General features: G+C 41.6%; 1 protein-coding gene across 1 annotated transcript; it reads left to right on the top strand.

The window, feature by feature from the left end:
* The first annotated feature begins 41,748 nt into the window (after window positions 1-41,748).
* LOC120064992 (charged multivesicular body protein 4b) lies at window positions 41,749-68,007 on the top strand. The gene is made up of 5 exons (XM_039015615.1): window positions 41,749-42,074; window positions 58,812-58,989; window positions 64,650-64,764; window positions 65,045-65,174; window positions 65,480-68,007. The coding sequence occupies exons 1-5, from the start codon at window positions 41,891-41,893 to the stop codon at window positions 65,542-65,544; spliced, it is 672 nt and encodes a 223-aa protein (XP_038871543.1). The 5' UTR covers window positions 41,749-41,890; the 3' UTR covers window positions 65,545-68,007.
* Window positions 68,008-72,089: the final 4,082 nt, after the last annotated feature.

Genomic DNA, 72,089 nt, shown 5'->3' with positions numbered 1-72,089 from the left:
TCATTACGCAGACATAAGCACAGTTGACACCATCGAGTTGCGGATGTTTACTTTCTACACAAGTAGTTTTTTTCCAGTTTCGTCCGATGAACAGATTATAGTAGTAAAATAAAAAGGGATACATTTTTGTGCCATTTAGGCGAAAAGGAATTCTAAGCATCAGTCCAGTCAAAACAGGCTCTGCGAACGTTTGATTCCATTCTTTTTCTATGGGCTCGCGCTAGTGTTCCAGTTTAGCCAACGTTCTTTGGCCGTTTTTCAGTCTTTGGTGAATTTTTACTCGTTCTATACAAGCCAACAGGCTAACATCAGGCTGTCATCAAGACAACAGGCTAACGCACTCTTTCTGTCTGTCACGCCCTTAGTTATCTTTGTTTTCTTTATTATTTTGGTTAGGTCAGGGTGTGACATGGGGGATGTATGTGTTTTGTCTTGTCTAGGGGTTTTGTATGTTTATGGGGTGTTACTTGTCTAGGTGTTTGTATGTCTATGGTTGCCTAGATTGGTTCTCAATTAGAGGCAGCTGTTTATCATTGTCTCTGATTGGGAACCATATTTAGCCAGCCATATTCTGTTGGGTATTTCGTGGGTTATTGTCTATGTGTAAGTTGCCTGTGTCTGCACTTATTGATTATATAGCGTTACGTTCGTTTGTTATTTTGATAGTGTGTTTAGTGTTCTTCGTTTCGGTAAATAAATAAGAAGAATGTATTTATATCACGCTGCGCCTTGGTCCTCCTCTCTTCCACATTACGACGAACGTGACACTGTCTCAACCGCTATACTGAGAGACAGCGTTACCACTGTTGTGAGTTGCCAGTTAATAGTTAGTGGTCCCGTTTTAATTGAAGAGGATTATTTTGTTTTTGTGTTTTCACAAAATGAACTGTGTCGATCCATTCCAGGGTGTTTTATTGGGACAGACACAGGTCCAATGACTATTTGTTTCCATTCATGCGCTGCACCTCAGTCACGCGTCAATAAAGCTTGGAATGGATTATTGGAAACAGGACGGTGAGTTTATTTGGTACTGAGCATTTTTCTTCTTTCTTTTATTGTGAGGAGGGGAGGATCCCCATTTTAACGTATCTATGAGCACTGGGGCCGGATTCACAAAACCTTCTGGGTTAAGAAGACATTTATCCTAAACTGACATTTTTTCCTCAACTTAACTATAGACTTATGAAGAAAGTTAAGCAAAGTTGCTATTCCTCGATATAGTTATTGGATATGTTCTTAATTTTTTCCTATGTTTTTTCCTAATAAAAAAGTTAAGAAGAAATATAGCTCCTCCCTCTCCTGAGAAAATACCCACCACCACTTTCCCTCCTATGTCAGCTCCCCGTAATGATGTAACAGACAAAGTACAGGCCTTCATGATGAGAGAAGGGATCTCAGAGAGCGAGCTGAAGAACCTTGTTACACTCCAAGCCATAGCTTCAAGGCATCCTTGAAGCCAGTGGGAAGGTTCTGAAGGAAGCTATGACGCCTCACTATGAGACCAGTCCGTTCAGAAGACTGCAGACTTTCAGTGGGATGGTTCCAATGCCCCTTGGGGAAGAGGACTTTGACTCCTGGATGGAACAAGTAAACCAATATGTTGCCAGGGTAGCACTGCTCCGATCAGTAGAAGAGAAAGGGACTCATCGAGAGTTTGAAGGCCCCTGCCCTCAGTGTGGCTACAGCGCTAAGAGCTAACCACAAAGATTCATTGGTAGTAGACTACTTGATCATACTGAGCACACATATGGCACAGCAGACTCAGGAGAGGACCTCTACTACAATTTCAAGGGCCTGCGACAGAAACCAGGAGAGAAGATCTCTGATTCCCTCCTTCGACTAGAGAAGTCTTTACAGAAGGTCAAAGTGAAGAGAGGCATGAATGAGTCCAGGGTCGACATTGCACGAGTTGTACAACACTGAAATAGTGGTACATCTTCAAAAGAAGAGAAAGAAGAGAGGCTGCCCACATGTCCAGTTCTATTGCAAGAGCTGAGGCAAGAAGAGGAGAGAGAGAAGCAGACTCACAGATTCCCAGTATCCCAAGTCCACCCTCAAAAAGAGCCAACATAAAAAAAATCTAAGCTCTCCTTAAACAGGTGGAAGATCTGAAGTCTGCCATAACTGCAATGAAGTTGACCCTGGGTTCCTCAGATAGAAAAGCTCCACACCCAAAGAGACCAGCTCCATGTCCAGAGAGACCAGCTTTCCGTCCAGAGAGACCAGCTCTCCGTCCAGAGAGACCAGCTCTCCGTCCAGAGAGACCAGCTTTCCGTCCAGGGACGAATAGGAATGAAATCATATCTACTATAACTGTGATGGTGGCCACTCTTCCAGGAACCAAGCTCAAAGGAGGTCGTCAAACTGCAGAGGGGGACAGTAGAGGAGCTTAATTTAATGTAATTTACATGATTATTTGGCTATTTATGTGATTCATGGTAGAAATCCCTCCGAATGAATTGCCACCCATCCTGTTCATGTAAACTGCTGGACAGCACACTTGCACTTGATATGCATTTATGAGTGAGAAAGAATGAGAAAGTGAACTTGCCCTTTCCAAAAAAAATTGCTCAGGGGGGAATCCGGGATTCCCTGCTTTTTGATCAATTGCTGACATCAATAGCCAGTGTTTCATTAAATAGGTCTAGGCACTATATTTTTTATTGCACATTTCATTAAACTGACTAGCGGTGCGCGGGTCATTTGTTTTTTTTACCCGCCTGCAATTGCTAATAGCCCATCGGCAAACCCTGACTATATGTGATGAAGTAAAAATCTGAGACCCGCACACGACCCTAACCTAACCCACTAATTTAGAAAAATGTGCTGTAGGCTACAGTCCAAGACTCAGAAAGCTTTTTTGACAGGGGGTGCAGGATATTTTTTTGCCCGATTTAGATATGCTTCTGCTTATAATTTCTGACATTTTGGTAGGCTATTTGTTAGTCATCCTGTCTATAATTAGATACATACTGTCACGTTCTGACCTTAGTTTATTTTTATGTCTTTGTGTTAGGTTGGTCAGGGCGTGAGTTTGGGTGGGTAGTCTATGTTCTGTTTTCTATGTTGTTGTATTTCTATGTCTGGCCTGATATGGTTCTCAATAAGAGGCAGCTGTCGATCGTTGTCTCTGATTGAGAATCATATTTAGGTAGCCTGTTTTCCCACTATGGGTTGTGGGTGTTTATTTTCTGTCTAGTGTCTGTTCACCTGGCAGAACTGTTTCGTTTTTTTCTTATCGTTGTTATTTTGTGTAGTGTTCAGTTTGAAATTAAAATATGACAAACACTTACGACGCTGCATTTTGGTCCTCCTCTCCTTCCACCAATGAGAATCGTTACACATACAGCTTCTTTTCTGTCATTATATGTAGCCCTGGAAGACTAAATAAACCGTTGCTCAAGATTAACATCATAAATCTATAGAATTAATTATTCAATCTAGTTGACATTGGTGAAGTTCTTTGTTTAGGGGCCTGTGATAAAAGATTGAATTTAGCTTTTACTACTGCACAATTCCATTATTTTAGATGTGAAATTCGTACATAAAATGCCTGTCACATCTACTCCCGCTCCCCCTCTTCGGCGTTCGACGTCGCCGGTTTACTAATCACTGGCTCTGGCAACCATCATTACGCACACCATCATTTCACTGATGACCTCCCCTATATCTGTCACTCCCCAGGCAGTACTAGTTATGTTTCATGTCCAAACGCTACTCTTGTTTTGTATCGCTCCACGTTTCTTGTGTTATTAAACTTCTCGACTCCCAGCTTTTCAGCTACGATGCCTCCGATAATTGAATCATCAAGCATAAATGAAAATATAATATAATGTGTATTTTTGTAGAACCCTGTAGGAGAAGTGTAGACACAAAATTCGAAGTAATACCACTTTGAAGTAACGGAACACCAAAACTTGTGTTACGGATGTGACGGAAATGAACAGGCATTTCTGAGAGAATGGACATATCAGCAAAATTCTGTGAATCCCAAAGTATTAGGTTAAAATATCAATAGACATTTTGAAAGTAAGGCTTGGCTACACACAGACAGCAATGATAAAAATATTCAAATTGTCACACTTTACAGACAAAAATGTACCGTTATGGATGTGACATTCTCTGTTATGGATGTGATGCTGTGCAAAACAAGTGTTTATATATTAAAGATTTCCTCACCTTAATAATACTTTTGTTTTCATCTGAAAATGCAGTGTACCACAAAGAACCAAGAAATCACCAGTATCTTGAATAGGTATTGCATAGGCTATCAAAATGCACTCGTGGTCCTGTCTTAACCAACCATAAATGCACAAATGTGCTAAATGCATTTACAATTTATTTGAAAATCTCTTTTCATTGCAAATTAGAGTGCTGCACACCTCAACAATGATATCAATATTTTCACCTTCATAATAACATTAGAGAAAAATGTTATGGATGTGACATTTTGCATTGTAGCTGTGACAGGGTCCCAAAACACAGACAGCAAATTATGGATTCCATTTCAAAGTGAAATTTCAAAGTGAAACAGAGGGCTTGCAGTTGCGTCACAAATCCCCAAGCAAACGCACCATGCGCCATTTTGGAAGACCAAAGTCAGTCTGTTGGAATTCCTCCAATCATCCACATGGCTGGCTGTGTTTTGCCAAATAGCACGCTTCTGTCTATTTGAGCAGGTCAGTATGTGTTGGTAATCCTGTCTAAAGCGGCTTTTTTTATGTATTGCGTAATAAAACTGCATAAGTGTTGCTCTCCACTCTCTGGAGGACCGAGTTCAGTGGAATTTGAGTATGATAGCTAAGGAGATGGAGAAAACACCGGTCTCAGGATCTTCAAACTAACGGCAACCATGGCATCCATGACAGGAGACGCGTCCATCTATGATGTACACGGGTAAGAAAGTGGTTTCATTTCAAGTTAAAGTGTACTGTTAGCTAGCTAACGTTAGCTGGCTGGCTCGCTAGCTAATGTTACGCGAATTATCTTATTATTCGCCATTTGCTTGGCTAGCTATAGCCTAATGTTAGCTAGCTAACATTGAACCTGTTTGGTTAGCTACCTGCAGATTCATGCAGGGTAGTAACATCATGAGTTGTGATTATGATTAATTGTTTACCTAGCTTGCTAGCTAGCTACATTAACAAAAGTCTCCACTATGCAAGTAACCATTTCGGGTGCGTTCGTAAATTCACACTGGCCATCTACTCTGATTTCAGAGCACTCTCATCTGAGTTTTCCAGAACGCAGAATAACTTATGAATTAACGAACGCTCAACTCTAGTTGAATATAGCCGATGTCAGTAAACGTCGTCAAAAAAGCATAATTCAATTGTTGCCAGCAGAACAGTTGCAGTCACCAATGCTCTGAATAACATAAAAACAGCCTAACCAGTTCTGCTAGGGCGAGTAAAAGGGTCAGAGTGGGGTGTTCTTTCATTATGTGTCTGGAAGTAGTTAGCAAGCTAGCCAATGTTAGCCAGTTAGCTTGGGTGCATGACTGCCGTTGTGAGGTCAGAACGTTCGGATCAACCCTACTCATCGGCCAGAGCGTCCAGTGTCCGTTTCGCTCTCGGAGCGTTCAGAGCGAAACGCTCTCAATTTACAAACGGACAATCTGACAGCACAGTTGCAGTCACCAACGCTCTGGATAACATAACAGCCTAACCAGCTCTACTAGTGCGAGTAATATTCAGTGAGCTGTTTTCTCATTTGTGTCTGGAAGTAGCTGTCAAGTTAGCTTGGATGCTTGACTGCTATTCAATTTTTTTAATTATTATTATTATGAACAAAACAAATGCAAAAACATCAGGGATTGTAACATACTCTGTTTCACAGAAACATGGCTCTCAGGGGACATGCTGTCGGAGTCGGTACAGCCACCGGGATTCTTTGTGCGTCACGCCGACAAGAATACACATCTCTCCGGGAAGAAGGGCGGGGGTGTTTGTTTCATGATTAACGACTCATGGTGTAATTGTAACAACATACAGGAACTCAAGTCCTTTTGTTCACCTGACCTAGAATTCCTCACAATCAAATGCCGACTGTATTATCTCCCAAGATAATTCCTGTCGGTTATTGTCACAGCCATGTATATCCTACCCTCAAGCCGATACCACGACGGCCCTCAAGGAACTTCACTGGACTCTATGCAAACTGGAAACCATATATCCTGAGGCTGCATTTATTGTAGCTGGGGATTTTAACAAAGCACATTTGAGAACAAGGCTACCTAAATTCTATCAGCATATTGATTGTAGTACCCGAGCTGGCAAAAAACTGGATCACTGCTACCCTAACTTCTGTGATGCATACAAGGCCCTCCCCCGCCCTCCTTTCAACAAATCTGACCATGACTCCATTTTATTTCTTCCCTCCTATAGGCAGAAACTCTAACAGAATGTACCTGTGACAAGGCCTATTCAACGCTGGTCTGACCAATTGGAATCCACGCTTCAAGATCGTTTTGATCACGCGGACTGGGACATGTTCCTGGTAGCCTCAGAGAATAATATAGATTGATAAACTGATTCGGAGGAAGTGCATAGGAAATTTATAAGGAAGTGCATAGGAGATGGTGTACCCACTGTGACTATTAAAACCTACCCTAACCATAAACCGTGGATAGATGGCGGCATTCGTGCAATTTGCATACCGCCCCAATAGGTCCACAGACAATGCAATCGCCATCACACTGCACACTGCCCTATCCCATCTGGACAAGGGGAATACCAAGAATGCTGTTCATTGACTACAGCTCAGCATTCAACACCAAAGTACCCTCCAAGCTCATCATTAAGCTTGAGGCCCTGGGTCTCAACCCCGCCCTGTGCAATTGGGTCCTGGACTTCCTGACGGGCCGCCACCAGGTGGTGAAGGTAGTAAACAACATCTCCACATCGCTGATCCTCAACACTGGGGCCCCACAAGGGTGCATGCTCAGCCCCCTCCTGTACTCCCTGTTCACCCATGACTGCGTGGCCATGCACGCCTCCAACTCAATCATCAAGTTTGCAAACGACACAACAGTAGTAGGCTTGATCACCAGCAACAACGAGACAACCTATAGGGAGGTGAGGGCACTTCGAGTGTGGTATCAGGAAAACAACATCTCACTCAACGTCAACAAAAATAAGGAGATGATAGTGGACTTCAGGAAACAGCAGAGGGAGAACCCCCCTATCCACATCGACGGGACAGCAGTGGAGGAAAGTTTTCAGGTCTTGACAAAAGGTTTCTTCGCTTTTCTGACAGTTTTTGAGTCTTAGCTTATTGGTATCACCAATGGTGTTTCATGATTTCGGGGAATTTGTAAACTGTTGTCTTTCCTGCCTTGTTAGCCAAAACACATTTTTGAAAAATAAGTCGTGTTTTTTTGGTCACTACTACTGGTGCAAATGCCATGGTATTTTCCTGCCATGATAGTAAAATAGTAAAAAAAAAAACGACCATGCTTCTATAATGTTTTTTTGTCAGTACTGCGGCAGGAAACTACCATGGTGTTATCCTGCCATGTTAATGACCAAAAAAACATGGTATCATGGTATCATGGTATCATGTTTCCATGATGTTTCCATGTTTCCATTTCCCTACCATGGTACATTTTTGTAAGGGTACTGGTCTGTATGAAAAAGTGAAAAGAAGGAAGCCTGTGTTTAAAAAAAATTGCAACAAGGCCCTTAATTAAGTAATAACGCAAATAAATGTACTTTTTTGGCCTAAATTATTTTTTTTTTGTTATGGGTCAAATCTAACACAACACATCAGAGTAAAACTCTATGTATTTTCAAGTATTGTTGTGGCAGCATTGTTATGGGTATGCTTGTCACTGTCACCTACTCTTGCTCCGGCGCTCAATGTCGCCGGTCTACTAACCATCAGTCCTGGCATCATCATTACACTCACTTGCTCCCCATCGTTACGCACACCTGGACCTCATCATCACCTTGATTACTCTCCCTTTATTTAGCCCTCAGTAGCCTCAGTCATCAGGCAGTACTGGTTTTGGTCGAGTTCAGTACGCTTCTCCTGTTTTGTATATCTGCCTTTCTTATCATTCAACTCCCCTTCTGCACCTGCTTCCTGACTCCAAGCATATATGTTAGTCACTGACACATGGCTTTCCAAGAGCTGTTGAGTGTTCCTGAGTGCTCCATTCTCAGTGCTGACTTAAATCTGAATATTGTAGTCCATCAATAATTCCCAACCAAATTGACTGAGCCTGAGCAATTTTGACAAAAACAATGGATATATGCTAAAAGTTATTGGAATCTTATTCAAAATAATTCACAGCTGTAATTCCTGCTAAAGGAGCGTCGACCTGTATGAAATCAAGACATCTTATTTAGAAAATGTTGTATAATTTTTTTTAACACTCTGAAAATGTGGAGGAAGTTCTATAGATAAGTAGTAAACAAAATCCTACTTAATCGTTTTTTAGATTGAAATTTAAGGCAACAGCGTGAACACTGTGCAAAGGGTGTGTAGACTTTCACTAGGTACTGTGTAGTCGTAGTCCATCACTGTAAACACCTTATTATGTACTCATGTTTCTAATTTTACACACACACACACACACACACACACACACACACACACACACAGAGTGTATGGTGTGATCTCTGTGTGACACTAAAATTATTTGGCATTGTATCCCAGGATACACAAAAGGATAGTGTCACTGCAATGTGTTGCTATGGTGACGGTAAACATATCTGTCAGTATAACTTACAGACACCATAAGGTAAGAAGTCACAGAGACAGACAAGCTTTCCGGCTTGATGGCAGCCCCAAAACAATCTGGATCTGGTAAAGAATTTAACTTTGTGGATCAGGATGAAATCTGGTAAACTCTTCTCTTTAAAAAGTCTATGGGTTCACAACAAAACAAATGCAATGAAATTTTGAATTGTATTCCTTGTATTTTGCTAACATATTAGCCTTTCTTTTTTGATATAGCACAAGGTTTGTCACTTTTGTTAAAGATGATTAGCTATGAGTTTTTGTTTGTTGTGGTAATGGTGGATTGGTAACAGTCGTTCATGGTGGTGGTAGTAGAAGGCTAGTAGTAGTAGTGGTTATAGAATAAGAAGTAAGCCAGCAGTATTAGTATCCTAGTATTGGGATAACTGTAGTAGTAACAGTGTCTGAAGAGATATAGCTAGGTAGATTACCACTAAAATAAGATATACTTTTAATATAGATTGAGGTCAGTAGGGTTCTCTGAGCTATGTTAATTGTTTTATGAGCCATTTGGCGTTTTTATGCAGGCCCAATGCTCTTTCAAAAAGCCTTCTACGTGTCTTTGATTAATTTTCAGGAAAGTTTACGTCAAAATAGAGCTTGAGTCAGCCAAAGCCTGGCCCAATAAATGGGGATTCTTGACCACGTCCTACAAGGTGAGCCAGTGAAACATGATGCGGTATAAACACAGAACAAGAGTTCTATTTCCAATGCTTCCATGGGGCGGCGCACAATTGGCCCAGTGTCGTCTGGGTTAGGGAGGGTTTGGACGGCAGGGATATCCTTGTTTCATCGCGCACTAGCGACTCCTGTGTCGGGCCGGGCGCAGTGCACGCTGACCAGGTCGCCAGGTGTACGGTGTTTCCTCCGACACACTGGCTTCCGGGTTGGATGTGCATTGTGTAAAGAAGCATTGCGGCTAGGTTGGGTTGTGTTTCGGAGGACGCATGGCTCTCGACCTTCGCCTCTCCCGAGTCCGTACGGGATTTGCAGCGATGAGACAAGACTGTAACTACTACCAATTGGATACCACGAAATTGGGGAGAAAAAAAGGAGGTACATTTAAAAATAATAATAATAATAAATATATTTCCTACAACTACACAACCTTATCAGTCTCCATTGATTAGCCAGTCAGGGACATACTGAACTGGGCTCCATTTGAATCAAAACAATTAAATCATAGTTATAAGGTCACTCAATCGCATACAGTGCATTCGACGCCTTCCATTTTTACACATTTTGTTACGTTACAGCCTTACTCTAAAATTGATTAAATAAAACATGTTCCTCATCTATCTACACACAATAACCCATAATGAGAAGGCAAAAACAGGTTTTAGAAATGTTTGCAAATTTATTACAAATAAAACAGAAATACCTTATTTACATAAGTATTCAGACCCTTTGCTATGAGACTCGAAATTGAGCTCAGGTGCATCCTGTTTCCCTTGATCATCCTTGAGATGTTTCTACAACTTGATTGGAGTCCACCTGTGGTAAATTCAATTGATTGGACATGATTTGGAAAGGCACACACACACACACACACACACACCTGTCTATATAAAAGGTCCCACAGTTGACAGTGCATGTCAGAGCAAAAACCAAGCCATGAGGTCGAAGGAATTGTCTGTAGAGCTCCGAGACAGGAGTGTCGAGGCACAGATCTGGGGAAATGTATCAAAAATGTCTACAGCACTGAAGGTCTCCAAGAACACAGTGGCCACCATAATTTTTAAATGGAAGAAGTTTGGAATGACCAAGACTTTTCTTAGAGCTGGCCGCCCGGCCAAACTGAGCAATCGGGGGAGAAGGGCCTTGGTCAGAGAAGTGACCAAGAACCCAATTGTCACTCTAACAGAGCTCTAAAGTTCCTCTGTGGAGATGGGAAAACCTTCCAGAAGGACAACCATCTCTGCAGCACTCCACCAAATCAGACCTTTATGGTAGAGTGGCCAGACAAAATCCACTCCTCAGTAAAAGGAACATGACAGCCCGCTTGGAGTTTGCCAAAAGGCACCTAAAGGACTCAGACCATGAGAAGCAAGATTCTCTGGTCTGATGAAACCAAAATTGAACTCTTTGGCCTGAATGCCAAGTCAGGAGGAAACCTGGCACCATCCCTACGGTGAAGCATGGTGGTGGCAGCATCATGTTGTGGGGATGTTTTTCAGCAGTCAGCACTGGGAGACTAGTCAGGATCGAAAGATGAACAGAGCAAAGTACAGAGAGATTCTTGATTAGATCACATTACAACAGGACAAGTCTCTGAATGTCCTTGAGTGGCCCATGCAGAGCCCGGACTTGAATCCGATCGAACATCTCAGGAGAGACCTGAAAATAGCTGCGGAGCGACGCTCCCCATCCAACCTGACAGAGCTTGATAGGATCTGCAGAGAAGAATGGAAGAAACTCCCCGAATACAGGTGTGCCACGTTTGTAGCGTCATACCCAAGAAGACTCGAGGCTGTAATCACTGCCAAAGGTGCTTCAACAAAGTACTGAGTAAAAGGTCTGAATACTTATGTTAATGTATTTGTTTTTTTATTGTTAATATATTTGCAAAAAGGTCTAAAAACCTGTTTTTGCTTCGTCATTATGGGGTATTGTGTGTAGATTGAGGGGGAAAAACGATGTAATACATTTAGGATAAGGCTGTAATGTAACAAAAAGTGGAAAGTAAAGGGGTCTGAATACTTTCTGAATGCACTGTATCTGAGTTTCTTCAGATGTTCAGATATTCCATGTAATGTTTACAGATGCAGGAGCAGAGCCACAAGCTGAAGGAAGTTGTAAGATTAGAGCTGCCCCAGCATCTTAAAACACGTCCTCCTTCCCCACCTGAGAAATACATCCAGGTGAGTCCATACAAACTCTTTTTGACCCTGGTCAAGTATGTCCCTGGTCAAAAGTATTGCACTATATAGTATTGCACCAGTTGTATAACAAACGTGGACAGTAAAGCTAACATTTAAAATGTGCTCTATACTCCAGTATTTTGGATTTGAGATCAAATGTTTCATATGAGACGACAGAACATAATGTCACCTTATATTTGAGGTTATTTTCATATATGTTTCACTGTTTAGAAATGAAAGCACTTCATGTATCTAGTCCCCGCATTCGAAGAAGTCATAAGTATTTGGACAAATTCACTTATAGTGTATCAAAGTAGTCAAAAGATTGTATTTGTAGTATTTGTAGTATTTGTTCCAATATTCCTTACATCAAGCTTGTGACTACAAACTCGTCTGAGGAAGGTTCCATCATAAAGTGGCTAAAAGAAGATGGAGGTAATCCAAGCAGCTTGCCCCTCCCAACAATAGGGCTCCAACCTCTTCCTGCGGTTATGGTTCCAGAACTAACACCCCAAAAATATGTTTGCATATAAATGTCAACAACATGCTGGTTATCGTGGTTCCAAACATTGAATAGTTAAAAACACCTCCGGGGTGAACCATTAATTCAAAAGATTAGAAATTGCTTTTAAAAAACAGTGACATATGAAGAAAAGGTCAAGGGCTCCCAAATTAGCTCTTTGTTCAAAATGGTTTTAAAAAATCTACCTAGAACCATGAAAAAAATGGCACTCGCTAGCTGTCAGTCAATGGCAGCTGGCTGATTTTCTTGCGACGCCGACGTTAGCAAGCTAGCTACTTTGACCGACTGCCAGATTGCTTCTCATTGGCAGTGTTGCCAGGTCAAGCTAAAATTTATAGCGATATGACCACTCAAAACCCACCCACAAGGCCTGAAAACTAACCCCATTTTTTTCAGAAGCAAGAGAGGAGTTTACACATTTATCCAATAGGTTTATCCATAATAACAATCTAAATACTTATGGTCATATTTGCTTCACTGCATTACCCCCTTTTGTTATTGGTTCATCACACCAAATGATTTAATCTGAACTATAGAAGTGATTGATAGTAAATGGTTAAGAGGTATCTTCAGAAAACATTCTGGTGAAATGGTGTTAACTTAATGTTAATCATTGTGAAATAGTGTTAATACAAGTCACATTGCTCTAAAATAATAGTATTCCTTTCATCTGGATTCTAAAAACCTAAAAGCAGTTTGCTTTTTGGATTATTTTATTTCATAATAAATGTAAATGAATGTGTAGAGATAAGTACTCACCAAAACAGTAGTGCTGGTTTGGTATTAGCTCCATCAGAGAATGAGGAGATCCCCGTACAAGTTGGTGCTGCTGCTGCCATTCCTCATATCTTGCTCGGCAGATAGTAGAGGAACAGACAGCAATATAATCAGGGATGAGTTAAATAAACAGGGGGATTGAGACTTTACAGACAGATGACTGAAGGAAGTGTGTGTGTGTTCTGCACACCCCCAAAGTGTTGGGTTAGGCCAACCAGGAGCCCCACTACCAGGTTGAAGCCATTTATTGGACTTTAGAGAACACTGAGCAACAGGGTTCCAGCCAGCTTCCCCGCCACCACTCACTCACTCAGCAACAGCAGCCTGCCTCACTGCCTTGATGTCCTTTGGGTGGTAGACCATTCTTGATACACACGGGAAACGGTTGAGTGTGAAAAACCCAGCAGCATTGCAGTTCTTGACACAAACTGGTGCTCCTGGGAATCCTGGCACCTACTACCATACCTTGTTCAAAGGCACTTACATATTTCGTCTTGTCAATTCACCCTCTGAATGGCACACATATAAAATCCATGTTTCAATTGTCTCAAGGCTTAAAAATCCTTCTTTAACCCGTCTCCTCTCCTTCATCTACACTGAATAAAGTGGATTAAATCTGTGATCATAGATTAAGGGAACATAGGTTTCACCTGGATTCACCTGGTCAGTCTGTCATTGTAGTATCTTAGGATGCTTCTTAGATTGATGACACCGGACACGCGAGTACGTTTTAGCATTTAGTTGTAACTTTGAATAACATTACCGGAATGTACCTGGCGTTAAATTACCGGAGGCTCTCGAGCACTAATAATTAGTAAACATAATACTTAACATATTTTATTATTTTTAAAAATTTTGATTTCACCTTTATTTAACCAGGTAAGCTAGTTGAGAACAAGTTCTCATTTACAACTGCGACCTGGCCAAGATAAAGCAAAGAAATGCGACCCAAACAACAACACAGAGTTACACATGGAATAAACAAGCGTACAGTCAATAACACAATAGAAGAAAAAAAAGGTCTATATTCAGTGTGTGCAAATGGCGTGAGGAGGTAAGGCAATAAATAGGCCATAGTAGCGAAGTAATTACAGTTTAGCAAATTAACACTGGAGTGATAGATGAGCAGATGGGGATGTGCAAGTAGAGATACTGGTGTGTAAAAGAGCAGAAAAGTGAATAAAAACAATATGGGGATGAGGTAGGTAGATTGGGTGGGCTATTTACAGATGGGCTATGATCAGCTGCAGCGATCGGTTAGCTGCTCAGATAGCTGATGTTTAAAGTTAGTGAGGGAAATATAAGTCTCCAGCTCCAGCGATTTTTGCAATTCGTTCCAGTCATTGGCAGCAGAGAACTATTTTGTAAATGACATCGCCGAAGTCGAGGATCGGTAGGATAGTCAGTTTTACGAGGGTATGTTTGGCGGCGTGACTGAAGGAGGCTTTGTTGCGAAATAGGAAGCCGATTCTAGATTTAATTTTGGATTGGAGATGTTTAATATGAGTCTGGAAGGAGAGTTTACAGTCTAGCCAGACACCTAGGTATTTGTAGTTGTCCATATTTTGGTATTTGGTATTTTATTAGGATCCACATTAGCTGTTGCAAAAGCAGCAGCTACTCTTCCTGGGGTCCAAACAAAATAATAATACAGAATGACATAATACAGAACATCATTAGACAAGAACAGCTCAAGGACAGAACTACATACTACACACATAGCCTACATATCAATGCATACACACAAACTATCTAGGTCAAATAAGGGAGAGGAATTGTGCCGGGCAGGTGTTGCTTTATCTGTTTTTTGAAACCAGGTTTGCTGTTTATTTGAACAATATGAGATGGAAGGAAGTTCCATGCAATAAGGGCTCTATACTGTACGTCTTCTTGAATTTGTTCTGGATTTGGGACTATGAAAAGACCCCTTGTGGCATGTCTGGTGGGATAATTGTGTGTCAGAGCTGTGTGTAAGTTGACTGTGTGTAATGTTTCTTATAAAAAGAAGTGATGCAGTCAGTCCCTCAACTCTTTGCCAAGAGACTGGCATGCATACTATTAATATTAGCCCTCTGATTACAATTAAGAGCAAAATGTGCTGCTCTGTTCTGGGCTAGCTGCAGCTTAACTAGGTCTTTCCTTGCAGCACTGGGCCACACGACTGGACAATAATCAAGATTAGACTAAATTAGAGCCTGCAGAACTTGATTTTTGGAGTGTAGTGTCAAAAAAGCAGAGCATCTCTTTATTACGGCATAAATATACCAGATGACTACATCCCCCCCCTTTAAGGCTAATAACCCAACTTAATTCCTTTCTGAGCTAGGCTGCCAACTAAACATTTATGATTTTCTCCTAACAATCACATCTTTTAATTTATTTTTACGACCTCTGGGAACATGATCTCCCTTAGGATCTGAAATAGTCTGAAGGACGTGTCTCTCTAATAGAGCGTCTCAGAGGTGGTGTAGGCAGGGAAGTCAAACGCAGGAGAGCAGAACTTGGTGAATAGCTGGAGCAGTTTAATATATAAAACTAACGGCATATAAAACAACAAGCGCATGGGTACAAAACCCGTAGCGCACCAGTAACACATAGCACGAGTACTTACAAGAAACATTTCCCGACAAGGACATGGGGGAAACAGAGGGAAAATATACAACATGTAATTAGGGAATTGAAACCAGGTGAGTGTGAAAACAAGACAAAACAAATGGAACGTGAAAAATGAATCGGCGATGGCTAGAAGACCGGCGACGTCGACCGACGAAGATCCCCCGAACAAGGAGAGGAACCGACTTCGGTAGAAGTCGTGACAACGATGAAACAAAGTCATTTTGTGGCGACTTCATAGGAGGAGGTCGTCCCGTACTGGTGGTCTCAGGAAGTTGAGCCTTGTTGGTCTCAGGTTGTTGGTCCAACTGCAACTCTGGGGAACGTTCCAATGTCCTGTCCTGCTCGTTTAAGCATTGATCCATGTCCACGGATGGAACTGGAATTCGAGTTCGGATCTGATCCGTCTCCTTAGTCTTTGTCCACTTCTGATGATCACAGTATTTGATACTGGTCCTGAGCAATCCTCAATTGTAGCTGGCATCCATTTGTGACCAAACCCATAGTTTCTTGTGTAGACATCGTCTCCAGGTGAGAAACGTCTTAGTTTGGCTCTGTTGTCATGATTACGTTTTTGATTCCATTGCTTTTGTTGTATTTTCACTTTCAAGTCTGGCCCGATGAGATCCAAGTTTGACCTTAATCTCCTTGACATCAGCATTTCTTCAGGTGACAATCAAATTGTAACTTGACAAGTGATCCAGTAGCTAAACAAGAATCTTGACACCTTTGTTTCAATGCTGTCCCCTTGCATCTTCCTCATCCAAGGTCAGAACTGCACGTTCTGCTAATCCATTTGAGATGGGTGAAAAGGGGCAAACGTTACATGCTGAATTCCATTTTGTTTCATGAAACTTGTGAATTCCGTTCTGGTAAAACAAGTAGAATTAGCAACCAACAAGTAGCAACCAACATTTTAGGCAATCTCATGGCACTGAAACTTTGTCTCAACTTCTTAATCGTAGCGTTCTATGTTGCCGTGTTGATGGGGTTAACATCCATCCATTTTGAATGAGAATCAATCAGCACGAGGAACATTTTCCCTAGGAAGGGTCCAGCGTAGTCCACATGTAGTCGTGTCCATGTTTTTTCCAGCCATTCCCATGGATGTAATGGCGTGGTGGGGGGTGACTACCTGTTACTCTGACAATCTGCACACCGGCTAACCTCATTTTCCACATCCTGGACCATCTTTGGCCACCAGATGTATGACCTCGCTAGGCCTTTCATTCTCGACATACCTGGATGCGACTGATGCAACAACTTCAGTAGCATACCCCGCCCTTGTGGTGGGATAACTACTCTTGAACCTCACAGAACACACCCATCTTGAACACTCAAGGCCAAGCGGCGAGAGTAGTAAGGCATGATCTGAGGCTCTGTCACAGTAGGCCATCCTTTTAGGATAAATTCATGCACTTGTGATAGCATCACATCCTTTGAAGTCCATTGCCTGATTTGTGCTGTGTTCACCGGTGCATCATCCAACACATCGAACATCAAGACTTGCTAATTTTCTCCTTCTAGAGCGATGATTTGTGGAACGGGCAGCCTATTCAGAGCATCAGCATTCCCATGGTATCTACCTGGCTTGTAGATTATTCTGTACTTGTAGGCCCGAGCCACACAGCCCAACGTTGAACTCCTGGATAGACCATTTGTGGTACTGGCTTTTGTTCATGGAACAGACAGATCAGAGGCTTATGGTCGGTCACAATAGTGAATGTTTTCCCATATAAGTACTTGTGGAATCTTTGTCTTCCGAATATGACAGCCAGTCCTTCCTTGTCCAGCTGGGAGTACTTTTTCTCCACTGATGACAATGTTCTGTACATGAACCCGATAGGTTTCTCTGCACCATTCTCCATCCGGTGTGATAGACCCGCACCCACACCATACGATGAGGTGTCACACAATAAGATGAGGTCTCCAGGCCACATCCTTCCTTAACAGTTGATGCAGTGGAGCTAAGAGGGCATAGAGGTTAGGGAGGAAGCAATTGTAATAGTTCAGTAAGCCTAGATAGGTTTTCAGCTCTGTAACGCTTGTCGGAGCTGGAGCTTCCACGACAGCCCTCACTTTAGCTTTGACAGCGTGTAACCCCATCCACCTTGTGACCCAGGTACTGCACTTCATCAGCTAACAGTGTACACTTGCACCTTTTCAGCCAGAGACCAGCCTCTTCCATCCTCCTCAAAACTTCACCCAAGTTTCTGAGACGCTCGTCCTTCGTGACTCCCATGACCAGAGTGTAGTTGAGGTAAACCACTACCTTGGCTATCCCCTGCAGAACTCCCTCCATGGTTCTTTGGAAGATAGCTGGTGTGGAAGACACCCTGAAAGGTTAGCATTTATAGGTAAACATCCCTATGTGGGTGTTTATGGTCAGGTACTTCTGTGAAGCTTCATCCATTTGCACTTGCTGAAATGCAAGTGTCATGTCCAGTTTTGTGAACTGTTGCCCTCCGGTTAACGTTGAAAGCAAATACTCCACTTTGGGTATGGGGTACTGCTGCAGTGATGAAACTCTATTTACAGTCAGCTTGTAGTCACCACATAATCTGATGGAACCATCTGGTTTGAGTATGGGAACAACTGGTGCTGCCCACTCAGAGAATTTGACAGGAATAATGATATGCTCTGCTTAGAGTCTGTCAATTTCGACATCCACTTTAGGCTTCATAGCATATGAACTGATCTTGGCCTATAGAATCTGGGAGTAGCATCTGCACCAACATGAATGGTAGCCTGGACCCAATTTAATGTCCCTATCTCTTCTTTGAAAACACACTCATGCTTTGAAAGCACCTGCTGCAGTGTCAATGTCTCTGTAGTGATATGTTTGATTTCATCCCAGTTCAAGATGGCACCGACAGATAGGGCAGCTCTGCTTCTAGCTCCGAAGCAACTTTGCAGTATTTTGTTTTTTGTGTGTTATACAAGCATTTCACTACACCCGCAATAACATCTGCTAAACATGTGTATGTAACAAATAAAATATTATTGTATGTCCTCCAACCACCCTCTCCCTAGTAAGCTGGGAACTGTACCTTCCACTACTAAGCGAGGCAGACTTTTCTTTTGTCCTTGATATTCCACTTGAACATCAGCAACTCCAATCAGGGATTTTCATCCCTGTGTACGTTTTGAGTTAATGGGGTGTCCCTCAGTTTAGGCACTTCACCTTTTTCAATTTCTCATTGAATTGGGACCTGTTCATTGTGACGCTACATCCTGTGTGTAGTGTCTTAGCTCTTTTACTTGTTTATATAATAAGAAAGACTCTGAATACAATAAACTGAACTGGAGTTTCACATTTACTAAAACGAGGTAGTACTAGAATAACATAGAACAACACTGCGCATGACCAAGGGTGCTCCATTCTTAAAGGGGACATCAGTAATTAACAGAACATAACATTCCTTCTCTTATACAATCAGAGTTCCTTTTACCAAACCACAACTGAAACATTTCCCAGAACTTGTTTTAGTTATTTTGCATCTTTTTGAACTTTTGTTTGTTTATAAGTCCAGTCTGTCTGGTGGACGGTGCCTTCGTTCTGGGTAGCGCCTAGGAATGTCTGGAGGCTCCTGAACATCCTCAGTGTGTGCTTGCTCCATTATAGCTTCCGCTATAGCAGCAACACGTTCACTTTTTTCAGCCTAGGGTCTCTTTACTGCCCCACCGACCTCTACAGTTCCCCGTGTGTCACTCTCAGGAGCTCTCTGTGCCTGTTCTCTCTCGATTGTTGTGCTGTAGGAAGCCAGGAACAGTTTTGTTTGCAAAGTCCCTTCGTCTCGTTTTGCTGCACGGAGTCCTTGCTTTAGGGTTTGCACAAAGCGTTCTGCCAGCCCATTGGTGGCAGGGTGGTACGGAGCTGAGGTTGAGTGTTTGATTCCATTTACTGACATGAATCTTGTGAACTCGTCACTTACAAAAGCTTGTGCATTGTCACTTACCAGCTGCAGCGGCAATCCGAAGCGTGCAAACATTGTTCTGAGACACTCTATTGTCTGAGCTGAGGTGGAGGAGTCAGTGCAAAACACCTCTGGCCATTTGGAATGGGCATCAACTATAACCAGAAACATGTGCTTTTCAAAGGGACCAGCGAAGTCCACATGAATTATCTGCTATGGCTCTGTGGGCCATTCCCAAGGGTGGACTGGGACAGGAGCAGGCATGTGAAGGGTTTCCAAACATCCACTACAGTTCTTCGCCATGTTTTCTATCTGTTGATCCAGACCGGGCCACCAGAAGTGGCTCCTTGCAAGCAGCTTCATTTTGACAATTCCAACATGACCTTCATGTAGTTGCTGCAAAACCTGATGTTGGAATGTATGGGGTATCATGACTCATTTCCCACATTAAACATCCTTGGTACATTGTAATTTCGTTTCTCTGCTGGAAATACGGAGTCAGCTCCTTTCTGCCTGTAGCTGGCCATCCTGACATGGTGTATGTATATACTTTTGACAAGGTCACATCTTTCCTTGTCTCCTGTTTGATAACTGTGCTTGTGACCAGTGGTGCCTCGAGCTGAGTGGTATGGAAAATGTCCACTGCATCCACACTCCTTTTTCTTTCTCTTGTACACAACAGTCTGGATAATCCATCTGCATTTGTGTGGAGGGACGACGGCTTAAACTCAATGTCATACATATGACTGGCAAGGAACAAGGCATATCACTGTAACCTGGCTGCTGTCATTGCCGGAATGCCTTTCTTTGGACTGAAAATGGAAAGCAACGGCTGGTGATCCGTAACCAGTGTGAAACGCTTGCCATATAGGTATGCGTGGAATTTCTTGATGCCCCACTCTAGCGCCGGTGCTTCTTTGTCGATTTGTGAGTACTTATTCTCTGCATCATTCAATGTTCGTGACGCAAATGCAACTGGCCTCTCTGACCCATCTTTCAGTGTGTGTGAAAGGACGGCCCCTAAGCCATAAGGGGACGCATCACAAGCCAACTTTACTGGCAGTTCAGGGTCGTAATGCATCAGGACCTGTTCAGATGTGATGAGCCGTTTTGCCTCAAGAAATGCATTTTCACACTGTTCTGTCCACCGGCATGGCCTTTTCTTTTATAGGGGCTGATTTAGAGGCTGGAGTACTGCTGAAAGGTTTGGGAGGAATCTTCTGTAGTAATTGATCAGTCCCGTAAAAGATCCCACTTCTGTGATATTTTGTGGTCGTGGTGCCTGTACCACTGCATCAATTTTGTCCTGTGTTTTGTGCAATCCATTTCGGTCGATTTCATGTCCACAGAAGACAATCTTGTCTTTGAAGAACTCTCACTTCTGTAAGTTTGCCTGTAGACTATACTCTTTCAGTCTTTTCAGGACCTCTTCCAGGTTAGCCAGGTGCTCTTTGTCGGTGCGTCCTGTTATGATCATGTCATCCAGGATACACTGGGTTCCTGAGATTCCTTGCAAAATCTGGTCAATAGTTTGTTGCCAAATGGCTGGGGCTGATGCAATGCCAAAAACCAGGTGGTTATACCTGTATAGACCTTTGGGTGTGTTGATTGTCAGGTACTGTTTGGAGCTCTCTTCAACCGGTAGCTGCAAGTAAGCCTGTTTCAGATCGATTTTACTGAAGTGTTTCCCACCAGCTAGTTGCAGCAAAGATGTCATCCAGACGTGGCAGGGGGTATTGGTCCACATGTAACATTGAATTCACAGTTACCTTGAAGTCCGCACACATTCTAACAGACCCGTCTTTCTTTACAATAGGAACTATGGGTGTGGCCCATTCGCTTCTGTCCACTTTCGTCAGGATCCCTGTATCCTGCAAGCAATCGATTTCCACTTCTACCTTTGGTCTCAGGGAGTATGGAACAGATCTGGCTTTGCAGAATTTTGGGGTTGCGTCATCTCTCAGTACAAGTTTGGCTGTGAAGCCTTTTACTGTTCCCATCTGATCACTGAAAACTGTGTTGTATTTCTTCCGCAAGTGTTCCAGTGTTTGGTCTGTGCCTTTCTCTTTGGACTGGAACGTGTGGAGCATTTTCAAGTCACACCAGTTCAGCTTTATTTTTGAAAGCCATTCCCTGCTAAATAATGGGGGGCCAGTTCCAGGCACCACATACAGCTGTAACTGCTGTGTTTGCTCCCCATAACTCACTTTGACCTGCAACGCCCCCATTGGGCTCAATCTCTCTCCTGAGTAGGTCTTCAGCAACACATGTGTGTTCTTCAGCTTGATAGCCTTGAAGTGCTCATTGTAGACAGTCGTGGAAATTATAGACACTGCAAATCCTGTGTCCAGCTCCATTTTGAGGGGTTTGCCTTCGATTTCTGGTGTCACCCCTATTATGCTACTGCTGGGAGAAGTCACTGTTTAACTCCATTGTACCAATGAATCGTTCATCTGAATCACTGCCACTGTTCTCTGCTAGTGCATTCACAGACCCTTTCATTTTCTCCGTTTTACTGTTGTGACTGAATTTTGCTCTGCATGCTCTTTGAATGTGCCCCCTTCTATTGCATTTGTGACAAATTTCGTCTTTGAAACGGCAGTCCTCTGCTCTGTGACCATCTCTGTCACACCTGTTGCATTTTTCGGCTACACGGGGGCGCTGTCGGCTACGTGAAAACTTGTGCAGGGAAGTTTGTGATAGGTCAGTATTTATTTTACTTTGCAACTCAATTGCATCTTTGGTCGCGATTTCCATAGCAACAGCAATTTTAACAGCCTTTGCAAAAGTTAGATCTGATTCTGTGAGCAAACATTTCTGAATGTGTTCATGTTTCAGTACACAAACGAATCTATCCATTAATGTGTCATTTAGGTTCTCTCCAAACTGGCAATGCTCAGACAGTTTATTCAACTCTGCTACATATGTACTAACACCCTCACCCTCATTCTGATCTCTCTTGTGGAAACGAAAACGTTCTGCGGTGATTGGTGCAGGTGATAGGTGATTTTGCAATATCACCACAATCTCAGTGAATGTTTTATTGGAGGGCTTCAGATCTCTTTGCAAACTGTACATTTTTTGGGTCAATCAAACTCAACAACGCTGGTACTCTCTTGTTATCAGCAATGGGCGGCAGTGTAGACTAGTGGTTAGAGTGTTGGACTAGTAACTGAAAGGTTGCAAGATCGAATCCCCGAGCTGACAAGGTAAAAATCTGTCGTTCTGCCCCTGAAAAAGGCAGTTAACCCACTGTTCCTAGGCCATCAACTGACTTGCCTAGTTAAATAAAGGTAAAATAAAATGACTTTTGCAATGAAGTACAGTTCCAGTCGTTCAATGTAAGTTGCCCAGTTCTACTTCACACCTTTCAGACCGTCAGTATGGATTATATCCCTCGCGCTCTGCTCAGGTCGAGTAATAATAACAACAAAGTCACGCCGGTGACGTGACAGCGTGGGAGGACTTGCCCCCGCAGTTCATATAAAACAGTGCCGTGGTCTGACGTATAGTCTCTTATTTGTTCGCGCAAAGTTAGCTTAGCCATATTGCGCAAGTTGACTGCTCCGCTGGTCCCGTTTTTCAGATTGCATCTTCCCAGGTCCTGGTAGGGTAAGCTAAACTCAGTAGTTGTGTGTACTGTCAGTCTGTCACCAACAGCCTGTGACCTGTTAGTCAGAGCGTGAAATTCGCCGTCCAAAGGCTGTGTGACGGCTCTCCCTTACCTATCCCTTTTATCGGAAGATATCGGGGCTTCATTGTCTTGTGCTGACTTAGCCCACCAGCTAGTGTGTGTGTTGGCCACCATACTCCGGTGCTAACCTTGTCAAGATATCCTCCACTGCTGTGCTCGTTATCGAGGCCGCAGGGCACTAGTCATCCTTCAACTATTTAAAACTCGAACGGGTCACTTCCCTAGAATCAGATCTAGGAAGATTGTTAGCCTAGCCAGCTAATGTTATATGACGTGAGATTCGGATTGCCTCCCCTAGGCATCCCTCTCCTCTGGTATTACTAGCATGCTACAAGCTAGCTAGCCAGTTTACTAACTCAACCTAGCTGCCACTGTGTGTCGTCAGCTAGTTTACCAACTCCATATAACTGCCACTTGTGTGTTGTCAGCTTGGCTTACCAAACGACAGCCATTTGTCGTGTTTTCACATAAATAAGCCTACGTTTAAATATGTTACCACCTACTCCAGCCCGGTGGTCATAGCTAGGCTCATCCAAAATATTTTTTGGGGTGCAGTACAGCTCCCACCAAGTTATTATAGCTCTCTACCCTTACTGTGTATTGTGGTAGCTGTTGTATACAGTCTTAGGTTACTATTATATTAGTTAATTTGATGAATCAGTGTATTGCATAAGATATATTTTATAATTTATTTTCTACACATTCTGAACTGAGAGAACACCGCATCACCATTATAATGGGCATACATGGCTGCTCCTCTTGTGGAGATGAACTACAAGTAGAAGATGGTCATGACCTGTGCCCTGCCTGCCTAGGCATTGGCCACCTGCGTGAGGTCCTTTCTGACCCCTGCGTTGACTGCGACATCCTGCCTGTGAAGGTGAGGGAAGTGTGGATGGTTTCACAGATAATATACCGGCGTCCGGCGTTGTTTGCCAGGACCCACCCAGGGCAGGACCCACCCAGGGCAACCAAAAGAGGGAAAGCCACAAAACCGATGGCGCCAACCTGGTAAGAAAGTTTTTTTTTTTTTTTTTTAAATAAGAGCCTCACTCAGAAGGTCGATTCCTTATCCTCTGAGAGAGCAGCAAAAAACGATTTTGCGTTCCTTCAAGCTCCCTGAGTCAGGGCCCTTTAGCAGAGGACTCAGATAGCCGGGATGATGACCTGTCTACTAGGGCATCCAACCAGCACTAGTGACCAGGATGATGACACACCCAACATGGTGAAGGAGGTGCCAACCAGTGTTGTGGACCCATTCAGTCTCAACACTAAAGATGGGTAAGGAGTCATTCCGAGGCTCTGGGTCACACAGCCAGAAAGAAGCTTTGCCTCACATCGCCTGGTCCTGCTTGTGGCCTTTGCTAGGCTAGAGCTTGATTACCCTAAAGCCACACCCCCTGCAGCTAACCCATTCTTTAAGAAGGCCCCGGCAGCTACACCGTTCAGTGTGCCACCTTCAAAGGCGTTTCTCACGGAGCTTCAGAGATGCTGGGCCGACCCGTGGGTCCTTGCCCACCACGGCAAGGACAGTAAGACACTATATCTTCATTTAAACCAGGGTACTTAGTGGCCTGTAGTTTGTAAATCCAAAAACTTTCTCTTTGGTTTAACTGTTTAAGACGGTCCCCTTTTCTAATAGAGGCCGGAATAGGACAAATACCCATAGCTTGTAGGGAGGCAGGGTTGCCATTTTTTAAAAACTTTTTTTTTTTTAACTTAGTTTCTATTGAAAATGCCATACTAATAAATGCATTTTAATTAATTATATGAAGAGTGCCTTGGTCCTCCTTTCTTTTTGATGACCAATTTACCCCTTTTACCAAAGAGCACCTTCTGTCTACCAAAATGTACTATTGTGTACCTTAGTAGCGCTTCCCTTCCTCCTCTTTCTACTAGTTAAGCTAGCTAACTTGTTTGCAGATCAGAGTATGTGAGCGGTGCTGGAGCGGAGCGAGTAGCCGGCGTGCCCAATTTGACTGGAGCGAGATTCCCAAAGGCTGGGGTGTTGGCCTCAACCACTCGAATTTCGCTCCAGTAGCGTTCAATTCAGGCACTCAGGGCATGCCCGCCCCAGCATGCATTTGTAGTCTACTTGTGTGCTGCTAATAGCCCCTTGCTTTAGCTACTGTCATGGAGGTCGCTAAATATTTTCATAAAGAAACTGATAAAACACACAGGTTATTAATGAAGGTGACTTACAAAGATGAGGACCAAGAGCAAGAGAGGGAGTGTGGTGATGTAGGGTCCACTTATGTGTAAGGCTTGGATGCCACCTGCTGGTATGGTGCTAAACTGTTAGGTTATAGACCGGATGCTATTGTTCTACGCGCGGGATGTATGGCAGTTGTTACACGCTGGCTACATGAAACATCCACAACTATCATTGTGGAATCTGAAAAGACACTTATCCCAAAAGTATGATGTTGTACTTACTACATGCATATGCTAAAAGAAAGGAACGAGGTTGGTAGATAACTAAGTGTGTCATCGTAGCAAAGTGTTTATTAACAAAAAATCTGATCTATTAAACGTTTCGTTCATTTTCGTTGTAATATCTATATACAATAGGCCTTAAATGATTTTTGCCCAATACGCCTGGCATACTCCCACGTTCAAGGAGCTTTCCGTGGAGGGTGGAGAGGATATTCTCCGCTGCTGGCTGGCTTTCCAGGTACCATTGCTTGAGCCTGAAGCCACAGGCTGGCCAAACTTGTGTTTCTAAAAATGAATTCTAAAAATGAATTTAAAGGCACTAATAAATCATTTTAAGTTTAATTTGTATTGAATTCTAAGTCACAGCCTATATGCGCAATTTATAGACTATAATGATTTCATACAATGAAATGGTGTTTAAATGCTGAGCGCTTTATGTCCCTACCAGCCTATTATGTCGCTCTCGGAAATGCTTCAGAATGTATTTCTTTGTAGGCTATAGCCTTGAAATAATATAGCCTAAATCATTCATTTTCTGGCTCATGACCTATTTACTGTTTATATGCTGTTTATTATGACATGTAGCCTATTTGAAATTATGTTCACTTCTTACATTCACAATTTCATGTTAATTCCAAAACTTTTCATTCAAATCCATATGGTTTGGATTCAAATCTCAAAACCAGGTAGTCACAAAAATAGATTGGCTTTGGTTAAATTGTGATTTTAATGAATGTAGCGAATTTGGAGTGGGAGTTTTTTCTCTCCTGTGAGCTTAGAGCAGTTTTTAAGTGAGTGGAAGGAAAGGACATGGAGCACCACTCATGAGCGATTTCCAACAGCTCAACTCTGCTCACATACTATGTTGCAGATAAACTGTCCTTGTCGCAGGGACCACAGAAACAAGCATCATTATCGGTTCTTGGATCCTAACCAACTCCACCCCAGAAGAGAATAACTAGCGAGAAAAAGACTCCTCGTGACCAATCCAGAAACTGGATAAACATTGTAATTAACTTTGAAAGGTGGAAAAGTGATTCCGAAATGGCCACCGTTCTCATGGACTGTTAGGTAAGTGTTTTAGCCTGCTAGCTATGTTAGAAGCCACACCAGGCAACCAATATTAATACCAAATTGCAAAGGATTATATACACAAAAAGTCATTGTGGTCCTCTATTGGTAGGCAATTGGCTGCAGGGCCAAACACATGACATGGGCACTCTGTGCCATAGATTCAATCATGCGCAATGTCCACATTTAGATCTATACAAAAAAAATTGCATATGTAAACATCTAACAAATACCTAGTGGCTTTACATGTTACACATCTCAACATTAACCAAGCCTTGCAGTGGTGTTTGAACCTAAGACTGGTATAAACAGTTTTTATCTCAGCCGGGAGTTTATTCCACTCTACCAGTCGTATATAAAAACTTGTTCTGGCCAGTTTCAATCTTGAATCGACATAACTAACCTCCAGACGAGCTTCAATGCCATACATCTCTCCTTCCGTGGCCTCCAACTGCTCTTAAATGCAAGTAACACTAAATGCATGCTCTTCAACCGATCGCCAGACCCACTGGCTCCAAGTCATCTATAAGTCTATGCTAGGTAAAGCTCCGCCTTGTCTCAGCTCACTGGTCACGATAACAACACCCACCCGTAGCACTCGCTCCAGCAGGTATATCTCACTGGTCACCCCAAAAGCCAACACCTCCTTTGGCCGCCTTTCCCCCCAGTTCTCTGCTGCCAATGACTGGAACAAATTGCAAAAATCGCTGGAGACTTATATTTCCCTCACTAACTTTAAACATTAGCTTTCTGAGCAGCTAACCGATCGCTGCAGCTGTACATAGCCCATCTGTAAATACCTACCTCATCCCCATATTGTTTTTATTTACTTTTCTGCTCTTTTACACACCAGCATTTCTACTTGCACATCCCCATCTGCTCATCTATCACTCCGGTGTTAATTTGCTAAATTGTAATTACTTCGCTACTATGACCTATTTATTGCCTTACCTCCTCACGCTATTTGCGCAGACTGTATATAGACTTTCTTTTTTTCTATTGTGTTATTGACTGTTCGCTTGTTTATTCCATATGTAACTCTGGGTTGTTGTTCGTCGCACTGCTTTGCTTTATCTTGGTCAGGTCTCAGTTCTCAGTAAATGAGAACTTGTTCTCAACTAGCTTACCTGGTTAAATAAAGGTGAAAAAAATTTTTGCCAGAGGAGGATGGAAGCTAGCTGTCCTCCGGTTACACCATGGTGCTAGCCCAGACAGTGCTGTTGAAGTTACTGTAGACCTTCATTGCAAAACAGTGTATTTTAACCAATTATTTGGTGATATATGAATATATTTGGTATAGTTTTATCTAAAAAGGATAACTTTTTCAATGTTTCACTTTTTAATTTTATGAAATTTCACTGAAGAGAATGGTCCTCCACTTCCTCCTCTAAGGAGCCTCCACTGGTTTACTACAGCTAAATGAGGGGGAAGACATTACCACCAAATAAGTCAGTGCCACAACAGTGTCCTTTACGTAGATAGGATGTGGTGTTGTGCTGTAACCAGTGTAACATGTGTAACATGTGTCATGCTAATGTAACCATCCTTTTACTTGATGGCCCATAGTCCACCAATATGTTGTCCTGTGAGGATCAGGTTCAGAGTGGATCACGGTTCTACAGAGATATTTCTCCCTCCCGAGGGGGAGAGGTTTTGATTGGGGGGGGGGGGGGTTCACGCCCATTGTAAATCCCTCTTCCTTTAGTGTTTGGGACTGGAATGTCTGTGTGGGCCTTCCTTGTGGAGAATCTACCTCAGAACTGTAACATGCAATAAATAGACTTTGGGACATTATATTTCATCAGCCAAAATTGTGGTAGATGGATAGATGGAATATGAAAAGGAATGTCGATTTTGTTATTTTATTAAAAGTTAAATGAAGACGTTATAACGAAAACATTAACTTAAAGTGTTCTCATAATGTGTATGTGATGTTTACATACTTTATGTTGTGTAGAAAATATCCAGATGAAAGAGAATGTTTTGGTGACAATAAGACTGTGATTTTAGTTGTCTAAACAAGATCATAGCAATTTATAATACCTTTCCTCGAAACTAGCTACGCACCAGGTAACCCAGAGAGTGTGTCATAAAGACGGGAATGCCTTTCTACCCTGGGGTATAAAACATGTGAGTTAATAATTTTACATACCAGACTAAGTTTACCACGCAGTGCAGGCAAGGTTTACAAGTAGTCGCGACCCCGAAACGCAACACGAGGTTAAAGAGGACAAAGGAACCTCTCAACAATCAATGCTACTGTATCTAAGAAAGTGAATTCAAGAAGGACCAACCGATTATTCTCTTCAAATCATCGGTTGTCTACACGGCCCTCCTACCCAAGCTGGGAGTGTCGACATGGCTGATTAGCCTCCTAAGAAGACCATTCTCACAGAACGAGTGCAAGGAAACAGACAACCAAGAGAAAGGACATTGTGACATCGTGTGCACAATCAGAGACTTACACCCGGTAACGAAGAACAGGGCGTCGGCCAACCCAGGGCGTCGGCCAGGAGGTCAGCCAAACCTATCCCACTAAGCGGAACTCGGTCCATGAAGAGATACCCAACAGAGACCAACACGTAAATACATGCATTATAATTCTGACCCATAAGAGCGACAGTTTGGAGCATGGTGTTAGGGCTAAACTATGCATAGTTTACAAATGTATCCAAGTGTGCTTTTCTCTCATGCTCTTTCTCTCTCTCTCTCTTTAAATCTGTGTCATATTGTGTTGGTCCGCTAGGGACCTGTTGCCATTGTATTAAGTTCTAACCAATAACCTAGACTGTTTGTGTATGTGTATCTTATGTTATCATTTAGCTTATTAGTAAATAATCAATTACATTTGTGTGGTTTGTGCAGATTTACGAATTATGTGACGTTCAGAATGAGACTGATGAGGAAATGAATTGGTGACTGCTATGAAATCGATATTCTGGTATTCTTTGAGTGAATTTGGGAAACGGTAACTCATTAATCAAACTTTTCCATGGTGCCCCAGGTTACTGAGTTAATGGTTACAGGATTAATTGAATCACATAGTTAATTATTCGATAAATAAATAACATTAACGATAACAACGTCACGACAATGTCATGCATATTTTGTATTTTTTGTAGGGGCGCCCACAACCTGCGGATTCCTGTTTAAGTTCAACGGCATCATAAACTTTACCCAGTACTAGGACATTTTATCCAAAAACCTGGTTGCTTCTGTAGGTAAGGCATTGAAAGGTATTGAAAACAGGGGTGCCAATAATTTTGACCTCTCTTTTTGAGAGAAAAAGAGCTCAGTATTTTTAATATATTTTTTGCTCACCATTATCAACGGTGCCAATTATTTTTTACCTGACTTAGTTTCATACAGTCATCAAATAAAGGTGACATTCTGTACTGTCGCCTCCATATGAAACATTTGATTTCAAATCTAAACTGCTGGATTTTTTATTTAGCCTCACTGTTGAAATACATATGGATGGGAGTGTACATAGTATTGCAAAACGTAGAGAATACGGTGCCAGACGGAAATGCTTGGCCATGCGTGACACTGAGGTTTGTTGCAGGTGGGGCCCTCTCCCCCTGTTCCGCCGACCACCCAGGCTCTGATTGGCTGGCGCTCAACAGTGCCCGAGCTGCAGCTGGAGCGCTACGGAAAGGTCCAGTGTGGGAAGAAGAGCTTTTTGAAGGAGCTTGGCTGGGCTTTCGACGCCTGCATATGAGGAACCCCCCCCGCCGCCCTTGCTGCTCAATATATGACTTTCCTTTATACTCTGCTCTTGTTTGTCTTTGTGTCCCTCTGTCGAGGTTCTTGCTCCCTCCTTTTTGTCTCAAATACTCTGAAGTCCTCTGAAATTAGCACAATCAGCTAAAACAAATTGGGATTTGATTTAACTCAATATTGATTAATACTCAATCTTAATCTGATTTTATTTACTTCTGTCTCTCTCACATTTCATTTTAACACAAATATTGCATACCATATCCAACAAAATTTGCACAATTGTCACGCCCTGACCGTAGAGATCCTTTTTATGTCTCTGTTTTGGTTGGTCAGGGCGTGAGTTTGGGTGGGTATTCTATGTCTGGTGTTCTATGTTGTCCTTGTTTTGTATTTCTATGTGTTTGGTTTGGTATGGTTCCCAATCAGAGGCAGCTGTCTATCGTTGTCTCTGATTGAGAATTAGACTTAGGTAGCCCGTTGTCCAACCTGTGTTTGAGGGTGGTTGTTTTCTGTTTTGTGTGTTGTCTCCTTTCAGAGCTGTTCGTTTGTCGTTTTTGTTGTTTTGTCAAGTGTTTCGTATTTTATTAAAGTAATATGAACACTTACCACGCTGCACCTTGGTCCTCTTCTCCTTCTCCCGACGACGTTCGTTACAGCAATGGGTACTTGATTTTGCTGCTCCAATGAAAATCACTTTATTATTAATAGGATATTATGTTCTGTTCTTTCATTCTCCTATATTCAATGGTGCTGTATTCCCACAAGTGTCATGTATTAGTTAAAGAGCAATCTGCAGTTCAAACAAGCTTATATTTTGGGTTCTGGTGGGGTACGACAGACGAACTAAGCTCGTGATGCATAATAAGTAATGTTCGTCAAGAATCAATGGCCATATATCATGAATTTTAAGTCTAAAATGGATGTAGCATTCTCAGATTGCCCGTTTAAGGTCCAACATTTTTATTGAAAAGATGTTGTTACTAAGTGTATATGAATTAGTGCATATTTATTTAGATGCATTTTTAGGACGGTATAAACATTTTCATTTTAAACCATGTTTGTTCTATTTGCTATACTTGGTATAATTTTTCAATGGCAGTAGTTGACCAAGTCATTTCAATGTGCCTTATCTTGCAATTGTTTGTGGCACTTTCATAATATTTTTATAACAAATTCATGTTTATTTGCACAGTGTATTTGAAAAAATTCACATTAAAAACCTGGGTAGCAATATTTTACTGTATAGAAATGACAAAATATTTGCTAAGACATGACATAGCAAAGTGTTATTACATAGTAATAATCTAAGATTTACTTTTTTGGTGAATTCATTAAATCAAGCTCACTCGACACCATTTATCAGCTGTGTTAAATGATTTACCAAGTACCAGAAAGTACTCATAATGTCCTACTACATACCAGGTAGGCCTAAATACCAATGAAAACAGTAGAGCAAAATAAAGTGCAATCAAAAGATTTGTTGAGCAGATTCATTCTGGCAAATGTCTTACCCATCAGGGCAACACATATGGCGATGTCACACTGAGCTTTTAATGCAAAGCTACAGCTGCACTGACATTTAAACAGACATGCCTTTTCTCTTTATGCAATCTACCTAAGGGCACAACACATTACACACATTCCACATGTGGCCATCTACTATTATGAAGCTGTCTGGAATACAAGTCACACAGCTGTCTAACAGTAGAGGGGGATAGGCTGATATAATAATGACTATGTTGGATAAATATGTCTACTTTCATATATACAGTAAGCTATTATTACTGAATATAGCTAGTCTGAGTCAATGAATCTAGATAAAGCTAAGGAGACTACTGAGATTCTATTAGAAAAGTGTGACTTTACTGTGAATGTTATATAAATTGAGGACAACTGAAAACATGTTTGTATTCTGGCTATTATTTCACCATTGGGTACATTGCAATATCCATAATAGCAGCCAATACCCATACATATGCATACAATGCCAAAAACATTGGTCAAGGTAGTATGATAGAATGGATATTGGTGCATGTTGTGCTATGACGTATTGGCAATTTGGCACACAGACAGTGCCCTGCTCTTAGTCTGACCACGCGGTGACTCTTCCTCTCACATGTTCCCCCCGGTCTGCTAGACTGACGTGTCAGACAGACACACTTAGTGGGCCTGTCCCTGCACTGACCTATCTATACAACACGCATGCCATGCACCATCTCTCCCTGCGACCCTTACCCTGAGTTAAAAAGCCACAGACCCTAGTCTCGTAACAACACAGACAGGCACTAAGGGGGTAGCCACAGGACCATACATTTTCAAAGGAATAACTTGAATTTGGAATACAACATTTATTTTTGAAATGTCAAAAGGTTTTGTAATTCCAGTTATATTATTTTGTGTATGTACGTGTTTCTTACTCAGCCCTGTACCATGAGACTAATGCCCCATATAGAGTAATTGAATGCTGGTCACATCATATTCAGTTTATTTGTAATATATTTGTTGTTTCTTATCAAAGGCTTGTCATAACAAAAGGGTTGAATACTTATTGACTCAATAGTTAATGACTCAAAAAATGTGGCACATGTCTCTATCAAGTGGATGTACAGAAGCAGAAGTAATGATAGTACAGTATATTCTACCAGGGGCACCCCCTTTAAATAAAATGTGTTTATTCTGTTCCGCTTTGTTTTTAATATTATAAACTCTTCTAGACGCTTGATACATAAGTAGATGGTTACATATAGTGTCTTCGGAAAGTATTCACACCCCTTTTTCCACATTTTGTTGTGGTACTGCCTGAATTTAAAATGGTTTAAATTAAGATTTTTTTGTCACTGGCCTACACACAATAGTTATTAATTGCACTTTGGATGGTGTATCAATGCACCCAGTCACTACAAAGATACAGGCGTCCTGCCTAACTCAGTTGCTGGAGAGGAAGGAAACCCCTCAGGGATTTCACCTTGAGGCCAATGGTGACTTTAAAACAGTTACAGAGTTTAATGGCTATGATAGGAGAAAACTGAGGATGGATAAACAATATTTTAGTTACTACACAATACTAACCTAATTGACAGAGTGAAAAGAAGGTAACCTGTAGAGAATACAAATATTCCAAAACATGCATCCTGTTTGCAACAAGGCACTAAAGTAATAATGCAAAAAATGTGGCAAAGCAATTCACTTTTTCTCCTGAATACAACGTGTTATGTTTGGGGCAAATCCAATAGAACACATTACTGAGTACCACTACATATTTTCAAGCATATTGGTGGCTGCATCATGTCATGGGTATGCTTGTAATCATTAAGGATTGGGGAGCTTTTCAGGATAAAAAAGAAACGGAATAGAGTTAAGCACAGGCAAAATCTTAGAGGAAAACCTGGTTCAGTGCAAAGCTTTTAGAGACTAAAAACATTTATTTTTATTTTATTTTTACTATTTTATACATTGTATAATAATAGTGAAGGCATCAAAACTGTAAAATAACACATATGGAATCATGTAGTAACCAAAAAAGTGTTAAACAAAGTAGCCACCCTTTGCCTTGATGACAGCTTTGCACGCTCTACATGATTCCATGTGTTATTTCATAGTTTTTATGCCTTCGCTATTATTCTACAATGTAAAACATTTCAAAATAAAGAAAAACCCTTGAATAAGTAGGTGTGTCCAAACGTTTGACTGGTCCTGTATGTAAATGAGATATTTCTATATTTCATTATGAATACATTTGCAAACATTTCCTAAAACATGTTTTCACTTTGTCGTTATGGGGTATTGTGTGTAGATGGGTGAGGAAAAAAATTAATTCTGAAGGTATTATATACTTAACACTTTGATACCTCTATCATCAATCTAAATTATATGAATAGGAGTATTCTTTAGATTTAAAAAAAAAAAAAAAACTATACTGATAGCTGCCATCTTTCTTCCCTCCTTCCAGGTTTGCCTACGAGTAGGATAAGTAACAGAGTGCAACCTCAGCAGAGAAGACAGACAGTCAGGTTCTGAAAGATCCCAAATGGGTAGTGAGTCTGGAGAATGCAAAGGTGGATTTATTCAGACACAGAACCACATGTAAACTTTGTTTTTTGAAACAGATAATTTAATTAATCACAATAACAGCAATACATGTCGTTTTCAGATGATTGTGTTAAATCTGGACCCTGGAAATGACCACTGCATTTATGGCCTGCATTTATTTACAGTATATTGTTCTTCATTTCTCCAGAATCTCTCTCTATTTCTCTCATTATTTTTCTCTCTCTCGCCGCTGCCCCTGCTGTCTCAACCTCTGAATGCTCAGCTATGAAAAGCCAACTGACATTTACTCCTGAGGTGCTGACCTGTTGCACCACTGTGATTATTATTTGACCCTGCTAGTCATCTATGAACGTCTGATGATCTGGCCTTAATGTCCATATACTCTTATCATCTCCACCTGGTGCAGCCAGATGAGTTTCTTCCTAGGTTTCTGTCTTTCTATGAGTTTTTCCTAGCCACTGTGCTTCTACATCTGAATTGCAAGCTCTTTCGGAATTTAGGCGGGGTAATCTGTAGGCCTATTGCACTTTGACAACTGCTGATGTAAAAATGGCTTTATAAAATACAATTGATTGATTGATTTTATTAGAATTTCTTCATTCTTTTCTGCATTATACAAATAAACATAAATCAATTAGCATCAAAGCCGGTGTTTGTGTGTGTGTCTTTGTACGTATATGTGTGCATGACAGAGGTAGGGAGTGGGTCATGGATAGAGGAGAAAAATAAAGAGGGTCCATGTTAAAACAATAGAGACAGGTTTGAAGTTCACAGTGTTACTGACTGATAGACATAGTTACACTATTGATCAATTGGGAGAGTTGTAGATAGGCCCTGGGCTCGGTTGCATAAAATATATATATTTTTGGCCAGTAGCAAAACATTTTTATTACGAAGAACACAGATACCATGTCCCAATACTCTCATAAAGCAGTATTTCCCTGTTACCAACCTTCATTCCCCTACAGAAAGTCCTTTCAAATCAGTTGTCACTCAGGAGAATTATGACTAAAGGAAGCCATTTAATCAACCTTAGAGGGAGTTGAGGAAGGGAAGGGTGTTCTCAAGGCACAAAAGTGGGCAGCAGTGTGGGGCATTACTCAGTAGGGGTCACTGAAGGTGTAGTGTGGATGTCCTTCATCCCTGGGGACGGGCTTCCCATCAACTGTGATTGTTGGTACAATGTGGCACCAGCCTTTGTTCACATCCGTTATACACTTCATCTCTTCTGCTTCAAGGTGGTATCCAAGATGGCGTAGCAGTGCAGACGTGGTTTGTCGTCCTCTCGTGTACTTTTGTATTTTTGTCTTTTTTTGTATATATTTCAATTGATTTTCAATCTCTTTTCCATTTTTAAATTAAATATACCATCCGGTAACCCGCCTTACCCAATGTGACTCGGATCCTCTATTTTTTTTTTTTATATCTTATAGCCAGAACCTCAATCAGAAGCTAGCCAGCTAATTAGTTACTAACTATTTAGCCATTGTTAGCCACTGCTAGCGGCCTTTCCTTCTGCACAGACACCAGCCGTTTTTTTTTTGCCTGGATAATACTTGCCAGCATCGGACTGTTTTCTCCACTACAACGCCGGATTCCTGCTGTAAACCCTGGACCATTACTCCTGATCATCACAGCTAGCTGGATGCCACCGAGTGACCCAGCCCTTCCGGGCTCTACCCCAACACGAATCCACCACTCCGCCGGATCCTTGCCGTAAGCTCTGGACCTGTGCATCGGATCATCGCTGCTACCGAGTAGCTATAGTGGCTAACGCCCATGCCCCAAAGCTAGCACCAGTTAGCCGCGAGCCAGGCGCATCTCCCGGCTAGCAAACAAAATTACTACAACTACAATTACCTCTTTTGCCATCTGGTCTGGACCCTTTGTCGACACGGCGCCCCGCCGTACCACCACGACTGGTCCGCCGACTTAACTCCATCCGCTGTGCCCTCAACCGGCCTTCGCCGGACGTCGGAACAGACGCTTCTACTTACCCCGGCCTGCTAACTTTAGACGCCGTGTCTCCCGCATGCTAGTGTAGTAACGACTACCCCGCGGCTTTCCTGTTCCATCTATTGCTGTTCACTGGACCCTATGATCACTTGGCTACATAGCTGATGCCTGCTGGACCGTTCATTAATCACGGTACTCCATTTTTGTTTATTTTTTGTTTATCTGTCGGCCCCAACTCAGGCCTTGTGTGTAGTTAACCGACCCTCTCTGCCCATTCATCGCCATTTTACCTCTTGTTGTTGTCTTAGCTGATTAGCTGTTGTTGTCTTACCCGTTGTTGCCTTAGCTAGCTCTCCCAATCAACACCTGTGATTGCTTTTTGCCTCGCTTTATGTCTCTCTCAAATGTCAATATGCCTTGCACACTGTTGTTTAGGATAGTTATCATTGTCTTAGTTTACCGCGGAGCCCCTAGTCCCACTCAACATGCCCCAGATACCTCCTTTGTCCCACCTCCCACACATGTGACGACCTCACCCAGCATAACTAGCCCGTCCAGAGATGCAACCTCTTCTCATCACTCGGGTGCCTGGGTTTACCTCCACTGTACCCGCACCCCACCATACCCCTGTCTGTACATTATGCCCTGAATCATTATGCCCTGAAATGGCGACGAATATGAAGCGAGGGCCCGCCAACGAGAGCATACAGGTCGCAGTGGTGGGTAGTATATGGGGCTTTGGTGACAAAACGGATGGCACTGGGATAGACTGCATCCAATTCGCTGAGTAGTGTTGGAGGCTATTTTGTAAATGACATCGCCAAAGTCAAGGATCGGCAGGATAGTCAGTTTTATGAGGGTGCTTGGCAGCATGAGTGAAGGATGCTTTGCTGCGAAATAGGAAGCTGATTCAAGATTTCATTTGGGATTCGAGATGCTTAATGTGAGTCTGGAAGGAGAGTTTACAGTCTAACCAGACACCTAGGTGTCCTGAATGTTGATTGGCTGACAGCCGTGGTATATCAAACCGTATACCACACGTATGACAAAACATTTATTTTTACAGCTCTAATTATGTTGGCAACCAGTTTATAATAGCAGTAAGGCACCTCAGGGGTTTGTGGTATATGACCAATATACCATGACTAAGGCCTGTATCCAGGCACTCCACGTTGCGTCGCGCATAAGAACAGCCCTTAGCCATATACCTCACCCCCTTGAGCCTTATTGCTTAAATAACCAACATACAAAAAAACATATTTGGAAAAAGGTATTCATTAGCATCTTATCGCATAGATACATTTTTATCATGTAATTCTCAACATATCCCTAAAAACAGCAAGTTAAAATGTTTCTCTTTGTTTACACTCTGTGTGAACGTTTGTTGGTCTTGTCGCCATGACGACAGGCTAGCTTGGCTGGAGCTAACTTTAGCCAACGTTAGCTTCTATGCTTTTATAAATTAACGTCAAAACGTCATAAAAAATAACAATTATATCATTACACTGCTTAACTTGGTGTTTTATATCCTATTCTTTATAACTCGCTCACCATGATGATAACGTTTAAAATAATTTGTTTAACTTTTCAGTTGGCTCTCATGCAACTGGCTCACAGGCTAGTGCGAGAGCCACTGTGGAGGGAGCGTGCGTGAAAAATCTAATCAAATCAAACATTATTTGTCACATGCGCCGAATACAACAAGTGTAGACCTTACCGTGAAATGCTTACTTACAAGCCTTTGACCAACAGTGCAGTTCAAGAAGAGTTAAAAAAAGATTTACCAAATCAACTAAAGTAGAAAAAAAATAAAAATAATTAAATAAAATAACAACAGCGAGACTATACACAGGGGGGTACTGATACTGAGTCAGTGTGCAGGGGTACCTTTACTTGAGGTAATTTGTACATGTAGGTAAGGGTGAAGTGACTATGCATAGATAATAAACAGCGAGTAGCAGCAGTGTACAAAATAAATGGAGGGGTGGGGCGGGGGGTTGGTCAATGTAAATAGTCTGGTGGCCATTTGATTAATTGTTCAGCAGTGTTATGGCTTGGGGGTAGAAGCTGTTAAGGAGCCTTTTGGTCCTAGACTTGGCGCTCCGGTACCGCTTGTGGTGCGGTAGCAGAGAAAACAGTCTTTGACTTGGGTGACTTGAGTCTCTGACAATTTTATGGGCTTTCCTATGACACCGCCTATTATATAGGTCCTTGATGGCAGGAAGCTTGGCCCCAATGATGTACTGGGCCGTAAGCACTACCCTCTGTAGTGCCTTACGGTCAGATGCCGAGAAGTTGCCATACCAGGCGGTGATGCAACCGGTCAGGATGCTCTCGATGGTGCAACTGTAGCAACCACTAGAGCGAGCAGCTCCCTCTGTGGGTGGAAACAAGCAACACAGGGAACATGAGCAAAAACTGTACTATTAATACAGAAAGTATTACTATTTCTGTATTAACAGAAACAATTTCCCCTTTTCTTTATGTTACAGACAAACTAGGACCAACAATAGTAGCCTGCCTCTGACTTTATCAGAAACATGTCCATACTGTTATATATATTAATCAATATAAAACCAACTGACCTCTTTTGACTTGGGGGGTTTATTTATTTAATGCATTATACTAGCATTGTACTATGGTAACGCACAATTAATAAAGATGGTACCATAATGATAATTTTTGGTAACATTTATCATAATTGTGCGTTACCATGGTAGAATGTCTAATGCAGGTTAAAACCATGGTATTTCCATGATCCACAACTATACCATGGTATAAATGAGGCAATACCATGGTAATATTTAGGTGCATGGGAGTACCATCATACTTCAAGGCTAAAACCATGGTACATTTCCATGATTCATATCTATACCATAGTGTAAATGATGCAATAGCATGGTAATATTTAGGTACAATGGCAGTACCATCATACTTCAAGGCTAAAACCATGGTACATTTCCATGATTCAGACTATACCATGGTATAAATTAAAATATCATAGTAGTATCACGGTATGAATGAAAGTACCATAGTATTACCATGGTACATTTTTGTAAGGGAAGGCATGTACTGCAGAATGAGTATCTGGTTACCGTAGAGATGGCCTGATTCACTGACTAAACCTCTCATAAAAAGAGATTGCATTTATTTTGTGAGAGCAAAATAAAACTTCTACAATCAAGACAGCATAACCAAATTGATTCAGAAGTTAATAAACCACGTTTCTTGTAATAACTTTTTTTCTCAACTTGTTTTAGCTAGCTTTGTTGCCATTGATTGTGCATCTTCCATTGTTTAGCTAAGTAGCTGAATGAAGCAGTTCAGGGTTAGGGGACCCCATGGGCACCCTTAACTTTTTCAATTCATTTCAAAAGGGGGGATTCACCTTAAAATGTTTTGTGCAACTGACTTAAAGTTAAAAAGTATTATTTTTATGCAACCTGTTTTGTGCCCACATTTTTAGCATGTTATTTTGGCATTACTACATGTCACATGTCAGTTTGGAAACAATGTAAATAATATGCACTGCTCAAAAAAATAAAGGGAACACTTAAACAACACAATGTAACTCCAAGTCAATCACACTTCTGTGAAATCAAACTGTCCACTTAGGAAGCAACACTGATTGACAATAAATTTCACATGCTGTTGTGCAAATGGAATAGACAAAAGGTGGAAATTATAGGCAATTAGCAAGACACCCCCAATAAAGGAGTGATTCTGCAGGTGGTGACCACAGACCACTTCTCAGTTCCTATGCTTCCTGGCTGATGTTTTGGTCACTTTTGAATGCTGGCGGTGCTCTCACTCTAGTGGTAGCATGAGACGAAGTCTACAACCCACACAAGTGGCTCAGGTAGTGCAGCTCATCCAGGATGGCACATCAATGCGAGCTGTGGCAAGAAGGTTTGCTGTGTCTGTCAGCGTACCGTCCAGAGCATGGAGGCGCTACCAGGAGACAGGCCAGTACATCAGGAGACGTGGAGGAGGCCGTAGGAGGGCAACAACCCAGCAGCAGGACCACTACCCCCACCTTTGAGCAGGAGGAGCACTGCCAGAGCCCTGCAAAAATGACCTCCAGCAGGCCATAAATGTCCCAGTTTTTTTGAAAGCACCATAAATCCAGAGAATGCAAGACTTTGATGACAGAATTTGCCCACGAAGGACCGCCGAGCCACCTTCCTGTTAAAGTGAGCACAGCACAACAAGTTGAGTCCAAAAATGTTTTGTATGCTGCTGCATAAATTATGTAATATGCCAGGGAGATATGTATACTGTAGCTAAGAAAGTAATACTAAGTGTATGTTGTGTAGTAAGATGTTAGTAGCCCATGTGCCTCACCCTAATAATTTGGTCTATTTACCCCTCTTAATTTTGTCTACTGTTCTGACTTGGTGGTGCACATGTAGCCTATAACCTGTTTTAGAGAAATGTAATCATCACATATTGTTAGAGCTCTCATTGTCTGCTTATATGCCCTCTTTATTTATCCTATGGTTCTGACTTGGTGTACAGGGAGAACACTGTAAGAACGACCCATGTTCTGAATTCTGTCGCTGTACATTTCAAAAGTGCTAAACAAATAGTTGTATTGACTACGTCCATCCTAGCTCGCCCATTAATGTCTTAATCGAAATTACAGATAGCCTCTTATCCGCTTGTCATCCTTATGCCATAGTTTGTACATCTCAATTGTCATTAGAAACCACATTTGTTTAAGCAAGTCAGCCATATCAGCTATGCTTTTTTTAAAGGTAGTAAATGAGGCTGGATGAACTGTTTCGCTGCCAGACAAGATTCCGCTGATAGCAAGGTGTAGCAGTGGTAAGATGTTGGGACAGCTTTATGTAGGCCCTAACAGTTTGTGGGCACCGTTTGTCGTTATAGTGCAATTCATGTATTGTTTAGTGTTGTGGCTTTGCTGGCATGCATCCCACTTAATATTTGTTGTTGTTGCCACACCAAGATTTGCAAGCTAAAATCGCTATTGCAACCGGGCCATGGTCTATAAGCTTTTGCTTCAAATCAAATCCAATTGTATTTGTCACATACGCCAAATACAACAGGTGTAGTAGACCTTACAGTGAAATTGCTTACATACAAGTCCATAACAAACAATGCATTTAAAAAAAAATAAAAGTGTTGAGTAAAAAAAATAGATAAGTAAAACATTTAAAATAAAAGTAACAAATCAGTAATCCATTTGTAATGCAGATGTGTACTGGCAGATCACTGATCTTTTTTCTGAAAGAGGAATACTGTGTAAAGGGATCATTAACATAGGCAACAACAAAAAACTAGGAACATGTGAAACATTTGACTCTTTCATTCTCATTACGTCATTGACCCACGCCCTGGTGACGTGCTGACATCACGAGGCCTGGTTGGAAAGAGGAAGAAGAAATAACAACAGCAGCTCTGCTGGGCGAGTGACAGCGAGAGAGAAGATACGAGACTAGTCGAGTCCTGTTAATTGCTATAGAATTTGTAGTATCAGTTGCTGTTGTTATTCAGCGCAAATATGTCTTTGTTGGGGAAGTTATTTGGCGCTGGAGGTAAAGGTGGGAAATCGGCTAGCCCTCAGGAGGCGATCCAGCGACTTCGAGACACTGAGGAAATGTTGACGAAGAAACAGGAATTTTTGGAGAAAAAGATTGACCAGGAACTCATCACTGCGAAGAAGAATGGCACAAAAAATAAAAGAGGTGAGAAATACTGTTTTATCATGCCATGTTCAACTACTATCTTAAACACGGACCCTCCCGACTAGTTCAAATGAACGTTGTATTTGCACAGAGCTTCCTATACTATGGTAATTTCAACCGGGAAACTCGGAGCTGGTGTTTCTAAAACGAGTTTCCAAGACGGAAATGTCCTAGTTCCGACTAGCACGTGAACGCGGTATGATTAGCTAACTGGCTAGTTTTTTATCCAACAACTTTACAGGAAGAACGAAGTACCACAGCCACAAAGTAAATAGGCAATATCGTACAAATGTAATGGATTTAGCTAACTTCAAGCAAAGACAGTATAGTGGGGGTAGGTAACCCTAGTCCAAGAGTTCCACAGGCACTTAATGTTTTTGATTTAACCAAGCTGGAAGCTTTTTATTGAACCTTTCTTTAACTAGGGTAGTCAGTTAAGAACAAATTCTTATTTTACAATGACGGCCTAACCCGGACGACGCTGGGCCAATTGTGCGCCACCCTATGGGACTCCAGATCACGGCCGGTTGTGATACAGCCTGGGATCGAATCAGGGTCTGTAGTGATGCCTCTAGCACTGACATGCAGTGCCTTAGACCGACCGCTGCGCCACTTGGGACCAGGAATGTTGATTTTTTTTTAATCGATCGCTGAACTGATCAATTAGCTCAGCGGCGCCTAGTCGGACCAAATCCTGCAGTACCTGCGACGCTCCAGCAACTGTGTTGCCAACCCCTGCAATACAGTATCAAGATATGCAGAAACTGCTTCTCCAATAGAAATGGTCGTCACTAGATACCACAGCCACAAAGTCAGAAGGCCTGCCTACTCAACCAATCTGTTCAAGGAGTATGATGACGTTTATTTTGGCTTGCCGTTCGCGTTAAACGACCAATCAGATGAGGCAGTGTGATGACGTGTGTGCAGGGGAAGAGGAGAGACATTTTATCTAGTGATCATCAATGATTTGGTTATTAGGTATAATTAAACTAACCGTTCCAAATGCAAAGTGGTAATCAGATGCCTTATTCAAACTCAGCTTGCAATCTTATGATGTTTGCCCTCACTCCTAGTTACTTGTCTTAACCCAAAATATGTTTAGGCCTACTCAAATAGCTGCATTGTTTTTTTAAATGGCATGTAGACAAACAAATTGACATCTTGATTTTTATTTTCAAAATCCACAAGTAATCCACATGTAAAACAAAGGTTACGTATGTAACCACGGTTACATGAGCTTTATGGATCACTCCAATATATTGGTATCACTCTGCGGCGGAGGGATACATCCGAGGTGAGGATTTACAGATTTACTCCTGTGTACACCTGTGTCATGGCTGGGGTCCGCCCCTATATATAGACCCCATGGCCGTGACACACGTTCTCTACATAATTTTTGAGGCGCCTCTAGCACCGTAGAGGATTGGAGTGATCCATATAGCTCACGTAACCTTTCACTTTATTGGAACACTCCAATATATTGGTATACCCGTACCAGATTAGTCGGTGCTAGAGGGACCTGGCCAGCCGGCAGCGAAGTCCCAGCGCAGGACCGAGACGCAGGGGCCATGTGGAATGTGAATCCCATCACAGTCCCCAGAAGGGGAAGCGACACCCAGGACTGCTGAACCAACCGCATTGGGAGGCGCCACATTTACCCGATAGTACCTAGCAAAGGTGCAAGAGGAAGCCCAGCTGGCCGCAGCACAGATCTCAGTGGGGGGCACTCCTCTCAGTAGAGCCCAGGACGCAGCCACACCTCGTGTTGAATGTGCCACTACAGATCCCAGCACTGGCATGCCAGCCAGGCGGTATGCTGTCGTAATCGTGTCCACGATCCAGTGAGAGAGCCTCTGCTTTGATAGCCCAGCCCCCAGGACTCTCTCACCACAGCAGACAAAGAGCTGGTGTGTTGTTCTCACTGACCGTGTCCACTCCACGTAGGCAGCCAGTGCCCTCGCCGGGCACAGCATACCAGAGGGAGGCCCAGTCTCCCCGCCACTGCCGGGGGGTCATAAGTAGACAGGATAAAAGGGATGTTCACATGCCTGTCTGACAGAACCTTCGGGAGGAATGAAGGGTTGGGACAGAGAGATGTACTCCTTCCACCAGGGTCCATCCGGTAGCACTCAGAACTTCCCGAAAAGGCATGGAGCTCACCCACCCTCTTCATGGAAGTAATCGCTACCAAGAAAGCCACCTTCATAGAGAGGTGTATCAGGGAGGCAGACTCCAACGGTTCGAAAGGCGGCTTTGCCAAAGCTGCCAAGACCACATCCAGATCCCAACTCGCCATTGAGCGGGTCCTAGCTGGACGCAGGCGAAGAACCCCCTTCATAAACCTGGAGACCAGGGGATGGAACCCCACTGGCCTGTCCATCCACCCCACATGGCAGACAGATTTAGCGGCCAAATACCCTCAGTTTTGAGGCTGCTAAGCCCTCATCCAAGCGAGACTGCAGGTATTGGAGGACATACTGCACCCCGCATGACTCAAGCACCACCACAGTACCAGTGTACCAAGAGCAGAACAACCGCCAGCACAACTGGTATGCTGCGGTTGTAGCCGGTGCCCTTGCGCTCTGCATGGTGTTCATTCACTGAGGCGGTGTGGCCTCTGATGCCACAGAGTTCCCCCGGCCTCAGGGGAAGTTGCCAAGGTGTCCCAGACAACAGCGACAGGAGAAGGCTGAACTAGGGTCGTCTGGGCCAGTATGGGGCCACCAGAAGCAGACGATGCTCTGCCATCCTGGACCTGTCCAGCACAGCCTGGAACAGTGGAAAAGGGGGCAATGCGTTAAGCTCCAACTACTTCGCAGACAGAGTTCAGTGTGTCAAATCGGAGGGCCTGTTGTCCGGACCTCTGGCAGTCACTATGGTGGTGCCACAGGGTTCAATTCTCGGGCTGACTCTTTTTTTTTTCTCTGGATACATCAATGATGTCGCACTTGCTGCTGGTGATCCACCTCTACGCAGACGACACCATTCTGTATACTTCTGGCCCTTCTTTGGACACTGTGTTAACTAACCTCCAGACGAGCTTCAATGCCATACAACACTCCTTCCGTGGCCTCCAACTGCTCTTAAATGCAAGTAATACTAAATGCATGCTCTTCAACCGATCGCTGCCCACACCTGCCTGCCCGTCCTGCATCACTACTCTGGATGGTTCTGACTTAGAATATGTGGACAACTACAAATACCTAGGTGTCTGGTTAGACTGTAAACTCTCTTTCCAGACACACATTAACCTCTAATTCCTCCCAATCCCGAATCCGGGAGCACCCCCATCATTAAAAAAGCTGACTAGCATAGCCTAGCATAGCGTCACAAGTAAATACTAGCGTCTAAATATCATTAAATCACAAGTCCAAGACACCAGATGAAAGATACACATCTTGTGAATCCAGCCATCATTTCTGATTTTTAAAATGTTTTACAGGGAAGACACAATATGTAAATCTATTAGCTAACCACGTTAGCAAAAGACACCACTTTTTTTACTCCACCATTTTTTTACTGCATCAGTAGCTATCACAAATTCGACCAAATAAAGATATAAATTGTCACTAACCAAGAAACAACTTCATCAGATGACAGTCTGATAACATATTTATTGTATAGCATATGTTTTGTTAGAAAAATGTGCATATTTCAGGTATAAATCATAGTTTACCATTGCAGCCACCATCACAACTCTCACCAAAGCAACTAGAATAACTACAGAGACCAACGTGAATTACCTAAATACTCATCATAAAACATTTCTGAAAAATACACAGCGTACAGCAAATGAAAGACAAAGATCTTGTGAATCCAGCCAATATTTCAGATTTTTTAAGTGTTTTACAGCGAAAACACAATATAGCATTATATTAGCTTACCACAATAGCCAGAAACACAACACCATTTACCAGCAGCAAAGGTTAGCGATCGTAACAAGCAAGCAAAAGATATATAATTTTTGACTAACCTTCATAAAATTCTTCAGATGACAGTCCTGTAACATCATATTACACAATGCATATAGGGTTTGTTCGAAAATGTGCATATGTAGCGGCACAAATCGTGGTTATGCAATGTGAGTAGTGGCCAAACTTCAAGCAATCTGTCCGGCGCCATCTTGGAGAGGCACCTAATCTAATCATTAACTATTCATAAACTTGACAAAAAAATACAGGTTGGACAGCAAATGAAAGATACATTAGTTCTTAATGCAACCGCTGTGTTAGATTTTTAAAATTAACGTTACTGCGCATACAGCGTGCGCTAAAGCGAGACCGCACCGAAATTCATGGCGGAATTATTGTTTAACATTTGTCAACATAAATACGAATTAACAGCATAAAGACTTCTTACTATTTGACGAGCTTCCATCAGAATCTTGGGCAAGGTGTCCTTTCTCCAGAACAATCGTCTTTTGGTTGAAAGATGTCCTCTTCTCCTGTAGATATAGCAGCTAACGCTAGCTATGTGCCGGAGAGGTGTCCAACTCGTGATAGCGCGTGACAAAGAATATCCAGAAAATCTCAATAAACTAATATAAACTGCTATAAGTCGGTTTAAATGAACTACCTTATGGAGTTTTTAAGACAAAAATCTAATTAAATCAGAGCCGGAGATATAGAACTGCTAAAACGAAAGCTTTTCAGGACGCCATTGTGATGTCCCTCCTGCGCCAGGCGCCCCGTTGAAAAGAACGGACCTTCCGTTCCACGGGCTTTTATAGTGCCCCAGATGGTGCAATCCACTCCATTTAAATTCTCACCGCTTACTGACATCTAGAGGAAGGCGTATGCAGTGCATGTAGCCCCATAGCTTACATGGGAATTTATAAACTGACCCCAGAACAGAGACCTCGATTTCAGAAATCTCACTCCTTGACAGGAAGTGTGCTGCAGAATGAGTTCTGTTTCACTCAGAGAAATAATTCAAACGGTTTTAGAAACTAGAGAGTGTTTTCTATCCAATAGGAATAATAATATGCATATTGTACGAGCAAGAATTGAGTACGAGGCAGTTTAATTTGGGAACTAATTTTTACAAAGTCGAAATGACGCCCCCCTATTGACTTAAGCATCTCCAATCCATATTGAAATCTAGAATCGGCTTCCTATTTCACAACAAAGTATCCTTCACTCATGCTGCCAAATATACCCTCGTAAAACTGACTATCCTGCCGATCCTTGACTTCGGCAATGTCATTTACAAATTAGCCTCCAACACTCTACTTGAGTTGGATGCAGTCTATCACAGTGTCATCCGTTTTGTCACCAAAGCCCCATATAGTACCCACCACTGCGACCTGTATGCTCTCGTTGGCTGGCCCTCGCTTCATATTCGTTGCCAAACCCACTGGCTCCAGGTCATCTATAAGTCTTTGCTAGGTAAAGCCCCGCCTTATCTCAGCTGACTGGTCACCATAGCAGCACCCGCCCGTAGCACGTGCTCCAGCAGGTATATTTCACTGGTCACCCCCAAAGCCAATTCATCCTTTGGCTGCCTTTCCTTCCAGTTCTCTGCTGCCAATGACTGGAACTAATTGAAAAAATCACTGAAGCTTGAGACTCATATCTCCCTCACTAACTTTAAGCATCAGCTGTCAGAGCAGCTTACCAATCATTGCACCTGTACACAGCAGATCTGTAAATATCCCACCCAACTACCTCATCCCCAGATATTTTTTTGTTTTCTCCTTTGCACCCCAGTATCTCTACTTGCACATTCATATTCTGCACATCCATCCTTCCAATGTTTAATTGCTTTAATTTAAATTGGAATTATTTTGCCACTATGGCCTATTTATTGCCTTACCTCCCTAATCTTACTACATTTGCACACACTGTATATAGATTGTTCTGTTGTGTTATTGACTGTACATTTTTTTTTATCCCATAACTCTGTGTTTGTCGCACTGCTTTGCTTTATCTTGGCCAGGTCGCAGTTGTAAATGAGAACTCGTTCTCAACTGGCCTACCTGGTTAATTTGGTGAAGGTGAAATAAAAAAAATAAAGTTACCTGATGTGAAAAAGAGTTCCATGTAGTCATGGCCTATGTGTCTAAGAGAGGAGTGATAAGATCTTTAAAGCCTAAACAGTGGACACTAGATTTCTGCCTAGCTAGGTTTTTTGTGCCCTAAGAATAAGGATAATTTGACAGGGCATGGTAAGCATTCGACAGGGATGCTGGCCCATGTTGACTCCAATGCTTCCCACAGTTGTGTCAAGGGCTGCTTGATGTCCTTTCGGTGGTGGACCATTCTTGATACACACGGGAAACTGTTGAGCATAGAAAAAACAGCAGCTTTGCAGTTCTTGACACACTCAAACCGGTGTGCCTGGCCCCTTCTTACTACCATACCCTGTTCAAAGGTACTCCAATATGTTGTCTTGCCCATTCACCCTCTGAATTGCACACATACACAATCCACGTCTCAATAGTCTCAAGGCTTAAAAATCATTCTTTAACCTGTCTCCTCACCTTCATCTACACTGATTTGAAATGGATTTAACAAGTGACATCAATAAGGGATCATAGTTTTCACCTGGATTTACCTGGTCAGTCTGTCATGGAAAGAACCGGTGTTTCTAATGTTTTGTACACTCAGACCAATATTATTTATATACACTATCTGTTAAAACGTGTAATATTAATCTGTATGCAGACGGCACTCAAGTCAGGTCCATAAGTATTTGGACAGTGACACAATTTGCCTCATTTTGGCTCTGTAAGCCACCACAATGGTATTGAAAGGAAACTATCAAGATGTGCTTTAAGTGTCGACTTTCATCTTTAATGTAAGGGTTTTGTCAAAATTATTGTATGAACCGTTTAAGAATTACAACCATTTTTATACATAGCCCCCCAATTTTAGGGGCTCAAAAGTAATTGGACAAACTAACAATCATAAATTAAATTGTTTTGATACTTGGTTGCAAATTCTTTGCAGTCAATGACTGCCTGAAGTCTGGAACCCATAGACATCACCAGATGCTGGGTTTCCTCCATGTTGATGCTGTGCCAGGCCTTTACTGTAGCTGTCTTCAGTTCCTGCTTGTTCGTTGGCCGTTTTGCCTTCATTCCACTTCATTCCACTTCTTTGCCTTAAAGTATTGGGTTGCTTTCGCAGTATGCTTCGGGTCATTGTCCATCTGCAATGTGAAGCGCCGTCCAATGAGTTTTGAAGCATTTGGCTGAATCTGAGCAGATAATATGGCCCTAAGCACTTCAGAATTCATCCTGCTGCTTTTGTCAGCAGTCACATCATCAATAAATACAAGGGAACCAGTTCCACTGGCAGCCATACATGCCCACACCATAACACTACCTCCACCGTGCTTCACAGATGTGGTTGTATACTTCAGATCATGAGCAGTTCCTTCCCTTCTCCATACTCTTCTCTTCCCATCATTCTGGTACAAGTTGATCTTTGTCTCGTCTGTCCATAGGCTTTTAAAGATGTTTTTTGGCAAACTCTAATCTGGTCTTGCTGTTTTTGAGGCTTACCAATGGTTTACATCTTGTGGTAAAACCTCTGTATTTACTCTGGTCAAGTCGTCTCTTGATTGTTGGCTTTGACACAGATACGCCTACCTTCTGGATGGTGTTCCTGCTCTGGCCAACTGTTGTGAAGGGGTTTTTCTTCTCCATGGAAATAATTATTCTGTCATCCACCACAGTTGTTTTCCGTGGTCATTTGGTTTTCCTGAGCTCACCAGTGTGTTCTTTCTTTTTAAGAATGTACCAAATAGTTGATTTGGCCACACCTAATGTTTCTGCTATCTTTCTGATGGGTTTGTTTTAATTTTTTCAGCCTAATGATGGCTTGCTTCACTGGCAGTGACCGCTCTTTGGACTTCATATTGAGGGTTATCAGCAACAGGTTCCAAATGCAAATGCCACACTTGAAATCAACTCTAGACCTTTTATCTGCTTACTTGTAAATTAACTAATGAGGGAATAACACACACCTGGCCATGGAACAGCTGAGCAGCCAATTGTCCAATTACTTTTGGTCCCTTAAAAAGGGGGGGACCACATATTAAAAAGTGCTGTAATTCCTACACCGTTCACCTGATTTGGATGTAAATACTCTCAAATTAAAGCATCATATTCATTATTTGTGGTTGACCAAGTTATTATTTTAGCTGTCTATGTCCAAATATTTATGGACCTGACTGTATGATGCCATGGCCCCAACTGTTGACCAAGCTATGTTAGAGCTACAATCTGACCTTGTTGCCTACCAGAAAACACTGGTTTGTTTAAAACTTGTACTTAATGCGGTCAAGACTATATACATGTTGTTTTCTAATTCTCCCAAACATTTTTCAGATGGACTACATATTTATTAATTGGATGGTTCTCACATCGATCGGGTCCCCGCCGATAAATATCTGGGCATTTGTATGGACTAATATTATTATTTTTTTTCTCTCTAAATAGCGGGAAGCAGATTGCACAGTCAACTTTCCTGCCAGTTCTTGACTATGGTGATGCCATTTACCAGATTGCAGCAGCCACTACTCTTAAACCTTTGAATGCCTTCTACCATAGCGCCATTTGTTTTCTCACAGGTGACAGTTTAAATACTCGCCACTGCATCCTGTATCAAAAGGTTGGCTGGTCCTCATTGAAGTCCCGTAGACCACTTAATTATTCCCTTTTTGTTTACAAGGCTCCACTTCACGAGCTTCAAACGTATCTAACTTCGTTGTGAAAGTATAAAAACATGAGATGCTAAACACATTCACAGGGTTGGTTAACTCTTGAGGTTCCTCAGGTCTCCACTGAACTAGGTAAATCCGCTTTTAGTTTTAATGCACCTCATTGCTGGAACCAACTAGAAAATACATTACAATTGGATGTTCTGGTGCCGTTTGGGCAATTTTAAAGTATTGATTTGGGACCTTTGTACTGAGGAATGTAACGTTTTTTTTCTTGAATATTTGTGTTGTGCTGTATTTTAGTTTGTTTTACATTGTATCTGATTTAAGATTTTGTCTTTTGAATTGTATATGCAGGGCTCCCTTGTGAAAGAGACCCTGGTCTCAATGGTGACTCCCGGTTTAAATGAAAGGTAAAATAAATAAACCTGTGTAGTAATTTAAAGCTGCAATATGTAACTTTTTGGCAGCCTGACCAAATTCACATAGACATTTTAGTTATAGATCTGTTTTGTATTTGCATCTTTTACTTTCGGTTTTGTACACCAGCTTCAAACAGCTGAAAATACAATATTTTTGGTTATTGAAAATATATTTCACAGTGGTTTTAGATGGTACAATCATTCTCTACACTCAGCTTGATTGTTTTGTCACATAAACTGAAATTAGGCGAACTATTAGGATTTTAGCAACCAGGAAATAGTTGAGCGATTTCTGCATAGTGCATCTTTAACCTTTTTTTTGTTTTTAGAAAATTGTTTCTCGCTGAAATGAAAGAGATGTTCCTTATGTTTCCACAACTGTATAGCAAGTGATGCGTTTTAACGTTCAGAATGAGCGATTTGGGCTCTTAACAAAACTCCCCCAGCCAGAATATACTATCCTCAATAGGCGCTATTTAGCGATTGCACTTGCACTAGTTAGAAACTTCCTTCAAACCGCATGCAGTGACATAAAAATGTATCTGACTCTGGGGAAGTAGTAAACGGGCCTCATTACCAAAATCCCGAAGTATCGCTTCAAAACCAGGAAAGCAGATAATGTGGGCGACGTTTATTATAGCCCTGACGTCCACCTTTTTGGTATTTTTTTAACCAGTTTCCGTCTCTGTACAAAAGCATGTTCTTCAAGCTGTGGAAGATGGCAGAATATTTAATAATAACTGATTGGACTTACATGGCACATTTCTAGACACTCAAGGCTCTTAACAGTGTAAGGGGAAACTTCCATTGTTAGTACTGCAACATTATTCAAATTAAATGAATGTTGTAAAAGTGTATATTATAAATTACAGTGATCTGTCTTTGAACTTACTGCCGCCTTGTTCATTTAGGCAGAATATTTATCTTTGGCTTTTGTTTGTCGGGTGTCTTTCTCATGGTGGCAAAATACGTCTTTGTGCCCACAACTTGAAAGAAAACACCATTGAATGGGAGACTTTTAAACTCAGTTGGGAGAGTTTCTTCCTGCCAACGGCTGTGCATCTGTTGAACGTCAAGAATAAGATATATTTCCATTTGAAATGACTATTCGCCCTTTAGCCCAAAACCTTTGTGCTTTCTTAATGTTATGTACTTTCTTGTTTCTGAATTTATTTAGTTATTTGTTCATCAAACTTGAGAGAACCCAAGGCGGCATACGCATCATCACACACCCTCATCTGATTGGTCAGGTAGGCGGGCCTTCTGAGCCGGTCTACCATCACACTCCAGAGGTGTGGACTCAAGTCACATGACTTGGACTCTATTCTGACTCGAGTCACATGATGATTTGAGACTCGACTTGATAGAGAAGAGACTTGACTTGGAGCCTCCGGACTTGACTTTGACTTGAGACTAATGACTTGAAATGATCTGGCCCTGTTTTGTAACATTTTGTGGCGAAGAGTCCGTGGATTACTCTCCATGCAGCCAGAGACGGTAGCCGCAACATTGCTCTTACAAAAAAATAAAAAATGTGCAACAGATTGGCTAGTGAAATGCACACTCTGCTCTCTGACAGGACCAGTATAGTGTCAATCAACACAGTTCGGGTGAGCTAGCAAACAGATTGATGTGTTTTTTTCTTTTGGTGCAGCTATAGGATTGGGGGCAGCGCAAGGTCAAATTGTAGGGAAAGAGGATTGCCATAATAAATAAATATGCAGCTCCAAAAAAAAAATATATTAAGAATATTAATTGTTTACTTTGCAAGCTCACCAGCAATGGGGCAAAACATTACTAGCATAGGCCTACTGGTCTTTTAGTATCTCAGAATTGCTTGAAATGTATCATTTCCTTATGAAGTTTGCATTTGGAATTTGTTGTTAAAATGAATTATTACTGTGGCGAAGACGCACCATAGGCATGCCTCCCTGCTTGCACTCTCCAAACTCCCGCCAGTAGAGAGCGCTGTGTTCTCTTGTTGAAATGCTTGCTGTTGCTTTCTTTCACACATTTAAATGCAAATTGTGGCAAATCTACACTGTGACTGTACAACACATGTTCTTCCCATGATATAAACTGACCAGGTGAAGCTATGATCCCTTATTGATGTCACCTGTTAAATCCACTTCAATCAGTGTAGATGAAGAGGAGGAGACAGGTTAAAGAAGGATTTTTAAGCCTTGAGACAATTGAGACACTCAGGTTGAATGGGCAAGACAAAATATTGAAGTGTTTTAGGTTTTGACAAACAGAGGTGAAAACTAACGGACAACTAGTCAAAGCTCAAACCAAGTTTATTTACCCACTGGGTCAAACAGCTGAAAAGACATAGACATGTTTCCACCAGTACAAGTATTTATACCCTCCTATTAGATGAGTCTCCTCCTTGTACATCTCTGTTGCTAGGCAGAAACGTAGGTGGTGGGTGTGTGTGTAATAGAACTGTTCCTTGTCACTTCATCTGATATGACCTCGGCCCACATTCCTCACTCCTCCCTAATCCACGGCTATCAAACCTTATCAGTGACTGAAACCAGACTGTTACCCTTTGGCCCTCTCCATAGGATCCATGAGATTTGACAATAACATTATACATGTAAAGTAGTTCAAGTATAGTAACATGAATAAGTATATATTTCAAGCTAGAATCCAACAAGTGCCTTTGAACAGGGTATGGTAGTAGGTGCCAGGCACACCGGTTTGAGTGTGTCAAGAACTGCAATGCTGCTGGGTTTTTCACGCTCAACAGTTTCCCGTGTGTATCAAGACTGGTCCACCTCCCAAAGGACATACAGCCAACTTGACACAACTGTGGAACGCATTGGAGTCAACATGGGCCAGCATCCCTATGGAACACGACGAATTGAGGCTGTTCTGTGGGCAAAAGCGGGTGTAACTCAATATTAGTAAGCTGATTCTAATGTTTTGTACACTTTGTGTATATTCCATCTAATCCTACAATAATTGCTAGCGTTTTCATCATTCCCTCTCCGTAACCTCGTTCCCCTGCACATCTACTCGGTACTGGTACGCCATGTATATAGCTAAGTTATCATTTTTCATTGTGTATTTATTACTTTTGTTATTACTTTTTTATTATTTCTAAAAAACAAATCTCTATACATTGTTGTTAGTCTACACCTGTTTACGAAGCATGTGACAAATTGATTTGATTTGACATTTATTGCAACACTTACACCGTACCCCAACCGGCCACGCGCCATCGTGCGCAAATGTATTTTGTCCCCACACACCAAACGCAATCACGACACACAGGTTAAAATATCAAAACAAACTCTGAACCAATTACATTAATTTGGGTACAGGTCGTCGAAAAGCATAAAAATGTATGGCAATTTAGCTAGCTAGCTTGCAGTTGCTAGCTAATTTGTCCTATTTAGCTAGCTTGCTGTTGCTAGCTAATTTGTCCTGGGATATAAACGTTGAGTTGTTATTTTACCTGAAATGCACAAGGTCCTCTACTCCGACAATTAATCTACACATAAAACAGTCAACCGAATCGTTTCTAGTCATCTCTCCTCCTTCCAGGCTTTTTCTTCTTTGGACTTTATATGGCGATTGACATCTAACTTTCATACTTACAACGATGAACGACCGAACTCAGTTCATCTTTCAATCACCCATGTGGGTATAACCAATGAGGAGATGGCACGTGGGTATCTGCTTCTATAAACCAATGAGATGGGAGAGGCAGGACTTGCACCGCGTTCAGCGTCACAAATCGAACTGACTTCTATTTTAGCTCTTGGCAACGCAGACGCTCATTGGCGCAATAATTGAGTAACATGTATGTTTAAATTTATTTTGCAACGCTCGCGCACGAGACGCAAGCCCTGTGGTCAGCATGTTAGACATTTCTGTTTCATGTTTGATGCAATACATTTTCATTTAGCCTAGCATTTCTTACCCTCTGAGTGGGCACAATGTTTATTGTGCACATGAACGTTCGCAAGACTCATGAGGTAGAAGTTTTGTTCATTTAATTTAATGTATGGATTCCTTTGTTCATACTTCCCGGGTTATATCGGAGTGCTGTGTCTGTGTCCTATGTCTCTGTCATTCTGGTTGTGCGTAATATGAGCGTGCAAGCCTCAGTGCGCATAGAAATAGGCTGTGGCCTTGGAGTCAGTACCTTGAATAAGAGAGGAACGATTGTTCCATGTATTAATGTTGATGTAATTAATAATCACTAAGTCTGATTAAGACAAATGTACCAATGTATATGGACATTTCCTTTTACATTGTAGAATCAGTGTATTGGTTGTGATTGGGTAATTGTATGGTCCTGGCAGAGGCTAATTGTATGGTCCTGGCAGAGGCTAAGTGCTTATGTACCTGTTTGACAGATTCAATTTGGTTTCTCAAGGGGACACTGTGCAGTCTTGCCCTCTACCTGTGTCTGTTCAAATAGGACAGGTTAAGCCTAATACAGAGGCTATTTATTTTGAGATATTGCACGTGTATATTTGGAAAATCAACTTTCATCATTGGATTACCAAGACAAGTAAGTAAGTAAATCTACACAATGAGCATGTCAACCTGCATTGCTTTCTGCTGATTTCATGCAGAATGCAGGTCCCTATTTTACAATCACAGAATCAAAATGTGTTGAGGACAAAATAATGAAAAGGGCTGTAGGGTAGCCTCAAAAAATATTTGTTGTTGAACAAGTCATTGCATGTATATATTATTTTTTTTTTTACTTGACTTGAGAGAACTTGTGACTCGACTTCCTCTTAAGAATGCATGATTTACTTGACTCAAGGCTCGACCTGTCCTACTTGGGACTCGACTTGAGACTCGGACCATGTGACTTGAGACTTGCTTGTGACTTGAATAATAGTGACTTGGTCTCACCTCTGCCTAAAGGTATTATGTACTAGGGTTGGGCGATGTCAACCTTTGTCCTATCGTGATTATGCTACAATTGGACGCATAATCATGACGGAAGATAATGTTGTTGAAAGCCTGTGCAGAGGCTATGTTGAGGCAAGTCTTCCTTTCTGGTGGGACCGGCTTCAGTATGGAACAGGTGTGTCTGTGTAGTGTGCACGTAAAGGAAAGTGAGGGAGAGGCATGCCACTCATGCTGCAGCGGGGGAGGGAACAGTGTCAGAAAAAGTACCCAATTGTCATACTTGAGTAAAAGTAAAGATACCTTAATAGAAAATGACTCAAGTAAAAGTGAAAGTTACCCAGTAAAATACTACTTGAGTAAAAGTATTTGGTTTTACATATACTTAAGTATCAAAAGTATAAATATTTTCAAATTCCTTATATTAAGCAAATCAGACCGCACCATTTTCTTGTTTTTTAAATTTATGGATAGCCAGGGCACACCAAAACTAAGACATAATTTACAAGCGAAGCATTTGTGTTTAGTGAGTCTGCCAGATCAGAGGCAGTAGAGATGACCAGGGATGTTCTCTTGATGTGTGTGAATTGTACCATTTTCCTGTCCTGCTAAGCCTTTAAAAATGTAACTACTACTTCTGGGTGTCAAGAAAAATGTATGGATTAAAACGTACATTTTCATTAGGAATGTAGTGATGTAAAAGTTGTACAAAATATAAATAGTAAAGTACAGATTACCCCAAAAAACTACTTAAGTAGTACTTTCAATAATTTCTTTTACACCACTTGGATGGAGCTGTGTGTGTGTGTGTGTGTGTGTGTGTGTGTGTGTGTGTGTGTGTGAGAGAGAGAGAGATGGACAGGAGAGGGAGAGACGCAGTAGCCAACTAAACCATGCCAATTTAATGTTATGTATCATCCCATTTGACAATGACTGTCCTGACCACATCAAATCCGAGTAACCTAGAGAAGCTAGCTGAGCTAACGTAGCTAGCCATCTAGCTAGCGAGCAAATGTTTTATTCCTGAATTTTAATCCCATTTTGCATTGAGCTCTGACTTCACTTTCTACACATGGAACTCATTTTGACAGTAGTGCCTCTCTGATTGGCTGACAAAAACAACAAGCTACACGTGAAGGCTACCGGTCTTCCGACATTAGAGAGAGAAACAATCTATAGTACCAGTCCAAAAGTTTGGACAAACCTTTTCATTCAAGGCTTTTTCTTTATTTTAACTTTTTTCTACATTGTTGAATAATAGCGAAGACATTAAAACTATGAAATAACACATGGAATCATGTAATAACAAAAAAAGTGTTAAACAAATCAAAATATATTTTAGATTCTTCAATGTAGCCACCCTTTGCCTTGATAACCGCTTTGCACACTCTTGGCATTCTCTCAACCAGCTTCATGAAGTAGTCACCTGGAATGCATTTCAATGAACAAGTATGCCTTGTTTTAAAGTTCATTTGTGGAATTTCTTTCCTTAATGCGTTTGAGCCAATTAGTTGTGTTGTGACAAGGTAGGGGTGGTATACAGAAGATAGCCCTATTTGGTAAAAGACAGAGTCCATATTATGGCAAGAACAGCTCAAATAAGCAAAGAGAAACGACAGTCCATCATTACTTTAAGAAATGTCAATCAATTTCAAGAACTTTGAGAGTTTCTTCAAGTGCAGTTGCAAAAACCATCAAGCGCTATGATGAAACTGGCTCTCGTGAGGACCGCCACAGGAAAGGAGGATAATTTCATTAGTTACCAGCCTCAGATTGCAGCCCAAATAAATGCTTCACAGAGTTCAAGGAACACACTATCTCAACATACACTGTTCAGTGGAAACTGCGTGAATCAGGCCTTCATGGTCGAATTGCTCCATTGAAACCACTACTAAAGGACACCAATAATAAGAAGAGACTTGCTTGGGCCAAGGAACACGACCAATGGACATTAGACCGGTGGAAATCTGTACATTGGTGGTTCCCACCGTGTATGGAGGAGGAGGTGTGGGTGTGCTTTACTGGTGACAATGTGATTTATTTAGAATTCAAGGCACACTTAACCAGCATGGCTACCACAACATTCTGTAGCGATACGCCATCCCATCTGGTTTTGGTTTAGTGGGACTCATTTGTTTTTCAACAGGACAATGACCCAAAACAGGCTGTGTAAGGGCTATTTGACCAAGAAGGAGAGTGATGGAGTGCTGTATCAGATGACCTGGCCTCCACAATCACCCGAAAGTGTGTGGCACTTTGAAGAATCTCAAATATTAAATATATTGTGATTTTTTTTTTTTAACACTTTGTTTTACTACATGATTCCATATGTGTTATTTCCTAGTTTTGATGTCTTCACTATTATTGTACAATGTAGAAAATAGTAACGAATAAAGAAACTCTTGAATGAGTAGGTGTGTCCAAACTTTTGACTAGTACTATATATATTGTTGAGTTTAGTCAGCTATTTGAACCATGTCTGAAATGAGTTCTAGGGAGGTTCAAGGTAAGATGTGATCCAGAAATCTACAAGCTGCGCAGTTAAAGCATCTTATCACGCCTAAGATACTTCAGATAATGTCTCATCTCAATTAAATACCTATTGTAAGCCTATACAAGGTCTCCCAGTGAATACAGAGTTAAACGAATCAAATGAGCAGCGTTATATTTTGTATTTCCTCTCGCAGAGCTATAGGCTTATGCTGCTCCATTAGTATTCCCACCCCACATATCCTCTCACAGTCTCTCCTTCCTCTCCTCTTGCATCCAGCTGCTCTGCAGGCATTAAAGCGGAAGAAGCGGTACGAGAAGCAGCTGGGCCAGATCGATGGCACGCTGTCCACCATCGAGTTCCAGAGGGAGGCGCTAGAGAACGCCAACACCAACACCGAAGTGCTGAAGAACATGGGCTTTGCTGCCAAGGCCATGAAGGCGGCCCATGAAAACATGTAAGGGCCACCGCCACTTCTGTTTCACAAATGCTCCATAAAAGACACACACAGACACACACACCTCCAAGAATGCAACAGAGTGCCTCTGTTGACCCAGGCCCACATTGTTCTACTTCATATTTGTTTAGTAAAAAGTACGAGGTGATGCACCCACAAATGTTTGTAGAGGTGTTGACTAACAGAGTAAACTATGAAAAGAAAGTCACACACTATATACAGTGCATTTGGAAAGTACTCTGACCCCTTGACCTTTTCCACATTTTGTTACGTTACAAGCTTATTATAAAATTGATTAAATCTACACACTCATCAATCTACACACAATACCTCATAATGACAAGTCAATAAAAAACGGAAATATCAAATCAAACTTTATTTGTCACATGCGCCGAATACAACAAGTGTAGTAGACCTTACCGTGAAATGCTTACTTACAAGCCCTTAACCAACAGTGCAGTTCAAGAAGAGTTAAAAAAAGATTTACAAAATAAACTAAAGTAAAAAATAAATAAATAAAGTAACACAATAAAATAAAAGTAACGAGGTTATATACAGGGGGTATCGGTACCGAGTCAATGTGCGGGGGTACAGGTTATTCGAGGTAATTTGTACATGTAGGTAGGGATGAAGTGACTATGCATAGATAAATAACAGTGAGTAGCAGCAGTGTACAAAACAAATGGTGGGGGGGTGTCAATGTAAATAGTCTGGTGGCCATTTGGTTAATTGTTCAGCCATCTTATGGCTTGGGGGTAGAAGCTTTTAAGGAGCCTTTTGGTCCTAGACTCGACGCTCCGGTACCGCTGGCCGTGCGGTAGCAAAGAGAACAGTCTATGACTGGAGTCTTTGACCATTTTTTGGGCCATCCTCTGACACTGCCTATTATATAGGTCCTGGATGGCAGGAAGCTTGGCCCCAGTGATGTACTGGGCCGTACGCACTACCCTCTGTAGTGCCATACAGTTGCTGAGCAGTTGCCATACTAGGCGGTGATGCAACTGGTCAGGATGCTCTCGATGGTGCAGCTGTAGAACTTTGAGGATCTGGGGACCCATGCCAAATATTTTCAGTCTCCTGAGGGGACAAAGGTGTTGTCGTGCTCTCTTAACAACTGTCTTGGTGTGTTTGGATCATGATAGTTTGTTGGTGATGTGGACACCAAGGAACTTGAAGCTCTCGACCCACTACAGCCCCGTCGCTGTTAATGGGGGCCTGTTCGGCCCGCCTTTTCCTGTAGTCCACGATCATCTCCTTTGTCTTGATCACGTTGAGGGAGAGGTTGTTGTCCTGGCACCACACTGCCAGGTATCTGACCTCCTGCCTATAGGCTGTCTCATCGTTGTCGGTGATCAGGCCTACCACTGTTGTGTCGTCAGTAAACTTAATGATGGTGTTGGAGTCGTGTTTGGCTACATGGTTGTGGGTGAAGAGGGAGTACAGGAGGGGACTAAGTACACACCTCTGAAGGGCCCCAGTGTTGAGAATCAGTGTGGCAGACGTGTTGTTGCCTAACCTTACCACCTGGGGGTGGCCTGTCAGGACGTCCAGGATCAGTTGCAGAGGGAGGTGTTTAGTAGTGATGAGATTTGTGGGCACTATGGTGTTGAACGCTGAGCTGTAGTCAATGAACAGCATTCTCACATAGGTGTTACTTTTGTCCAGGTGGGAAAGGGCAGTGTGAAGTGCGATTGAGTTTGCATCATCTGTGGATCTGTTGGGGCGGTATGCGAATTGGAGTGGGTCTAGGATATCCAGGAGGATGCTATTGATGTGATCCATGACCAGCCTTTCAATGCACTTCATGGCTACCAACTTGAGTGCTACAGGGCTATAATCATTTAGGCAGGTTACCTTCACTTCCTTGGGCACAGGGACTATGGTGGTCTGCTTGAAACATGTAGGTATTACAGACTCGGTCAGGGAGAGGTTGAAAATTTCACTTGCCAGTTGGTCCGGGCATGCTTTGTGTACACATCCTGGTAATCCGTCTGGCCTTGAGGCTTTGTGAATGTTGACCTGTTTGAAGGTCTTGCTCACATCGGCTACGGAGAGCATTATCACACAGTCGTCCAGAACAGCTGGTGCTCTCATGCATGCTTCAGTGTTGCTTGCCTCGAAGCGAGCATAAAAGGCATTTAGCTCGTCTGGTAGGCTCGCGTCACTGGCCAGCTCGTGTCTGGGTTTCCCTTTGTAGTCCGTAGAGATTAAAAGGTATGAACATTTTAATCTCACAATTATTGTGACCAAAATCATCACGGTTATCAGTATTATCGCGGTATTGTTAAAATGTTCTTGAAATGTTCAAACAAATAAAATTAGCAGCACTATGCACTTTCTGTGTGAAACATTAAAATAATAACAGTAACATTAAAGATGGCACCATGTGGCCATGAGGTAAGTTTCCCTAGTGCAGGTTTAAATGAACACAACCTTAAGTAAGCAAATCAAGTAAACAAACAACAAATAAAATGAGCAGCACTCACTTTGTAGTGAGGCACGGCAACCTTCATCAGCCTCAGAAAGCCTGCTCTCTCAACAATTTGAAATGGCATCATGTCCTTTGCAATGTAATATGAAAGGGCTGCAGTGAGGTCTTGAGCATTTTTTGATGTGGGTGCATAAGGAGCCTGCCTTTCACTGGGTTTGTCTGCTGCCCGCCCACTCTGTAAACAAGGGAATAGAAAATGTATTGTTATTGGTGGTGTTACATTATTATTATTATTATTATTATTCACACACACACAGTCTATCTTCTGTGTTGCATTTGAGTATATGCAATGACCCCATGCACAATTTACATAAATACAAATGAGTCTTAAGTAGACAGTGATAGTAATTGCAATGAGCCCAACAATTGACATAAATACAGGACTCTTGTATAGGAGTCTATAGTGTTCCTCCTGTTGGAACACTTTTATGACGAAGTCTAAATGAACAAAATATGTTGGTTGGGTGACTACACGACATAACGTGTTATTGTGTGTTATGGGCGAATAGTCTGCAGACACACGACGCATAGAACAGCAGCAGAACAACGTGTAGTGTTTTTACAAGAGAAGGGAACACTGAAAGCTTCAGTTTACATTATTGACAAGCTATTAGCAAGTTACAGACAAACCATGACATTTTCCCCCATTCTGAAGTCCCCGCATCATGCATTGAGCTAAAAGTTAACTTACCTTGCATTCGCTATAAAGTAGTGGGTGGTGGTCACGAAGATGACTCAAGAGATTTGAAGTGTTGCCCACTTTCACAATTGGTGGCTGACTAAATACTTTTTTGCCCCACTGTAAATCTTATGTAGTTTCTTGCAATATTCCTCTGACTTAAAATAATATTCCTCTGAAAATGTCTGGAGATTTGGTTAATTATAAATCCTAAATTAATCAGAAATGAACAGGGTCAGTTACACCATAAGAACCCCTTTTTCATGTCCTTATTACATGTAGTGCAACAACCCCAAACAATATTGAAATCACCATGGTCACAACCAATGTTCCCTCATTTTTTTCGACACTTAGAAAATGTCAGGTCTGCTGAGCGCAAACTTGAACGTGGTGAAAATTTGGTGCAACTTCCAGCGCGCGTTTACTGTGAACACTGAGGCTGTACCTACCCGCTTTAAGTTATAGTTTTAACAGGGCCACAGTAGGCTACTGTTGCTATTTGATCAGAATGTAGGCCTACCAGAGTGGCCTACCATCAAAAACAATGGAGAAAATGCATCCCATAACATTTTAACAAGGAAATAGCTGTTATATCATTCAGCCTACAGTAGCAGAAAATGTGTGGTGTTCAATGTAGGTCTACATTCCATGAGACTTTTGAAAAACAACAACATGCAGGGCTTGACATTAACCTGTTTATTCACTTGTCCTTCAGACAAGGTGACTGAAAATGTTGTTGGTTGATGCAAGAAACCACTTTAAAAAATAGAATGCATTATTATTCGCAAACCATTATTATAGAGAATCAGACAAATTATGCTACCCTCTGCCTATTGACTACTTAGTTTATTCAAGCCTGTCTCAAAATACAACACTGCCCTTTTAAGACAAAAAAAAGCTCTTTACCTGACTCGCTTTTCAAAGATGTCTGGAAATGTACTATTCCAGTCTCAACGTCAACAGTGAAGAGGCAACTCCGGGATGCTGGCCTTCTAGGCAGAGTTGCAAAGAAAAGTCATATCTCAGACTGGCCAATAAAAATAAAAGATTAAGATGGGCTAAAGAACACAGACACTGGACAGAGGAACTCTGCCTAGAAAGCCAGCATACCGGAGTCACCTCTTCACGGTTGACTTTGAGACTGGTGTTTTGTCAAAGTGTAAGAAAAATTTGAACATTTAAAAAATATGAAAAATAAGACTAATATATCTTGACTAGATAGGTATTCACCCCCTGAGACAATACATGTTAGAAAAACCTTTGGCAGCGATTACAGCAACACATATTTTTGTCTCTAAGAGCTTTGCACACCTTGGAAAGAAGACTGAACCAAGTTTTCCTCTATAATTTTGCCTGTACTTAGCTGTATTCTGTTTCTTTTTACCCTAAAAATCTCCGTAGTCTTTGCTGATGACAAGCATAACATTTGGAGAGTGGTATTCAGTGATGTGTTGTTTTGGATTTGCCTCAAACTTAATGCTTTGCATTCAGGACAATAGGTGAATTTCTTTCCCACATTCTTTGCCGCAGTATTACTTATGTGCCTTGTTGCAAACAGGATGCATGTTTTGGAATTTTTGTGTTCTGTACAGGCTTCCTACTTTTCACGCTGTTATTTAGGTTAGTATTGTGGAGTAACTACAATGTTGGTTTCTCATATCACAACACTTACACTCTGTTTTAAAATCACCATTGATCTCATGGTCAAATCCCTGAGCATGTTCCTTCCTCTCCGGCACCTGAGTTAGGAAGGACACCTGTAGTGACTGGGTGTATTGATACACCATCCAAAGCCTAATTAGTAACTTCACCATGCTCAAATGGATATTCAATGTCTGCTTTTTGAATTTTTACCAATCTACCAATCGATGCCCTTCTTTGTGAGGCATTGAAAAACCTCTCTGGTCTTTGGTTGAATCTGTGCTTGAAATTCAATAATTGATTGAGGGTTTACAGATAATTGTATGTGTGGGGTAGACATTCAAAAAAAACTATTATTGAGTCCATGCAACTTATGTTATGTGATTTGTTATATTAATTCTGAAAAATGTTCAAACAAAATTCCACTGACATTATGGGGTATTGTGTGTAGATCTGTGACAAACAATCTCAATTGAATCAGTTTCAAATTCAGGCTGTAACACAACATGTGGTCAAAATAAAGCGGTGTGAATACTTTCTGAATGCACTGTAGAGTATGTGACTCTTTTAATACTTTACATTTGTGACAGGCACTTTGCCTTATAAACAATGTGATAAAATGCTTACACCAATTTCTGCTGTAAGGTTGATTTTCATTTTCCATATCTCTATCCTAAATCTTTTCAATGTAAATGTTTGGGGAATTTCATCGTTGCAGCTCATGGTGTAGTAATGTCATACATGGCTGGTGCTAGAAAATCTTTCAGAATGCCACTGTTATTCTTTCCTGAATTTGCTATGAATGATGTCCGTTGCAAATTAAATGGTATTTTTTATTTTTGCCCACAGGGACATAGACAAAGTGGACGACTTAATGCAGGACATCACAGAGCAGCAGGAGCTGGCACAAGAAATCTCTGACGCTATTTCTAAACCCGTAGGGTTCGGAGAGGAATTTGATGACGTAAGCTAAAACTAAGAAGCTGAGTGTGCATGTCTCAATTTTCCCATACTGAAGGGTTAGTCATTGGTACGTCCCTCCCCTGAACCCTAACTTCAACCCTTAACCATTTTAAATGTCAACTTCAATGGGGTAGGGACATCCCAAAGATCACGGATAGCAAGGACTCATACCGAATCAGACTGCAGTCATCTACTATCGTTGTTGTTATTAAATGTATCCTTATCTTCTTTGGATATATAGACTTGTCTAGCCCTTAATGACGTTTTATTTGTTTGTTTAGGATGATCTCTTGGCAGAATTGGAAGAACTGGAACAAGAGGAACTAGACAAAAACCTGCTAGAAATCGCAAGCACAGAGAATGTACCGCTGCCAAATGTACCCTCTACATCTTTACCTGCAAGACCAGCAGGTAATGGATATATTGGCTTAGCCACTCAAGCTTTGCCTCCTTTAAAGCTAGCTAATATTGCTTAAGATCACTGGCAGGAATTTGATTTACCATTGCAATGCCTTTGTTTATAAAATACTGTCTGGAGATGGGGAGGGAGAGAGAGAAAATGTACACGATAATAATTTGGTGCGATACCCAACATGAAGCACTGAAAAGTCAATGTAATTGTCAGATATTGTAGCATATGCTACCTCAGTCTTTATTTATAGGCAGATTGAAAAATCTTACTTACTCTATTAAATGAATGTGGTTAATTCTTACAGTACAGAAGAAGCAAGAGGAAGACGTGGATGAAATGAAGGATTTGGAGGCATGGGCCGCCAACTAGCCACTGCTGTTACTCCATAGCTGCTATAGGTGGAAAAGAAAGACTATGGTTTAGTGTGATGTGTTTTCGTATTTGGGGAAGGAATAGGATAAACAGAGACTTAAAAAAAGAAAAGACTAAACATCAACTTGACAACCTTCCGCTTACTGTCAAGCTCAATCTCCTATAGAGGGGCAATGGCATGTTGTACCTTTCACCACCAAAAGCCCCAAATCTCTGTAGCAACCGAACAGAAAAGGCTCATTTAAAAATGTGTGTTTTTCTGTGCGTCCCTCACCTCGTTCTCTTCTGTAAAGCATTGTTGCATTTCCTCCTCTTAGCCCACAGAATATATTTTGAAGAGAAAGTATAAAAATGACTCCTCAACCTCCATGTAGAATTTCTAATACCTCATACCGTTAATGTGTAGTGCAACAAGATATTACAATATCCTGTATTAATTTTTGTTGTTTATGCACAATATCAGTGTCATGTGTTCAAATGGCAATCAGCTGTTCTTGAATCTGTTTGTAAAAATATGCACTTAAAATATACCTATTGTACTCGATATTTATTAATATCAATTTCCAGCGTGGAGAATTTGATTCCCATTTGCAGGGCTGTTGTGTTTAAATGAGCTTTTGGCTGGATTTATTGAACTATATCATGAGTATCCTTCCAGATACTCTGGCTTTCAAACAGGCAGATATCTCTGAGGAAAACTCCACATGGTGTCCTTGAAATTCTTCTCTGGGTGATGGTTCACACGTTTATGTATCTTTGAAGTGAATGAATCTAACCGAACCTACAACTAGTTACATTTTGCAAACACAATGACATTTCTCTTGAAATATGTTTGTACTCTATCTATTCTGGTTTGTGCAACTGAAGTGACTGTGTGAGTGACAGTATGCGCACCTCTGAGTGTGTTTGTTCATTTTCATCTTTAAGAGACATTAACAATAGAGGAAGTTTAAAAAGAATTGTTTATTAGGGTTTGGGCTTTTCAGAGTTATGTAATTTTTTTGTTTTTATGATATGCTGTTGTGTGTAGGAAGAGATAATTGATTGTATTTCAACTCTAGGCAGTCAGGTCTATTTAACATCATGGCTTTTCTGAGTTTGTGAACTTACCCCACTATTTTATAGTTCACCGTGGTGCTTCAGATGTTTTCAAATTAAAAATGTTCTCCCAAATCAATTTTTTCGGACTAAATTTAACTAATGTTGTGTGACCGCATTTGTTATGTCTGACATGTTCTGTGTGTTTGTACAAGGGGCTGTTTTTTGCCGTCTGGTTCTTGTTTTTGTTTGGTCTGTCTTCCTACCCTGCCTATCACAACTTGCCCTTGTTTTAATGGTATGCCTAAATTAAACCTTTTGACAAATTACGTGCTTTTTTTGTTTAATATTTAAATATTTTTACAAAGAATATCTGTGCATTCCTTTATCAAGTACTGTTGATCAGAGTTATGGCAAGAGCTTGTGATGAGATCTATACTATTGAGAGGGCCAAGGTTCATGTAATAGTGTAAGGTCAAGGGTTATGGTTGTGCAAGGGCTATTCTTAGGCCACAGTCATCTGCTGACAAAGTCTGAGATTATGTAGCATGTATAAAAAATCTATTTCAAAAATGGAAAAGATTCATACAATTTTTTGGGGAATGGCATGGAACTACAGTAGTACTGATGTTTTATTACCTTAACCTTATTTTCCCCAAATATAAAGAATTAGTTCAGTCTTCCAATGAGCTTGTGCACAGCCCTGTCAATAGCTTTGTTTGCATACCACTGTGTTGCTTGTGAAAAAAGCTCTGAGGCGGTGTCAGCTTTTTAAGCTCCATTTACTGTAATATACCTCAAGGTATCATTTTGGGTAGCACTTCCTTTGAAAGTTGCATACATGAAGCAGACATAAACCTTCATGAGTGTCATGTTGTGATAAGTGACATTCATAAGACCCTTCAATAAAGCATCCATGTCATTAGTTCTGTAGTTGCCATGGTGCACTAGTAGCAGCCTAAGCAAAGCGCTCCTGTAAATATGTTCATATACAATTATTTTAATCAGCTGTTTTGTTTTTGATGACTTAAGTTTTACTGGATATTTCTGGTGGTTTTGACACACAGATTTGCTGATGGACTGGCAGATCAACTATTTTTGGCTACAGATGTTTAACATTAAAAGTCTAAAAGTTTAATATTAATGGTAATTTAAATGGCTAGTTGAGGGACAAAGCTAGATCACATAAAATTATTTAATTGTATGCATAAAGGTGTCTGTTGTTTCAATATGCTTTGTGTTGTAGTCACGACAGACAAAGATATATAGTTAAGCATGTTGTCGACCAGCACATTAATAACGTAAGTAACAACTGGTAACATCAATATTGCTACATGTTCTCTTTTTTTTACAACAACAAAGGCAGACTCCATCTGACTTTGGCTTGTAGTACATGTCTGCAATAAACTGGAATGTGAACAATGTTTGTTTACTGTCTCTGACTGTCCATTAATTATTATTATTTTTACCTATACACAAATTCTTTCAGGTGTATAGGTCTTCGGATGACTCTACCAGACCTTGTGTGGGGAGTGTTGATTACATCAGGAGGTGCTTGACATGAGATGTTTGTATCTTCTTGTTGAGGTGCAGCGTTCACCTCTAGGTTGTGTTCAGCACCCTGCTGAGAGTCAGCTGGTGCTCTGTTTACTGACTCTGTGCCAGGCTCCTCAACAGTGGGGAAATCCTCCTCTATTTCTCTGCTCTTCCTCAGGTGTCTCCCATTCCTCCTGAAGACTTGTCCCTGTTCTGTCTTCACCTCATAGGACCTTTGCTCCACAGGTCTGACTACTGTGACCCTCTGCCACCACTGTTTCTGTCCTGTGAGTGGCTGAACTCACCCTGTCATCTCATTGCAGCTCTGTGAGATCCTTAGCAGAGGTGTCGTAGTACTTTGCCTGTTTCTGTTGTCTTTCTTTGAACTTCTCCAGGTGACAGTTTGCCATCCCCGTTCTCAGACGATTTTCACTCATTATAAGTAGTGTCTTTGTACGTCTTCCCATGAGCACCATTGCAGGGCTGCTGTCTGTTCCTTGTGGCAGGGTATTTCTGTGATTCAGCATGGCCAGGTATGAGTCAGCACCTGCTCTCTTTGCTTTTGCCATCAGTCTTTTGGCTGTTTTCACTGCTGATTCCACTTTCCCATTACTTTGCGGGTATCATGGAGACAATGTTTTGTGTGTAAAGTCCCAAGCCTTACTGAAACTTCGGAACTCATCTGAAGAGTCCGGGGGACAATTGTCTGAGTAAAGGATGTCAGGTATCCCATAGCGTGCAAAGTGTGTCTTCAGTTTTCGAATAACCGTTTTCGACTGTGTGTTCTCCAAATGGTCCACTTCCCAGAAGTTGGAGAGATAATCAACTGTGACCATGTAGTGTCTGCCGTTGAACTGGAACAGGTCGGTCCCTATTTTTTCCCAGGGATGCTTTGGTGCTTCGTGGGGCCTCAACATTTCTTTCTGCTGCTTCATACCCCATGCAGTGCAGGTGCCACATTGTGCCATGTATGTTCTCAGCTGTGCATTCATGCCTGGCCAGTAGACACACTCGCAAGCTCTTCTCAGACATCCCTCTGTTCCCATGTGTGAGGAACGGATTCTCTGTATTATCTATGACCTAAGGGCAGTAGGCACAACGACTCGCTCACCTCTGAAGATAACTAATTTTTGCACACTCAGCTCATCTCTGTTGTGAAAATACATGGCTACTTCCATGGGTACATGTCCTTTCACTTCAGGCCACCCCTGCAGGATCACATTTTTCAGTGTCTGGAGCTCCTGGTCAAGCTCAGTGGCTCTCTGGATATACTTCTGTGTATTGATTTTAAGAAAGGCATTGATGTTTATGGTTAGGTACACGTTGGAGCAACGACAGTCCTTTTTCGCAAATGCGCACCGCATTGATTATATGCAACGCAGAACACGCTAGATAAACTAGTAATATCATCAACCATGTGTAGTTAACTAGTGATTATGATTGATTGATTGTTTTTTATAAGATAAGTTTAATGCTAGCTAGCAACTTACCTTGGCTTCTTACTGCATTCGCGTAACAGGCAGGCTCCTCGTGGAGTGCAAGGCAGGTGGTTAGAGCGTTGGACTAGTTAACTGTAAGGTTGCAAGATTGAATCCCCGAGCTGACAAGGTAAAAATCTGTCGTTCTGCCCCTGAAAAAGGCAGTTAACCCACCGTTTCTAGGCCGTCATTGAAAATAAGAATGTGTTCTTAACTGACTTGCCTAGTTAAATAAAGGTGTAAAAATAAAATAAAAATTGGTGTCCAAAAATACCGATTTCCGATTGTTATGAAAACTTGAAATCGGCCCTAATTAATCGGCCATTCCGATTAATCGGTCGACCTCTAATGTAAACGGTTTCAATCATTTTTCCACCATTCTTTTTCCCATAGGTGATTTTAGAACCACTTCACATGTAAGTCATCTATGCTTACCCTGGAGTGATGTTTTGATAATTGTGTAAATCTCTCTCGGACAAGGTCCCTTATCAATATATTTGCCTGTATTTACCCCCCAAAAATGAAATGCTAAGTAGCTGCTAACGTGGCTATCATACAGAACTACACATCCTGTCACAAGCTTTGGCGTCATCACTCAAGCCAGTGTTTCAGGGTAGGAAAAACATCCACATTTCTCCATGTAAATTCACATCGACAAGTAGCAAGTAACCTAGCAAGTAAAGTGAAATAGAATAACTAGTAGATATTAAAGCTTTTTTGTAGTTTCTCAATTACATAATTGACATTGTGTATTTATCGTGTGTATTGTTGTTTTGCATTTTTCAAATTACCTACCTTAGCATTTTTTTATTACTAGGATTTGTTTAATTAACCTGGCCTATATAGCTACCTAGCTAACCTTAGATATCTCTGTCGATCAGAAGCAAGGATGGTTCTGTGCTATGTACCGGATTTTATCCACTACTCTGATAAGCACACATGCATTTTATCATTTTCCAACCTCTGTAAGCGAGAAGCGTCGCTGGAGCCATGTGATAAGGTAAGCCCTGTTTTCTAGCTTATAACAAACTATTTTGGGTAATAAGTCAAAGATCTGTGGTTAGCTAGGTGCTAATGAAAATTGGCTAAGTTAGATAACCACCGACTGTAAAGTGTATAACGCACGTTACCTTCCTTACAAGTGTAACAGTTTAGCTTCCGCCCCCACCTGGGCTCAAACCAGGGACCCTCTGCACACATCAACAGCCACCCTCGAAGCATCGTTACCCATCGCTCCATAAAAGCCGCGGCTCTTGCAGAGCAAGGGGAACAACTACTTCAAGGTCTCAGAGCGAGTGACGTCACAGATTGAAACGCTATTAGCGCGCACCCCGCTAACTAGCTAGCCATTTCACATCGGTTACACAAGTAAAAAGAAAACCAGCATAATGACTGTTGTGACCTTTTATTATTGTCCTTTGTGAGCTAGCCAGTTAGTTACCCTAGCTCATAATTCGTGTAGTCATACTTTTCCAAGTGGTGACATGCTAGCTAACGTTAGCATGGCACCAAGGCAAGGATAGTTAACTAGCATGTCACCACGTAGTAATGTCTGACTACATGAACGGTGCTAGCTAAATATCACCTGGTGGGTTAGCTAGTTAGGCACATTGGTTGGCTACCTAGCTAACGTTACACCGTATCTCACCATCGTGTAGTCAGACTTTCCTGACAGGCGGTACATGCTAGCAGGTGTGCCAAACTTGAGCAATTAGCGCTAGCTAACATTAAATATCCCTGCCCTGGTGACCTAGCTAGCATGTCAAAACACTTAGGGTCTGGGGAAAAGTCTGACTACATGAACGATGAGCTAACGTAACTAGCTAGCTAATGTTAAATATCCATGCTCTGGTGGGCTAACAACATGTCACCATGTGGAAAAGTCTGATGATACAAATTGTGAGCTAACGTTAACTAGTTAGCTAATTAAATATTTATGAATTTGTAGATATAGCTGTAGAGTATGTTTGTGTATGGTTCTCATGATTTAGGGTCGGGTTTTGAGGGACCACTTGTCACGTTGTGCAAGGTGTGTTTGTGTTATGATAAACAATGCATTTTCTATCCAGATAAAGATGGTGAAACAGCATTAAAAAATACCTTTTTGTTACCTCTTTGTTTTCCAGCCCAACAGGAGAGCATCCCTCAAGCCATCTGGTGCATGGACATTGTGTGCCAGTATGATCCGAGCGCAGTTGTCGACTACACCAGATCGAGCATGTGGAAGGACAGATCAGTAACTCATCAAATGAGAAACATTATTGTGTAAAACATTGAATTTGTAGATTTTGACATTTGTCTCCCTTTTTTCCCGTTTTAGACATTGTATTTTTTTTTAACCCTTATTTTACCAGGTAAGTTGACTGAGGACACATGAGGCGTGACATACGGAACATCTTCAGGCTCCCCCCATGAGAAGCATTGCATGATGTTCAAAGCCACCTCGGCAAGGATATCTGCTGGAAATGATGTCTCTCCCATCTTTAGATG

Source organism: Salvelinus namaycush, chromosome 20 (assembly GCF_016432855.1).
Source record: "Salvelinus namaycush isolate Seneca chromosome 20, SaNama_1.0, whole genome shotgun sequence".
Taxonomy (NCBI): domain Eukaryota; kingdom Metazoa; phylum Chordata; class Actinopteri; order Salmoniformes; family Salmonidae; genus Salvelinus; species Salvelinus namaycush.
The sequence above is the reverse complement of the archived record's forward strand: the minus strand, read 5'-3'. Positions and strand labels throughout refer to the sequence as shown.

Excerpts from the sequence above, each read along its gene's own strand:
- LOC120064992 (XM_039015615.1), top strand. The coding sequence starts at position 41,891 with ATGTCTTTGTTGGGGAAGTTATTTGGCGCTGGAGGTAAAGGTGGGAAA. Across the intron at positions 42,075-58,811 it reads TGGCACAAAAAATAAAAGAG|CTGCTCTGCAGGCATTAAAG; the intron begins GTGAGAAATACT and ends TCTTGCATCCAG. Across the intron at positions 64,765-65,044 it reads TCGGAGAGGAATTTGATGAC|GATGATCTCTTGGCAGAATT; the intron begins GTAAGCTAAAAC and ends TTGTTTGTTTAG.